The following is a 72,089-nucleotide window of genomic DNA, read 5'->3' as shown; positions in this document are numbered from 1 at the left end:
TGGTCTGATATATAGAGGGGGCCTCAAAAAAAATTTTAAGAAAGAAACAACGGTATTAAAACTGTAATAGTCAATATGTAACCATAACAAAAGATGAATACAAGTCACATTTGATTTCTGCAGTTACAAGAGGTGCTCAGAGTGGGTACCATCAGCATCCAGACACTTCTGATGATGGTAAACTAAAAGTAATGCATAGATAACATCTCTTAAAATGTGTATGCTTTTTTAGGGCTTCTCTGGTATACTTAGAGAAAGCCACACCTGGTAAAAGAGAGGACTAACATCAGGAAATATGGAGAAAGGAAGTTGCAGCTTAGTGGGACTGGGGTGGAAGTTTTTATCAGTTGTATGAACTGAATATTTGTGTCTCTGCCAAATTCTATGTTGAAATCTAAACCCAACATGATGGTATTTGGAGGTGGGGGGGGGTCTTTGGGAGGTTACTAAGTTATGAAAGTAGAACTCTCCTGAAAGGGATTAGTGCTCTTCTGAAAGAGGCCAGAGGGCTGGCTGTCTCCTTCCAACATGTGAGGACACAATGTGAAGTCAGCTTGTCTGTGACCCGAAAGAAGGCCTTCATCAGAACTTCACCATGCTGGCACTCTGATCTCAAATGTCCAACCTCCAGAACTGTAAAAGATACATTTCTGCTGTTGATGAGGTACCCAGGGTATGGCGCTTTGTCACGACAGACTGACTGGACTAAGAAATTAACAATGGTTCTAGGCATTCTGGGGAGTATAGTTTCCACCACCCTATTGTTGATAGGGTCAGAGACAAGAAGGCATCGAGTGACAACGTGCCCTGGGAGCAGAGTTTTTCCCATGCCACACTACTTTCACTCCATATTGAAAGGACAGACCGAGAGTGGGAAGTCATTTTTCATCTTGTTCTTAAACCCTGACTCAATGATGAGAAAGTAGAAGCTATGCTTTTGGAAAAATTGCACACTTTAGGTATAATTAACTTTACTGACTTTGTCTTTTCAGAAACAGACTTCCAGGTATCAGAGGTATCTCATAGCAGCAATCAAGCTTGCCTAGAGTAAAGGGAATTTACAAGGCCTAAGACAACTTGCATTGGGCAAAGATTGTAAAAGTCATGAAACTTGTACGGAAGTTACGACAGCTCAGAGGGGGAGCAGGTGGGGACTCCATCTTGTAAATTGGGCACTATCTACAGGGAAGCCAAGGATCGCTCGAAGCTACCCAGTGGGAATGCCTAGGAGATAAGGGGAGGTACACTCTCCATTAGGTCTAAGAAATGTCGTTTGGGAAGGTGCAAGATAATTAGAATCCTTGTCATGCCCTTCTCTAGGGGCTATGACAATGTGGGCAGACGTTAATTGGTCTCTGTGTCACAGGTTCTCCAAGACATCTGCAGGTGGTCAATAAGGAAGTCACAGCAGTCATGTGCAACATCTCCAAGAAAAGAATTTAAGCCAGGACTCTGGGGGGGAGGGGTACTTGGCCACACTCACCTAGAGTGTAGACCCACTCCCTGTCTGTGGGGGGTGAACTTTTCTTAAATAAATCTTTTCTTCTCTCATCTCTGTGTTGCAATTCTTTTCATTTACTCTGATCTCTGGGTTGCCTGCGCACACCTCTGGCTTTCCAGCCCTGGCAGTGCTGTGTGCCTCCCTGAGCCTCTCCACTCTCACCCAGTCTGTCCTTCTGTACCCTAACATTTTTGGAGGTCCCATTGAGATCTGTCTCTCTCTCTCTCTTTATTTCCTAATTGGTGAACCTCTGTGGACTGTGTTGGAACCTGGTTGCAACTGAAGGCTCTGACTGAGGCTACACTTCAGCGTGCTGAAAGGCTCCAGGGAAAGACATCAGACTGCTGGGGCCCGACTGGGTGAGGGACTAAGGTTAACTCTTTGCTTCCTTCTAGGCAAGATTTCTGAGTTTCCCTGTGGACCCGGCTGGATCTCGGAGGACAACTGATGGTCTCTGCCTAGGGCTACTCCCTAGGGAGGCAAGAAGGTCTGCGAAGGAAAGTTCAGACCGCCAGCTCCTGTAAGGGTGGGAGACAAAGTGCTTAGTTTCTTTACTCTTTTCCTCTCTGGCTGGCAAAGTAACTCCACGAGGGACCTAAAAACTCCAACAGCTAGGGTACGCCTTTCTGCGCCTTTGGTGAGACATTCCCTTTTTTTTCATCTACACACATATTTGAATGCGCGCTCTTGGACCGTCCTTTGTTCAGATGACTTTCTGGGTCACTCGGGTTTCCGGTTCCATCTTGGGAGACTCCTAGCAAGGGTCAGGGACCTAGTTGCTCAAAGTCCTTATACTAGGCCTTCCAAGACATGGTGAAACTTGCATCTGGCAAGCTCTAGTGGGCAAAGGGACAGGAGGACGCTCTCTCCCTGCTGACTCACATCCTCTGCGCTGATTCCTTTGAACCTGTTGGGGATGCCCAGCAGGGGATCTGGATGGGAAAAGGCCCAGAAACCCATCCATGATACCAAGACCCCATTCCAATAGTACCCCTGTTTCCTTTTCCAGGAAACATGGGAAACTCTCAATCGGTTGTGAAGAAGGATACACCACTGGCATGCCTTTTAAAACACCTTAAAGTTTTAAAACTCAATCCGAGAAACCAAGAGCCCATCCCAACTGTCCTTTCACTACAATACTGCTTTGCAGTCCCGGCACCGGCTCCGGCCCACCTTGCTCCAGCTGACTTTTTCATCTGGTGGATAAGTATGTGGAAATTCCTTTTACTAAAATACTGCTTTACAGCCCCAGCACCTTCTCTGGCCCACCTTGCCCCAGTTGACCTTTTCATCTGGTAGACAAGTATGAGGAAATTCCACAATATAAGCTGAGGAATAACAAAACCTGGCCAAAAAGTAACACCCTAGCTCCTAACACCCTTCTGAAGCTTGATTTATACCTAAGAGATAACAAATACCTTGAAATTCCATTATATTCAGGCTTTTTTTTTTTTTTTTTTGAGTTAGAGTCTCACTCTGTCGCCCAGACTGGAGTGCAGTGGCCACTTCCGGCCACCACAGCCTCGACCTGCTGGGCTCTGGTGATCCTTCCGCCTCAGCCTTCCAAGTAGCCAGAATTACAGGCATGCGCTACCGCGCCCGGCTGATTTTTTGATTTATTGTAGAGATGAGGTCTCGCTGCCCAGGCGGGTCTCGAACCCGCAGGCTCAGGCAATCCACTCACCTCAGCCTCCCAAAGGTGCGGGATTACAGGCTGAGCCACCGAGCCTGGCACTATTCAGGCCTTTTATGAGTTAGCTCACCACCCAGTTGTCTGTTCCTCTTGCCGTATTTCTGTGTTGGCTCCCCAGACCCCATTGCCCATAGGCTCACCAGTATTACAACTCCAATTCCTGCTTTTCAACTATCAACTCAAAGTCTAACCCAGCAGGTTTAACTTCTCTTGTCTCTGTTATAGTCTGCTTTTGCTATTCCACTCTTCATCAGTTTCTCTTCCTTCTCGTCCTCCACCTTTATCTGCGAAGGAAGGGCTGGCGTCTACAGCTGTGGCACCTAACCCTGGCCTTCACTTTTTCTCTTTTACCTTTGGAGAAGGAGCTGGTGCCAAAGGCCATGGCACCTGACCCCAGCTTCCAGTCTTTCTCTTTTGTCTTTGGAGGAAGGCCCGGCACCAAAGGCCATGGCACCTACCCCAACCTCCAGCCTTCTCACTCCCCTCTCCTCACTGCTTAATTACCTCCTAGTGGCTGCCCTACTAGCTGCAATAAGTCACCATCCCCACGTGTAATTGGAAAGCCCACTCAAGTTTCCACATGGCTTAATAGGTCTCTTCTCAAGGGGGTGGCTGGGACAAAAGGATATTAACAATTCTTCTTTGTTGTTTTCTTATGATAAATTTCTCTCAAGTTATATCTAAACTGGGACTATACCAACCCTCTTTCCAGACGAAAGTAAAGGGATCATATAAATTAATCCTGTTAATAAATTAATCTACCACTTTAGCAGAGAGAGCCACCACTGATAATCTTCCACCCCAGATGGTCAATTGCAAAAGGGGTACACAACCCTCTTCCCAGGTTTGTGCCCAATGCCATCAAAATGGGCATATGGCCAAAGACTGTCAAGCCCTGCCACTGGCAAAACCCTATCCCAAATACAAACAGCATGAACTTTGGGCTCATGATTGCCTCATTCGCCCAGATGGAGGAAAACACATGGCCCAGAGGATTGCTGCAAATGAGGGACACCAGGCGCCTTGCACAATCTCAGAAGGGGATCTCTTAGGCTTGCTCCAGTCGGATTGACTCGCCCCTGGCTTGGTAGCCCCAGTGTCTTCGGAACAAACTATTAAACCAACTGAACCTAGGGTGGAAATATCAGTAGCTGGCAGGGTTATATATCATTTGTTATTAATACGGGGGCTACATGCTCAGCTCTACTTAAGTTTCCTGGTCCACTCCTTCCTTCACCCCTTTCGGTTGTGGGGGTGCAGGGCATTATATCCAGGCGCCTCACTATGCCGTTACTTCCATGTGTTCTGGGAGATAAAGTACTTCAACACTCCTTCCTTGTTATGCCAATGTGTCCAATTCCATTATTGGGAAGGGACATTACGACAAAAATTGGAACTCATATTATTCTTTACCCTGAGCCATCATCACTGTGCTTTTTGGGTGCCTTTTGTTTAGCTTTGGATTCCCCTGATAGTTCTGTGTTGGATCCTATCCAAGCCCTTCCACTGCATATAAACTTATTGCTTTGGTTAGAGCTCTGAGGTTAGGAAAAGTGCAAAGAAAGTTATTGGCATGAGGTATGTTTTTGGTAAAAAAGGATAAAAAAAAATAATTATATAGAAGAGAATCTTGTTTGGTACATTTTTGTTCTATAATAGAATGGCTGGTTATTTAAGGAAAGTATAGAACAAAAATAGAAGGTTCAAGCATGTCGAAAAATGTTATGAGTATGTCAAACATGGTAGGTAAAATTTTGTGAAAAAAAGTAAAAGAAATTCTATAAACACTCGAGGCTACAAAAAAGGTTCTATATAAATTTACCATTAATATCAAGTACACTAATGCTAGGCCAACATGCTACTCAAAGACCAGTACATGAGTTTCTTAATTAACAATCTCCAAAAGAATTTTCTCCTTTAAACAACAGAGGCAGGGGAGAAAGAGACAAAATTCATTTAGCCCTCCCCTACTGTCTTTGTTACAAAAAAGTTTTTTTTTTCTCCCCCACTGTCTTTGTTACAAAAAATGAGGGTTTTTTTTTTCTTTTCAAAATTTTCGGATTATCACTTTGGCTAAATAAGTAACTTACAATAACTACTGTGATTGTGTGTTGTAACATTATGCTTTTAAAAACTTTAATACTTAAACTCTTAAAGTTCTCAATCAGTCTCTCTAGGGTGAGATAAGAAGCAAGATCCAGGAACCACACCTGCCCCACATCCTCCCCTGAATTTCCTGCAGACCAGGAACAAGGATTACTATCCAACATAGAATGAATGGCAAAATAACTGGGCTTCACCCTCTAGCATAGCAATTGTTGTAAAAGTATATCAGACCTATTATAAAAACAAAGGAAACTGTTTTCTATTGCCAATGTTTACCTGTTTTGAATTCACAATTTAAGCTACAACCTAACTACATGTCTCTAATGTTTTCAATTTTTCTGTCTTCAGACTTTGTCAAAGTGGCTGTATTTCCTTGTTAAAGGACAAGTATAGATAATTTACAAAGGAATATTTCAACTTGTGTTAATGAATACATATAATTTACAGGACTTTCACTTGTCCAACATTGTTTTTTGGGCGATAGCCTTTTTCAACATCGTTTGCTTAATAATTTTTGCCTGTGCTCTCACTCGATGTTTCATTAGATCCAAATAATATTTGGTTAAGGTTCTGCCATTTCCTGTTCGTGTCCCTGGAAATAGAAAGGTAGGGACATCACTACGGCCCCATCTCAGCAGGAAGTAGATACAGAAGAAAGATCTTTGTCCTGTTTCTCAGGATCATAAGAATATTTCCAAGAGCAGGAGTGGGGAATGAAAGGACAGACAAAGAGTGGGAAGCCATTTTTCATCTTGTTCTTAAACCCTGACTCAATGATGAGAAAGTAGAAGCTATGCTTTTGGAAAAATGCACACTTTAGGTATAATTGACTTTACTGACTTTGTCTTTTCAGAAACAGACTTCCAGGTGTCAGAGGTATCTCATAGCAGCAATCAAGCTTGCCTAGAGTAAAGGGAATTTACAAGGCCTAAGACATCATGCATTGGGTAAAGATTGTAAAAGTCATGAAACTTGTACAAAAGTTACAACAGCTCAGAGGGGGAGCAGGTGGGGACTCGATCTTGTAAATTGGGCACTATCTACAGGGAAGCCAATCATCCCCTGAAGCTGCCTACTGGAAATGCCTAGGAGATAAGTGGAGGTATACCCTTCATTAGGTCTAAGGAATGTCATTTGGGAAGGTGCAAGAGAATTAGAATCCTTGTCACGCCCTTCTCCAGGGGCTATGATAATGTGGGCAAACATTAATGGGTCTCTGTGTCACAGGTTCTCCAAGACATCCACAGGTGGTCGATAAGGAAGTCACAGCAGTCATGGCAGTCACATGCAACATCTCCAAGAAAAGGATTTAAGCCAGGACTCTGGGGGGCTACGTGGCCACACTCACCTAGAGTGTAGGCCCACTGCCTATCTGTGGGGGGCGAATTTTTCTTAAATAAATCTTTTCTTCTCTCATTTCTGCTGCAATTCTTTGCATTTACTTGGATCTCTGGGTTGCCGGTGCGCACCTCTGGCTTTCCAGCCCTGGCAGTGCTGTGCGCCTCCCTGAGCCTCTCCACCCTCACCCGGTCTGTCCGTCTGTACCTTAACACATATTCTGATGCAAGGCTGTGCAAGATGATTAATTGGAGAATAGGAAACAATAGAGTTATTATTTATGTATATATTCTTATATAAAATATGAAAGATATAAAATTTTGTCAGTATAGTTTATTCATTTATGTTGTACTCTCCTTGTTTTTCTGGGTTTATCTGTGGGGTTGGCTGGGTCAAGAGGAAGAGAAGGAGTCCACCGCTTGGAGAGGTTGAAAGTCACACCCATTTTCATTGCTTCCGTTTTATAGGGCAATGACATTTTGTGGCTCATGAGTGTCCAGTAGATATGAATTAAATTTTTTTATCTTAAATGTGACCTCAAAATACACACATATGGCTTCAAAGTCAGAGTCAGAGAACAGATTAAATGCAAAGACAATGAACTAGAATGAAACATAAGAGTCAGAAACTAAGATAACAAGCTGACATTAAAAAGAAGCCGTGCTAAAACCTCAATTTCTCAACCAACTCATCTTTGACAAAGCCTCCACCACCTACCACTGGGGAGAGGAGAACCTATTCAGTAAATGGTGCTGGGAAAACTGGCTGACCACATGCAGAAGATTGAAACAGGACCCCTATCTATCCCCATGCACAAAGGTTAATTCCAAATGGATCAGAGACCTAAATGTAAAACCTCAAACCATAAGAACCTTAGAAAATGAAGGAAAAATCCTCATGGAAATCGGAACTGGCATCCAATTCCTGAACAAAACCCAAAACCCACAGCTCATAAGAGAGAAAATAGATAAGTGGGACCTTATTAAACTGACAAGCTTCTGCAAAGCCAAAGAAACCATCAAGAGAGCAGGGAGACAGCCTACAGACTGGGAAAAAGTATTTGCCAACTCCAGGTCCGAAAAAGGCTTAACATCCTGGATCTACAAGGAACTCAAACGTGCTGAAAAGAAAAAAACAAACAACCCCATTATAAAATGGGCAAAAGATATGAACAGACACTTCACAAAGGAAGACATCCGAGCAGCCAACAAACGCATGAAGAAATGTTCAACCTCACTAATCATCAGGGAGATGCAAATCAAAACCACACTGAGATACCACCTAACCCCAGTCAGAATGGCAATCATCAACAACTCAAAAAATAACAGCTGCTGGAGAGGGTGTGGTGAAAAGGGAACACTTCTACACTGTTGGTGGGAGTGTAAACTAGTGCAACCTCTGTGGAAAGCAGTGTGGCAATTCTTAAAAACTCTAAATACCAACCTCCCATATGACCCTGCAATCCCCCTACTGGGAATATATCCTGAAGAACACAAATCACTCTATAAAAAAGATACCTGCACACGCATGTTTATCGCAGCATTGTTCACAATAGCAAGAACCTGGAAACAGCCATGCTGCCCGTCAAAAGAGGACTGGATTAAAAAAATGTGGTACATATACACGATGGAATACTACGCAGCCATAAAAAAGAACAAAATCATGAATTTCGCAGCAACCTGGATGGAACTAGAGTCTATAATACTGAGTGACCTCTCACAGAAACAAAGATCCGAGTATCACATGTTCTCACTCATATAATGGACCTTAAACATCCAATGCAATACTATATGAAAATGACTGACCGTACTGGGAAACTATGGTGGGGGGAGGGAGATGGGATTAACAGTAGCAAATATCTATCTGGGAACAGGGAAACACCCCATATCAACAGAGTGCCTGAATGAAACGCAATTGTATACCTAACCCTTAACTGTACCCCACAACTTCACAATAAAAAAAAAAGAAAATTAATGAAATTCAAAAAAAAAAAAAAAAGCCATGCTAGTCAAGGAAGTACTGTTAAAAATCTAGTAAAATAGAATGAAAATGATAGAGTACAACTGATAGTGCAGAAAATTGGATCAGGGCTATGGAGAATACGTTCAAAATATTATCTTCTAATTCAAAATAAAAGGGTTAAGAAATTAAGATGAAAGAGAAAAGAAGAGCAAAGAAATGAACAATGAGAAATTCATAACAGGAAAACCTGTGGGAAATATTTGAACTCACTATTAATGATTTTAAAGTAAAATAAGATGTAATTTTTGACTTATCAAGCTAACAAAGATAAAATAAAAACATCTAGTTTTAGTAAAACTGAAGACAACTGGAAATCTCATATAGAGTTTGTTTCTAAAAATCTTTACCAGGTAACTAAGTTTTGAAGAACATTACAAAACTTCTATATTTCCTGACATGGCAATTCCACTTGAAATAATTTATCCTGAGGATATAATCAGAGACACACATCAAAGCAACATCCTCTAGTGGCCTACATGTTTAATATTGGGGATCTAGTTAAATAAATCATGCTACACCTATGCTACTGAATATTGGCAATTAGAGGTAGATTCAAGATAGTTACATATTACTTGACACACCTCTTGTTAAGAAGAGATCTAATTCCCTTTGCCTTGAATATGAACTGGCCTTGGTGACTTGGTTGACCAATAAAATTTGGTGAAAGTAATGTTCACAGACTTTCAAGGCTGAATCATAAGCAACCATTTAACTTTTACCTGGGTTTCTTGGAGCCCAACTGTCATATAGTAAGACCAAATACTCTGAGGTTGTCTTGCTGGAGAGGCCACATAGAGAGACCCTATGGAGCAGTCCTGTGATGTCAAGAGAGAAAGAAACTCTAGGATTTTCTAGCCCTTGGCTTATCCAACCATCCCAGCTGAGGCCACAGACACGTAACAGAAGTAAGCCATCCCTGCTGGTCCTTCCCAAATTGCAGATGAATAAGCAAAGGGAACGATTGTTTGAAGCCATTCAGTTTTGGAGTGGTTTATAATATAGCCATAAATAGCTAGACCACAATTTGATGTAAGGGGCGGTTTTTCTATAATGTTCCATTGGCTCTAGACCATGCAGTAGGAAAAAACTGGATGCTCAAAGGACCCCAGAGTAAGGATTTGAAGGAGAGTAAATAATTATGATTTTGGAGGATGGAAAAAAATTGGGACCCATTGTATGTAGTATCAGAAAGCTTGGTAATATTGTTGCCCACATTTATGTGAAAAATTGAAAGGGTATTTTCCAGGCAAATTACAGAAAATGTCATCCAGCTTCTTGCTTCAACTTATGAGAAAATACTAGGAGACTAATATACAAGAATGGAAATAGAAACTGTTGAGATTCTGAACAGAATTCAGAGGAAATATAAAGGAGCTAGGATTTGCTTGGTTTGAAAATAACACTGTTTGCCAACCCTATTCTCTCCCAGGAAAAATTGTCAAAGTAAAAAAAGTGACTTCAGCACAAAGATAGAACTTAGAATGCCACAATTAAAGTATGGATTCAGTGATAAACTCAAGGATGTGACCGTATAAGCATTTGTTAAGAGCTCAGGCAGATGTAAGGGTATACTTAGTAGGACTTCTATGTATTTTATGGTTATGCCTTATGGATATTCTCAGTTAAACAAAAGGGTTTTAGGAATATTAACATTCCACAACAGCCACACAGGTGTCTAAGGTAGAAAAGAGCCCGTATCTTGGAAAGAAATGCTGGTTGTAAAGTAACCAGTATTACAAATTGATTACATAATGGATTATTATAGATGGATTCATAAGAAACTCATGTAGGGAAGTGGCAGATTCACTGAACATCTCTGTTCTTCAGATAGAAATTGGGATGATTTGAAAGTAGTAAAAATCCTTACACAAACTTTGCAAATGTTAAATGTTCCATTTGTTGCAGTATGCATTTGCAGTCATTTTATAAACAGTGCATGTGTATCTTAATGTCATTTTCTTCAAACAATTAGAAAACAGCATCATTTTTTAATCCTATATTTTCCCACTAGGAAAGAGACACCATTCATTAAGAGGTGAGAATTATTGGACTTAAACTTTCAAACTTCAAACCTAAGGCACATTTGAACAAGAGTGTTGCAGACACAAATTTATACGGAAGACAAAAGATAACACGAACAGTACTTAGTAAAGTGGAATAGAGGATGGGAACTTGAGTTTTAACTCCCTATGCCACCCTCTCTGGCCAGCAAGTAAACTTCTTGGTTCAAGGTACAACTCTGGACCCTATAAAAGACACTGTCAACCTTTGTCTCTCTAATGCTTTCTTCCTTGTTTCTGGTTTGTCTTCCTTATGATGGACATGTCTTTGCTTCCAGCTATAATAAAACCATTTGTTAAATTATACCTCTTGTTCTGACCTGTACGGTAGTTCCTCCTTACCCATGGAGGATATTTACCAAGACCCTCAATTGATGCCTGAAAGCATGGATAGAACTGAGCTCTATATATTTTATGTTTTGTATTATACATACATACATACCTATAATAAAGTTGAACTTATAAATTAGGCACAGTAAGGGATTAGCTAATAAAATAGGACAATTATAACTATACAATGTAATAAAAGTTATGTGAATGCTGTATCTCTCTGTCAAAACATCTCATTGTACCCTCCTCCTTTTTATCTGTTAATTTGAGAACCAAGAAAGCTGCTTAAATTACTAACAGGTGGGCAGTATATACAGTGTGTATACGTTGGACAAAGATATGATTCATGTCCTGATGAGATGGAACGCAATGGAGCAGGACAGTGTGGTGAGATTTCATCATGCTACTCAGAATGGTACGCTATTTTAAAATTATGAATTGTTTATTTCTATGAACTGTTAATTCATATTTCTATGAACTGTTATACTATGTCCATTTAGTATTTTCAGACCATGGTTGATGGTCACTAACTGAAACTGCAGAAATAGAAACCACGGATAATGAGAGACTACTGTACACTGTTCTTTCTCCTTGAAGTAGTTTTGGATATTCTTGATCTTATCTCTTAGAGATAGATTTTAGGTTTTATGAGATTAATGTGTTTGCTCTAATTTCCAAAACTCAGGACAGTGACTAATAAAGGAAAGACCAGAACCATGTGTGACCATTCTGAAGTGAGCACACAATTTATTGATTTGCCAGGCAAGAAAACACATAGCCAAAAAAATAAAATAAAATAAAATAAAAATAAATAAAAAAATATATCAAGGAGTAGTTTTCTGAGGGGAAAACTTTAGGGAGTATTATGAGCTAGAGATGTGGTAGAAGTCCTTGATCAAACACTAGCCAGGCTCCTCTCTGAGTCCTCTTCATGGCAGGAACTCAAACTTGACCTATACAAACTACTGATTCTCAGCACAAATGATTTCTTTCACATCTTCCTCCCCTCCCCACCCGCCTCTACACACATTAAAGAGACTTGAACAAACACTAAGACAGTTTCTAACAGCTCAAGCCTGCATCCCTAAGATGGACCTGTTATGGTCCGAGTAACACTCGGCTGCTTCCCTTGATACCAATAAATCAAAGGGGCAGAGAACAGGTAGAAAGAAGCTTACTTCTGAGTTTGAATCCAGGGAGTAGAGCCAGACTCGTCTTTCTAAAATGGTTCTGCTCACCCTCCAAGCTTTTATAGTTCACTTTTATAAGTCCAGAGTTGTTAGTACCTATACATTAGCCACATGACCAGCAGAGCACTGTATAGAACTTGAGTTTCAGCAGCATTTATCAATACTGACACTTTTTGGTTCAGACCTCCTGGTGCCAGATATCAGAGGAATCTCACAGCTTTTATCAGTAGGGCCCAGGCAGGAGCATTAATTAGGCTTGCCATAGAGTAAAGGGAGTTTACAAGGCCTAAGACATCATGCATTAAGCAAAAGTTATACAAAACACAAAACTTATGATTACACTGATACAAAAGTTATACAAATCACAAGGCTTACTATTACATTGATACTATATTATTCAAAACTATAACTACTCAGAAAAAGGAAGTAAATGGAGATTTGCATCTTTCAGTTGATTGGGCATAGACTACAGGGAAGTCAAGGATCCCCTAAAGTTACTTACTGGGAGTGCATAGGAGAAAAGGGAAGTGCACCTTTTATTAGCTCTCAAGAATATTGTTCAGGAATGTTCAGGAGTGCTTGAGCCTTTGTCATGCGCTTCTCTAGGGACTGTGACAATATGGACAGACACTAGTGGGTTTCTCTATCAGCTCCAGCCCCCATACGTTTCTGTCTGGGAAATCTCAAGGGTGCCAAAAGAATTGCTTGATTATTCCAGCCAACACCTAAAGACGAGGCCCCTATCTTCCAGTGTCTGTGGGAGGGCAGGAGCTTAACTTCTGCAAGTACTAGTTAAGAAATTCAGATGGGTTCCACATGGACTATTCTACCTACTTCTGCATTTTGTAAATTTCCACTTCCCAGAGCTGGTCAAGTCCAGCTGTTCCCCTCCCTACTCCCCCATTCTCCTTTGAAAATATACAGTCACCTCTGTACACATAGAAGTTGTTTAGTTCCTAGACCCTTTTCCCTATTGCAAGAGTATATGGCTACTTAACTCTATTCTGGCCATTTTAACTAGTGGGTGGCTTTGTTTATCTTTGGCAGGATATGGTGAAAATCAATGAGGATAATATGCAAATCATTGAAGTCTAGGCAAAACTGAATATAAGCTATTGTGTTCATTTCAAGATACTTGTTAAGTTCATTCTCTTATGTCACAGAATTAATGGTGCATCAAATACTGTTTAAAATCATAACAGTTCTAAAAAAGAACTAAGTCTGTCCTCAAATTCTTCACTCCAAGAATTCCCCAAAATTGAGAAACAACACTAAAAATCCTGTTTTCAGTCAAATGGTGACCTAAACAGAGTTGTTCCTCCTTCATTTGCTCCAAACTGGATATTCCAGAAAAGTCCAAGGGAAATAATGGGAGACAAACACTGGATGCTACCTGGGTCTCACTGGCTTCTTTGCTCTCTATTCTCTCTTTGTCAGAGTTGGTTTCATGAAGTGGTAACTTGAAACGGCGACATTAGGCATTTAGGATGGAACTTTTTCCCACCTTTATTTCTTGCCAAAACTTTCCTGGATTAATTGCTGCAATCAGTGTCACCTTCTGTTTCCTTTCAGATGTTCTTCAACACTAGCTCAACCACAGACACTTGGGGAATATAAAAGAGAAGCTTCCTCAAATCCAGAATTTATTTATAAAAGATTGTATATTTATTCTTACATGTTTAAATGTCAGTCACCTTGCAAGTCCTCTCCGTTTGATGCAATACATTTACCTATCGAGAGGCTTTCCTCATTGCTCAAAACAGTTTTTGAACTCGTCAATTTTGATGCCTTTTAGTGCTTCCGTCTTTTTTTGTTCCACCTCTTCCACATCAGTAAAACGTTTTTCTCTGAGGCCTTTTTCCCATCCTGGGAAACAAAGAAAGTTGTTGGGGAGAGGTCGGGTGAATTGGGAGGGTGGGGCAAGGGGCGCTCTGCCGGGGGTTTTTTTTTGGTCAAAAACTGCTTAACACTCAGGGCGGTGTGGGCAGATGCGCTCGTAAATCATCCATCATGAAATGGGCACAATGAAAGAGTCTCAAAAAATAAAAAAATAAAAAAAAAATCACCGAAGCTGAACCACAGCAACCCTGACTGGTGCACGGCTGCCGAGGGGTTCCTAGAACACTTAACTAGCGAGAAACCTGTATTACAAGGGGCCCGTCCTTCAAGAGATAATTCTAGTTTTTATTGGGGGGGGTCCCCCTCTATTTTGACGTCCAGATTTGAAAAGTTCCAATTCTGTCTTGCCATCAGGTAGGAGGCTAAATCCCAACGGTGTGCAAATATAAAAGCAACTTTGGTTCCAAGACTGAAGTCTAGGCTCCGGGTCCAGACCTCCCGTGGGAACGCGCGAGGCACTGCGTTCTCGGGCTGTCACTCGCTCTGATATTCTAAGGCAGCTGTCACTGAGAGCGTACAGAGCACAAGGTCGGAGTGAGAAGGAAGGAGTCAACACACAGGCGTCTGCACGGCACTCGCCACACCCGAAGACGTGCATCTGCACTTCCCGGTGTCTGCGGAATGAATGGAACGCCTCCAATCACGTGACCTCCTCGGCGCCTCGCGCAAAGGCGATTGACGTCAGGACGTTGTGCGACACGCTGACGTCAAGAAGCCTGCGCGCCCACTGCTGGTGGTCTTCTCCACATCTGAGGGTGGTTGGGTGTCCCGGCCTCGGGGCGCTCGCCGTCGGCCTTCGAAAGAGCGGCCTCGTGGGCCATGGCGCCATTGAGTCTCGGCACTGTTTCCTGACACCGCCGCCCGCTCATGTGGGCTTTCGTGGGCCGGTCGTCCTGGTCCTCGGGGGCCGCGCGCCGGGGGCTGCGGGGCCGCCGGGCCGCGCGGACCCTCGGGGCTACTCGCAGGAACTACAGCTCCGGCGACCTCAAGGTGACCACTCTGCGGGCTTTGAAGCGTGCAGGGTTTCTCGGGGCTGGCTGTGCACCGACTCGCGAGCCTAGAGCGGATTCCAGAGCGCCGCTCGGGGCCGGAGTCCCCACGTCTTCCACCGGGATGACCTTGGGCGAGTCACTTCACTTTTCCTAGTTGGTAATGTCAAGGGATTCGTTGATTTGTTTATGCGAGGCACTGCGGAAGCTGCTGGTAAAACTTCGTTTTCTTGCAACTCATGAGCTGTGACTTGCTGCTCGTTTTGTTGAAGGAGGTACCAGTCCAGGCTCTAGTGGCTTATTGACGAGGTTAGACAAGTACCTAGAATGCAGGAAGAGCTGGGTGTGCCTATAATCGCTTGTTTATTATTTCACTTTACCTTGCTCAGAGCAAATCTGTGCGATTCTGACTTTTTGTGGTTGGAAAGGGTGGAGGAGCAGAAACTTTTTAAAATGATCTGATAACTGCAGAGATACAGTTTAGGCCGAAAAGTGAAGTGATTGAATGCAAGTTTTTCATTCCATGTAGGTGGAAAAATGAGACTTTATAGTTAATAATCTTTGGCCCTCTCTATACATGCCTGTGGTTTTAAATTTAGATTTTTACTGCAATTCAGAGTTCTTAAAGAGATGATGCAGTTCTGTATATCTTTAGAATTGAAGGACAAAAAAGGAAAAAAATTACAGGGCAAACAAGAATTAGGGTTTTTTGGCAGAATATTTCAGATAATATAATTGTGCTTTTATTATCTGTCTAGCGTTGGGGCAGTTATAAAGAAGCTTATGCAAATTTTGTATTTCGTTATTTCATTTTTTTGGCTGATTGTGAAATAATATATATGATTGCAAAAATAAAATGTTTAGAGTACTAAACAACTGGCATATTTTATTTGACACCAATTCCCAGCGGTTTGTGATGTGTTTAGGTACAGCGTTAGGAGCTTCATTCTTAAAATATTTTTAAAGTTCTGAGTGATTTAAAAGACTTTGACTGATGTAATCTTTTTTCTTTCTCTTCAGAGAAGCTGCAAAGGTAACAAAATTGTATCTAAAGTAAAACTCTGAAGACCATTAGGAGCACAGATTTTTCTTTCTTATTTTTTTTGAGTCGGGATCTCACTCTTGTCACTCAGGCTGGAGTGCAGTGTGGCAGGATCACAGCTCACTGCAGCTGTGACCTCCTGGGCTCAGGTGATCCTTCTGCCTCATCTCCTTAGTACCCTGGGACTATAGGCAGGTGCCACCTCGTGTGGCTAATTTGATGATTTTTTTGTAGAGACAAAAATCTCATTATATTGCCCAGGTAGTTCTCAAACTCCTGGACTCAAGCAGTCCTCCCTCCTTGGCATCCAAAAGTGCTGAGATTATAGGTGTGAGTCACCGTGCCCTCCAGGAACACAAATTTTTAATATAAATCTGGTTCCTGGTTAAATGTGTTACAGGAGCAGAAAGTTTTCTTTCATTCTTTCAGCTTTTTTGTAGCTCCTTTGCCACAAGAGGTTTTGCTGGACAAGAAATTCTTAGGCTGTCAAAAGTGTCTTGTGTTCCCCATTCACGAAAATAAATTCTGTTCCTGATTAGCCCTAAAAGTGGTAGAAATATTAAATAAGGACATATTATTTAGCTATATGGTTACCTTTGACTATTAAACTGGTGTTCCTTGTAATATTAGCTTAGCTATACATGTCTTTATTGCCAGATTAATATAAACAATACAAATGCTAGAAATGAAATTGTTTAAAGATTAAAATAATATTCTCTGAATTAGTGTTCTTGTTTTGTGGTATGGAAAGCTTATACTCCTAAATGTGATATTTCTTTCCCCTCTCTAGGGAAAACTTGACATGTCTAGATTTCCTGTTGAAAATATTAGAAATTTCAGTATCATTGCACATGTGGATCATGGCAAAAGTACTTTAGCTGACAGGCTCCTAGAACTTACAGGTATTTTTATTTTATAATATATACTTAATTGATGGCTGTTAGTAATTGGAAATTACTTTTACTATGCTCTTTCAAATTGGCTTAGAGAAATATCAGTAAGTGTTTTCTATTTATAGGGACAATTGATAAAACAAAGAATAATAAGCAGGTTCTTGACAAATTACAAGTGGAACGAGAAAGGGGAATCACTGTAAAAGCACAGACAGCTTCTCTTTTTTACAATTGTGAAGGAAAGCAGTACCTTTTGAATCTCATTGATACACCGGTAAGTTTAATGTCAATTTTGCATGTATTGTTAAAGTCAGCATTGTGTTAGTAGTGCAAACAAATCCTTGTTTAGTTTTTGAACTGAATATTAAACCTCTATCTTTGCTTTTTATTTTTTCAATGTTCTTGCGTTAGCATACATTGTTTCAAAAGTGCACACTTAAAAGAAAAGTATATTTAATAGCTTCTCTTCAAGTAGAGTCAGTAGGTTTGCTATAATGCCCTTTCTTAAAAAATTACAGCTAACATTTAGAGGTTTCAATATTTTTTGTTTTTCAGGGCCATGTTGATTTTAGTTATGAAGTATCCAGGTCACTTTCTGCTTGCCAGGGTGTTTTACTTGTGGTTGATGCAAATGAGGTAGGCATTTTTTCATTTGTAAAATGTGTGTGATACATGATGTGATATGCCTATTTTGATTGTTTTAAGAGGTTTTCCTTAAAATGTGTTTTGGAAATACGGGTTTTGTATAAAAATAAATTTATTGTATTATTTATTCAAAATCATTTGCTTGGTCCTGTTAACTTGCCATTTTATTACACTATAGAATTCTATGAAATTGACTAGTTTTTTTTCATTTTTAAAAGCTGATCAGAGGAATTGTTCAAAAAATTATTGTATTTTTTGTTACGTATGATGTTATCAGTGCAGTCTACCAATACTCCCCACAAATTGTAGCAGTTCCTAATCTGAGTTTTCCATTAGTTTTTAGCAGATGTTGAAAATAAATCTTTAGTTTTTAGATCATTTTTTATGATTTTAAGGCAATAATTTGGAAAGTGTTAGTTTTTTTTAAAAAAATTAGTCAATAATATTATCAAGTTGCTTTTTTTTGGTGGTGTAAACCATAAAAACATTCAGCAGATAGCATATAAGAGCTGTGATATAATGAAGTATGCTTTTGGTAATTCTGTTTCTCACAGACGCTTCATTTCAAAACCCAAAGGTTTTGTTGTTGGTAGTGGTGGTATGTGTTAAGCCTTCCTGATCCTGCCAGGGAAAGTCAGTCTCTACCTTATGTACATAGTACTGGGCTCTCTAAACTGTGTTGCATGGCAGTGTCCTCTGGTAGGCTTTGAGGTCCTTGGGGGTCCTTGTTTCATCTTTGTGTCTCCAATGTCTGACATAGTCCCTGGTACAGAAAAGGCCCTCCAGTAAATGCCTCCTGGACTGAAAGGAATGATCCAGATGCATGGAAGTTTAGGTACCATAGCTTATGTGCCCTGTACCTCTGCTTGGGGCTTCATATCTCAAATTTAGGAGACTGACTGTTGGCTCACCCTTCTTGGTGTGGTTATTGCTTTACCATAAACCATCTTCATTTTGACAGCCAAGATGAAAATGGAGAGAAAGGTAGGAAGGGCAGACATAGGGCATTTTGTTTAATTTTATCATTAGAGTGATACAAAACCTCAGTTTTGATGAGGATATGTGGAATGCTCTTGAATTACAAGTTTTATTATAGATAGTAGAAGTCATCTCAATATCTTATGTCTTGATATTTCTAGGGTATTCAAGCCCAAACTGTAGCAAACTTCTTTCTTGCCTTTGAAGCACAGCTATCAGTAATTCCAGTTATAAACAAGGTAATTACAATGAGACAACAATGTTATTTATTATTTCACTTTTTAAAAGTATAGTTAGTGTTTAAATGTTAGTTGAGCTATTTATTTCTTTGACTTGCATATAACAGCATTGTAACTCAAACTCCTATACACTTGCATGTAGTTGAGAAGATTGTTCCCTGAATTATACGGGGTGACTGAGCATCATTTCTGTAGGAAAAGGATTCTGGGCAGACAAAACATGTCTGTCATACTAAACTGTTCATAGGAAAAGAAAAGGAGTTTATGATGGAGGAGGAAGCAGTACAACACATGAAACAACACTTCATTGCCCAGCTTCACATTGTCTGCAAACCTCCATTTCATATTTTAAAATTAATAAATTAAGACTCTTAATTTTAAAATCTGCATTGCTTTAAATTATATTTCTTTATATTGGAGTTAAGTTTCAAAGAAATGTGGCCATAGGTAAGATAGCTTGAGGTCAGACAATGTTATATTTAACTTTTAAAAGTAGTTCACATGGTGCTAATCGATAAATTGTTACTAACTTGTCTACTGCCTTGAGAGCTAACTGCTTAAATTTTTTGCATGCTCTGCTAGCTTCTATTTTTTAGTAGTCATGTTTATTAAACTGGGCTACATATATGTGGATTATTTTAATACTTTTGGAAAAAATCATAGGAAGGGTTAAAGCAGGGAAGCTTTTAATTATCTCCAAGTTCTGTTAATACATAATGCATCTTTTGTAAACTAATGGTAATGGATTTTTTTTAAAAGATAGATCTGAAGAATGCTGATCCTGAAAGGGTTGAAAAACAAGTTGAAAAAGTGTTTGATATTCCAAGTGATGAATGTATTAAGGTAAAATACTTATTTTTTTAAAAAAGGTTATGCTTTTAAAAATCTCAGGGAATTGGCCTGAGTGAAATTTCATGGTATTTGATAACTGGCATTCTATATATATTATTTTGTTTTTACAAAGTTCTTTTATATCATTTGATCCTCACCAGGAACCCTTTTTGTATTTTTATATAATGTATATTGAAAGTATTGCAGTGTTACAGTTAAAAGGAACTAAGCCTTAAACATTTTGTCACTTTTCAAAGATTAGAGATACAGTTAGCCAGTGTGCCAGGACAAAAACATAGGCCTTCTGAAATCCCCTGCAATTATTGCCTCTATGGAAATAATTGTCTTTGAAGAAGGAATTTGTATGTATCAGTTCTGGAATTGAAAAAAACCTATTTTATAAATAAGCTAGCTATACTAATGCTAAGAAACAGTAGATTTTATTTATATCAAAGTTGCTACCATTTTAAATTTGAATTTTTACTTACTTTTCAAATGATAGTTTTCTTGTCAAAGAGCCACTGCCAAACTGCTATACTACATGGTGGTGCAGTATGTCAGTGCAGTAATGGGTTTTTCTTTCAATCGCGTGCGATTTTTGAAAGGGCAATTTTTTTTTGTTTGTTTAACCTAAACACAATAGATGATTATATACAAGCTGGTAATAACTGGATAAAGTACTAATTTTTAAAATTTGATCTATACATACAATTTAGTGTATCTTATGAGGGACCTCATAAAGCAGTCAACTTGAAATTATATTTTGGATTCTGTTAAGTTAAAGTACAATTAACTAATTCTGATTTTAATCTTCACAAAATTCATTCAGAGATGTACTTGGTATTTGTTTGGGGCGTGGCACTGACCAAGACAGACAAAAATAATTATCAATGAAAAATCTTTTATTCTCGGGAAGATACTAATACATGGAGTGACATAGGAAAAGCTTCTCTGATAAACTGAGACCTGAAGGAATGAAAAGTTTTGAGAAGAGCATTTCAGGAAAAGAGCAAGTCTAAAGGACTGAAAATAGGACAAGATTTGGCATGTTTAAAGATCAATGGGCTAACCAGCTAGCATTAGTAGCCCACATATGAAATTATCATGACTGAGCATAAACTATACATATGAAAATGAAAGGAGCTTATGATCTAGGAGGAAACAGGATAACAAATATAACAATTCAGTGTTAAACTAAGCACTATCTATAAACCTTCATTTCACACTTTAAAATTATTAGGTTAACCTTAATTTTAAAATCTGCCTTGCATTATATTTATTGGAATTGGAGTTGAGTTTATAAGAAGCAAGGCCATAGGTAAGACAGCTTGTTAGACACAGGAAATGAATTAGACCATTTATTTGATTTTTCTCAGTAACGTTAAGCTGCTTTGTACATAGGCATAGAAGAGGGAGGCACACAACTAGATGCAGTCAAGGCTGAGGTTTACCAGCTGCTTATGATAGGGAGTGAATAGAAAGTGGTTGAGCATGATTGTAAATAGTGAATCTTGGAGTCCCAGCTAGGAAAAGATGGGGAGGGGAATAATGGATGACATAAAGTAGTATATTCAGTAGAGTAGAAGTTATGAACTATTGTAAAGAAGGTACTAGAATCTATAGCAATGGTTCTTAATGGTGGGTGGTTTTGTGGCCTCCCCCATTCCCCAACCAGGGGACATTAGACAATGTCTGGAGACATTTTTGGTTGTCACAACTTGGGAAGGATGCTAGTGTTGTGGGTAAATGAGGTACCCTGGTTGTTGCTGAACATCCTGTAATGCACAGGACAGCCTTCCAAAACAGGGAATGGTCTGGCCTAAAATGTCAATAATGTTGAGATGGAAAAATCCTGGTCTAGGGTAAGTTTGCAGTGTAGGAGGTTTTGAAATAAAAAATTCAGAGAGAGTTCATTTACTACTGGTGATCACCAGATCAGTTACAAGCATGTGGTTTGACTCTTGGCTTGCTTTTCCAGGGTGAGAGTGGTAAAATAGTAATATGCCTTGTAGTGACATGTCATCTACATCTGTTTTTTTATTCTGTCTACACAAGAACTGTTTTTTTATTCTGTCTACACAAGAACCTTGAGATTTAGGCAGAATATGAATAATCACTTCATTTTTCAGGTGAGGAAATTGAAGTTCAAGGAGATAGGTACTAAAGTCTTGCATTCCATGCACAAATGTGATAGTTATCCAGATTTTTTGAACTCTTAGTACATTTTTCAAATGATGAAATTGAAGTTCAAGGAGATAGGTCCTGGTTAAAGTCATGTATTCCATACACAGATGTGATAGTCACCCAGATTTGTTGAACTCTTAGTTCATTGCTCTTTCAATATGATAATCAGAAGGCTCTTATAATTCATTCCTAGAACAGTAATAGAAGAATACATTGTTTGCTTGGTGTTTTTCTTTTTGCTATATTCTTCAAATTGATAACTGTTAGAATTCTTTCTTCCTTCTGATCATGTATAAGTCATCAGAATAAAAAAGTATAGTTTTAACTTTAAATACTTATTCACTTGGATATTTTTAGATTTCTGCTAAACTTGGAACAAATGTTGAAAATGTTATTAAGGCAGTTATCGAAAGAATACCTCCGTAAGTATTTTGCAATTTTCATACTTTATATTTAATAGTTTAAAAACTATTAATTTGATCTGTTATTTTCTCTTACTGGGTATGACAAATACTCTTGTAGTCAGTGAGAATAAATTGGTTTGCTTTTGGTAATATGTAGAAGGTAAATACTAATATGTAGAAAGTAAAAGAAAAAGCAAGGATAGGGATCTCTTTTTGACAGTGACTATAATAGACTTAAATGCACTAGCAATTATTGTTCTTTAAACTGAACAGATATATTAATAATTAAAAATTTAAAACTAGAGGTTGAATTAAATCTTTTTTTGTATTCTGTTAAAAAGTGTGTTTATTTTGGCCATTGGGTATCAACCTTTCTCTAGAACTAGAATACATTAAGTATAATATCTAAGTTGAAAATAGGAATTTTATTAAGATTTTAATTAGTATGTACTTTTTACTTATATTTACTAGTCCTAAAGTGCATCGCAAAAATCCCCTGAGAGCTTTGGTATTTGACTCCACTTTTGACCAGTATAGAGGTGTAATAGCCAACGTAGCATTATTTGATGGAGTGGTTTCCAAAGGAGATAAAATTATATCTGCACATACTCAAAAGACTTATGAAGTTAATGAAGTAGGAGTTTTGAATCCTAATGAGCAGCCAACTCATAAATTGTAAGTAATCTGCATTAGTAATTAAAATGTATGTTTATGTGTTTCTGTTTCTGTCTTTTTCTCAATTTAGTATGCTTAGAATAATCCCAGTTTGCTAACTTTTAAAAATTGCAACTATTAAATGCAGTTATACAGCAAATACTCTATCAAGTTTCATGCATGATAGATAGTAGGAGCTTCAATGGATATAAATTATAATTGATATATTTTTATTCTTCATGACTAGTCATAACTAATTTTATGCTTTAGTGTAGATTGGGTCTTAAATTGATGTATTTGTTGAGACAGTGAAAGAGTGAGTTCCTGCCACCCTCATTCATATTAAATATCACTTTTGACATTTAAATCTTTATAAGTAGATTTTCCAACACAATGTAGTATAGAAACTTTAATAAATCTTGAGTGTGGAATTTATGATAAGACCTTGACTAAAATTCATGGGAAGTGAAATTAGCAAGGTGATATGCATTAGAAAATCAGATCTGAGTTCACTTATAAGATAGCTGTTTACTGACTGCCTACTGTATGTCAGGCAGTAATGAGACAGGACTTTGGGTACATAGTTTGAGCTTTCTAAGGTCCTGTTTTCCTCATCTATAAAAGTTATTGAACCTGATGACTATGTAGTTCACATTTAAGGGTTTAGTGTATGTCTAAAAAGATCATTATGTTGCTCATTACATTTTTTGGGTCAGAAAGTTTATTTTTAAATTTTACTGACATTTTAAATTTTTTTGAGTCAGAATCTCACACTGTTGCTCAGGCTGGAGTACAGTGACACACTCGTTGCCACCACAGTCTCGACCTGCTGGGCTCAGGCCATCCTTCTACCTCAGCCTTCCAAGTAGCTGGAACCACATGTGTGCCACCATGCCTGACTGATTTTTTATTTATTTTAGAGTCGGGGTCTCACCATATTGCCCAAGCTGGTCTCGAATCCATGGACTCAGGCAATCCTCTTGCCTCTACCTCCCAAAGTACTGGGATTACAGGCATGAGCCACCGTGCCTGACCCACTGACGTATTTTAAAAGGCTGTTTATATTCTGCCATATATACTGGATATTATTGCATCTTCATGTAAGGTTCTTGTACCTCATCCTAAGTGTAATTTGTTACTATGTAGAAATTTTTTTTTTAAATTAAGTTTAAACTCTGGTCAAGGAATTTGCTCTTTTTTTCTACAAGACGAACATCAAATGTCAGATTTGTTGAGTTCACATTTTTCTGCTTGATTAAACATTTACCTTTTTCCCCCTTTGTTAAGAATAACACAACTCATTAATAAAATAAACATCACAGGTAGTATACTGTGCTTCTGCACTTATCAGTTCACTATGTTGACAATCTGTTTTAGAAGTTGTTTTTAATTTGCAGGGTCATGAAGAAGACCTTAGGCTTGTGGAACAGAGTTCTAATTTATTGTAGGATGTGCTGTATTCATTGCTGACAAACTTTAGAGTTTGAGAATTGATACGTAGCACTTATTTTCAGTTTGATGAGGTTTTGTTTGTAAAGTGTGTGATTGTTTCCAGGGAAAGTAGAACTAACTGTGAGTATGTACTTGAAACATTAAAGCAGTAAATATTTGCATATAATAATTTTATTTAGATATGCAGGACAGGTGGGCTATCTGATTGCTGGGATGAAAGATGTCACTGAAGCGCAAATAGGAGATACGTTATATTTACATAAACAACCAGTGGAACCCTTGCCTGGGTTTAAATCAGCGAAACCAATGGTATTTGCAGGTGAGGAGCCCACAGATTCAAAGGTTGAGGGCCAAAATATTTTAAAACTATAAGTCCTATCTCTATGGCGAAAGAAAAATTACTAGACAATAAATACACATTCTGGTTAGTTTAAATAATTGCTAATGCCAGGCTATTCTGTTTCACATAATTGTTCTTTGTGCTACTTATAGGTTTATAATTTCATATGTATGATGAAATTCTATGTGAAAGACCATTTAGGACTCCTTAAGACATAAGCTCCTAAGAAACAGTCTCTGACATACAGAACACAGTAATATGAATTTTCTTGTTGTTTCTGTAGGAAGTTAATCCATTATTATATTTGAAACACTTTTCTAATTAAGCTGTTTTTATTTTTAATTACCAGTAAACATTTGCTGAGTGTCTTCCTTTTAGCTCGTCTTTCATTAATGTTGTATTTTTGTAGACCTGACAGAATAGAATGCCTCACTTGTGTATAGTTTCAGAATCTTTTACTACTATGTAGTATTACAGATAAGGAAAACTTGATTGAAGGTCATCAAGTTACTCTGTGCTGGGTATCTGGCCCTTGGTTTTTCCCTATGGTCTCTGTCATTGGGAAGCATGAACTTTGTTTACTTCTGCCTTCAGACAAAGTCAGTCATCTGGATTTTGGAAGACTTGAGAGATGTAGATGGACTTCAGAGGTGTCAGATGAAAGAGATTCTGATGAATCAGTAGTAACTTGCATAGTTTTTACCAGTGAATTGCAAAAAGCAAAATTTACCTTTGGTCTTAATAGCTAATCTGCTGTAGAGAATTGAAAGTTCAATGCGTTTTTCATTTCTCCTATTTTTATCTACTAATGGAGTTTCATTTGTGTTGTGGAGTGTCTTATGTTTTTGTTTTTTGAAATTAACACAATATATTTTCCTAATAGGCCTAATTCCTGTGGTTCTTTATTGTTTTTCTTGCCCCTGCATTTTTGCAAAAGGATTAAAAAACAATTGGAGTGTGATTCTAGTTGTATATTCTTTAAGGCTAATGACTTGCCAAGGTATTTTGAAACCAATTACAACATTCAGACATTTTTTGCAAACCAATATTTTGGTTAATAAAATACAAGAAAGTAATTTAAAAGGTCAATGATGAATTTTAAATTTGGGAGTACTGCATATTGGTTTGGTCTGTAGGCAGCTTATTGCATATGATAATTAGAAATCATTTGTGTCCTCAGGAATGTACCCTGTAGACCAATCTGAATATAACAACCTGAAGAGTGCTGTAGAAAAACTGACTTTAAATGACTCTAGTGTCACAGTTCATCGAGATAGTAGCCTTGCCCTTGGTGCTGGCTGGAGGTAAGATTGACTCACATCGTAGAGTCACATTTTGATAGGAAAGTGACGTTTAAATGGTGCATTGCTCTTGAACATTTCAGAAAATAAGTTCACATTAGTGTAACATGAAAAACAGTTTGCCTGTTTCACACTGTGGATTCACATTTTATAGATATTTATAGTGGTTTAAAATAGATTTCCAGAGGAGGATTTGAATCTCATTTAATTATGCTGGCATTTAATTGCTTGAATGACTCATAATTCCACCCCTCCTCTACAAAGTAATAATATGTTAATCAAAGAAAATAGAAACTATGGGACATAAACATGTTGGACATTTGTCGTTTTCCTACCCCAGGTTGGGATTTCTTGGACTTTTGCACATGGAAGTTTTCAACCAGCGACTAGAGCAAGAATATAATGCTTCTGTTATTTTGACAACCCCTACTGTTCCATATAAAGCTATTCTTTCATCAACAAAGTTGATAAAGGTATTATAATTTTTAGTACTGTTTTGTATCAGCTAAAGAGGAAGAAAAATACAAATGTGTACATGCAGAATGAAGAAACTTTTTAGTATACTAATAACTATTAAAGCTAACTAAGTATTTATTGGTTAGTAGTAATACAAATCACCGTATTACTGTATGGACAGTGATAGAAAATCTTTTGAAACTAATTTATGCAGGATTTTTCTTAGCCTGGTATAATCTCCACATTATCACAACTGATGCCCTACTGATCATAAAAAGTAAAATTAGTAATAAAAATATTGTTCTAAATCCAGCACAAAGATGAAAAATACAATTTTGGTCATAAGTAATTTATCTTTTAAAAAATGAAGCATTCATTGCTATGGCTGTGGGTAGCTTTACTTTGCAAATTAATGATGAAACAGTTTTATTCCATCTAAGTGACAATTTGTTCACTTTAAGCATGTATTAACTTTGGCATCTATAAAATTTTCCAATAAAATTAGCTTAGTAAACTAATTATCATAATGCCTTATAAGAATCAAATTAAAATGTATTCTTGAGTCATACTTTTTCTAAGTGGTCCATGAAATTTGTTCTGTAAATGTCAATAGTTAGAATATATTATTTATTAATAATTGTTATTAAATGATTACAATGAAAGGGATATTAAAATATAATGCATACTTTTAAGAAACTTGATAATTATATTAAGGTCTTTTAAAAATATTGTTATTTTCTCTAAATTTCAGGAATATAGAGAAAAAGAAATTACAATTGTCAATCCTGCACAGTTCCCTGATAAATCAAAAGTAACACATTATTTGGAGCCAGTTGTTTTGGGCACTATTATCACACCAGATGAATACACTGGAAAAATAATGATGCTTTGCCAGGTATAAATGCAGTATGGTTTAATATAAAAGTTTTAGTACTCTGAAACAGTGGTTCCCTGCTCAGGTTTTGAAAAGGTTCTCTCTACTGAGCATACTGAACTTTTTTTTTTTTTTTTGCATTAGAGTCTCACTCTGTCGCCCAGACTGGAGTGCAGTGGCTGCTTGATTTATTGTAGAGATAAAGTCTCGCCAAGTTGCCCAGGCAGGTCTCGAACCCGCGGGCTCAGGCAGTCCACTCACCTCGGCCTCCCAAAGCGAGGAATTACAGGCTGAGCCACCAAGCCTGACTGAAAACTTGATTTTAAATAAAAATATAATCAGTATTTTTGATCATCTGTCTTAATTTACTGAGTTGATATTCTAGCTCAAAGGAAAGAAAAAAGTAGTTTCTTTTAGACTTTTTGAGTATTTGAAGTTGACTATAGTTTGAAAGCTAATTAATTATAAGTACTTCATGGACCATGTAGATTAGGAGGTATTGCCCATTTAGCTTTTCTTCTTGCAACATAGTAATAATTGATTTAATCCATAAGTGGGATGTAATCATATTCCTTAAAAAGCACCTATGTGAAGGATTCTGACACATTGGAAAGTGTAAATTGGTGACTTGAATTTTTATGTTAGCACAAGCTAGATTGTAATTTTGGTTGTTATATAATTTCTCTGGACTTGATTTCCTTATTTGTAAAATAGAAAGTAGGACATTGACTTTATATATAGTTACACTTGACTTACTGCTAAATAAAATACTGTGTTATTTAACAAAATAAAACTTTAAAGACAAAGGATTAAAGGCTTTGGTGGCAAACATAATATAATTGAAATACAAGATGGTTCTCCCTGGATTATAAATATTGCTCATAAGTGTGTACCAGACCATTTAAGAACTACAGTATTCCTTGCTACTTAAGTAGGTTATCATGAAGCCCTTTTTTTTCCCTTTTTAGGCGCGAAGAGCAGTTCAGAAGAATATGATGTTTATAGATCAAGATAGAGTTATGCTTAAATATCTCTTCCCTTTGAATGAAATTGTGGTAGATTTTTATGATTCTTTAAAGTCCCTATCCTCTGGATATGCCAGGTAAGAAGTTAATAGGAACCTCAGATACCTGGACAACTTTTTTGAAATAATGAACAACAAGAGTGTATTAATACTTATTTAGTATTCTCAACTCTCTTGAAGATAGTTAAGAATTATACTTTAAAGTTAGAAAGGCTTCGAATAGCCATATAGGTGTTGCAGAATACCTGTAATTTGCTTGATAGGAGAAAAGGTTCCTTCGATTCATTATCAAACTATTATTACTACTCTTATAATGAAAAAATGTTAGTGCTCTCTTCATAAAAAGAGTTGTATTCCTTCTGTCTTTTAATTACGAATTATATATAATTTCAGAAAGCCACTGTAACCTCAGTGGCACTTATAAATTGTATTTTATGGAATCTCAGGAATATCTATTTTTGTATTAGAAGTACACACTCAGTCTATTAAAAAGGCTAGGCGTGCCCCTGCATTAGTGAACGCTTTAATAACTTGGTCTTTCCAGGATAGTAGTCCATTGTGCACAGCACTTTCGGAGGCAAAGGTCAGAGGATTGCCTGACTTCAGGGGTTTGAGACCAGCCTAAGCAACGTGGTAAGACCTCGTTTTTATAATAATTCAAAAAATTAGTAGGTCATGGTAGCACATTCCTGTGCTTCCAGATACTTGGAAAGCTGGGGCAGAAGGATCACCCGAGTCCAGCCTGGATGACAGAGTGAGACTCCAACTCAAAAAAAAAAAAGAAGAAGAAGAAGAAGAAGAAAACCATTGTGCATTTCACAGGAGAACATGGAAAACAGCCAGATGAAAATGAAACTGAGAGTTCATATTAAATAAGAATTGAGGAACTCAGTGCATATACTATAGGGAGTCTTTGTTTTTTTTTTTTGTTTTTTTTTTTAAAGAGTCAGGGTCTCACTCTGTTGGCCCAGGCTGAGTGCAGTGGCATAATCCCAGCTCACTGCAACCTCAACCTCCTGGGCTGAAGTAATGCTCCCACATCAGCCTCTTGGACTATAGGCATGTGTCACCACGCCCAGCTGATTTTGGGATTTTTTTGTAGAGTTGAGGTCTCCCTCCATTGCCTAGGCTGGTCTCTAAATCCTGGGCTCAAGCATTCTTCCCACCTTAGCTTCTCAAAGTGTTGGGATTATAAGCAGGACCCACCATGCCCAGCCTGGGAGCCTTTTTTGTTGGGGAAAATAACTAGCCAGTCTCAGTATCTTAAAAGCTTATGTTGCAAGATAATATATAGTAGGGTATAAAGGAAAAGTGAAACATACTGGAGAAGTAGAGGGTGAAAAAGTGAACATTTGCTACTTCACCTGCACAATGCATGCATGTGAAAATATTAACATTAAAAAAAAACTCTAGTGTTTAAAGACCATACTGCAGTGACCTGTAAGCTTAACTTTTAGTCAGTTTTTCGTGAAGAGAGTCAGTATAAAGTCTTTTTACCAAGGAATCTTCTTTAATGTTCATGTGTATTGAGAATTTTTTTCTACTTTGTCACCTTTTTTTTTTTTCTTTCATGACTTCAGCAAATATTTCTAGAGCATATAAGTGGCAGTGGAATTTAAGGTAAAACAAATGGAGGTTACATGTTAAAATTACTATAATTAAAAGGATGACTACTAAGTTTAGTGTTTATATGAATATTTTTAACAAAATCCTGTCAATTTTAGTTTGCATTTGGGTAGTGCTTTCTCAGTTCTAAGTGATCCCAGAAGATTTTCTTAGCTTGGAAACTTAAATACATTTTTAATGCGAGACCTCATCTCTACAATAAATCAAAAAATCAGCTGGGCGTGGTAGCGTGCGCCTGTAATTCCGGCTACTTGGAAGGCTGAGGCGGAAGGATCGCCGGAGCCCAGCAGGTCGAGGCTGCGGTGGCCGGGAGCGGCCACTGCACTCCAGTCTGGGTGAGAGAGTGAGACTCCAACTCAAAAAAATAAAAAATAAAATAAATAAATAAAAGATAATTTTTCAGCCGGGCTCGGTGGCTCAGCCTGTAATCCTGCACTTTGGGAGGCTGAGGTGAGTGAATTGCCTGAGCCCGTGGGTTCAAGACCCGCCTGGGCAACTTGGTGAGACCTCATCTCTACAATAAATCAAAAAAATTAGCCGAGCGTGGTAGTGCACGCCTGTAGTTCTGGCTACTTGGAAGGCTGAAGCAGAAGGATCGCTGGAGCCCAGCAAGTCGAGGCTGCAGTGGCTGGGAGTGGCCACTGCACTCCAGTCTGGGTGACAGAGTGAGATTCCAACTCAAAAAAAAAAAAAGATAATTTTTGTGTTCAAAATGGATGTTTTTTATATGCAGTCAGTTCTACACTTAACAGAAATTCACCATTGGCTGGGCACCGTGGCTCATGTTTGTAATGCAAGCACTTTGGGAGGCCCAGGTTGGGAATATTGCTTGAACCTAGGAGTTCATGACCAGTCACAGATCTCCAATGGATTGAGATCAGGAAAAATTTATACCAAATGGCAATCAACTGCAACTGTGTCAGAGCAGGTATTCCTTTGTTATACAAGGACTACAGAGGAGTCTAATTAAAAAGCCCTTTTCCCTCAACCCATAACCCCATTAGCTTCTTGGAGTTTCAAATGTGTTTTCTGCATTCTAAAGAACACAAGAATACCTGTGTTTTGAATAGAATTAGCTTTCCATTTGATTTCCTTGGAAACACAAACATCATTTTGTAATGATTTATTTTGAAAAAAGAAATTCTAAGATTCTGAGCACAGAACATACAAAATTTGGAGCTGTGCACAACTTCAAAATTAGGGACCATGTCTGTGATTTTCTTTGTATTCTGCATAGTAAATGTTGATTAAGTGATGAATGCTGAAGAATGGATGACTTTAGCAACACCTCAGGCAATATCCTGGTAATAGAGTGTATTAGTCCTACTGAACGCCTTTAGAAACCAAATATATTTGTAGGCACCAGTTGTTTTAAAATTAATACAGTAGAAGTATACATTTTCTTGCCCATGCGTGGGAAACTTGTAAGCATAATTGATATTTTCTTTCTTGTTACCCATCAGTTTTGTAAGCTAAACATCTGTATGTTTGTTTTGCTTTGAAGCTTTGACCACATTGTTAAGCGTAATGGCTGAAATTAAGTGCACATCTACACTAAGCTAGGCTCTATTCTAAACACTATGTACTAAGCACTGCTCTAATTGGTTCACATGTATTAATTAAACTCATTTAATCCTCACAAAAGCCCTGTGAACGTTCAAGCTGAAGAACCATATAGGAACATTCAAGTCCCCTTTATTGGCTGTTTATACATTATAGCATTTATTTAAATATAGAATTATAATTGGTAATAGAAACTAAAGTGAAAATGTAACTCTTGAATCTGAGAATAACCCATTAATATATAGTATTATCTAAAGCCTGCCAGCTTCTGGGGATATAGGGAAGGAGGGATATCTGTCTTTAGGACTTCTTAGTCTGGTTACCTTTTTTTCTTTTCCTTTCTCCTCTAAATGTATTCCTGTGCTTTTGACCCCCAATTCATAAATTTAAAAAGATGACCTTTGTATTCATTTGTAAGAAACTGTATGTAATATTTTTATGAACTCTTTTGGAGTGTGTATTGGAGGAGGTAGAAAAAAGACATTTTGCAAAAAAAAAAAGTGTAATCTCCTGAAAGTATAATATACGTTTATCACTTTGACTTGTTCTTTATTAGTTTTGATTATGAAGATGCAGGCTACCAGACTGCAGAACTTGTAAAAATGGATATTCTGCTGAATGGAAATATTGTAGAGGAGCTAGTAACTGTAGTACACAAGTAAGTTGAAGAGAAACTAATCATGGAATGTGAATCACTTCTAATGCTTTTTTTGTGGCTTTTGCTCATGTTTATTTGAACAGCTTTATTTTTGAACCTTTTAAAGTCAGTTAAATTTCACTCTACTAACTTTTTCATTTCTCTTTCAAGACTGCTAAAAATAGAAAATAATTTGATAGCCAAAAATAAGTGTGATAGAAATGTTTCCCTTACGATTTTAAACAAAGCAAATGTCTTTTAAGATTTTATGATAGATTTAGCCCTTTGTACTTGGAGACATCTCGTGGACCACCTACTGGCAACTCCATGGCACCTTTTTACAAAATAGTGAAAAATGATTCACTTCATGTTAAATAGTATAGTGTAGGAACCAGTTATTTTATTGTAATGATATTTGGCTTATAATGGAATATTAGACGTTGAGGAACTTACTAATGACAAAAAAGGTCAAAATTTTATATTTTTCTAATGTATGGTAAAGTGTAAAACAGTCACCGATACAGCATTGCAAGTTCATTGATACATGTTGTGCAGTAGTAATTTGTCCAGTCTGAACCACTGTGAAAGCACTTCATACATTCCACATATTGCCAGCTGATATATTTTTACATATATCTCAGTATATGTAAAAAATCATCTCTTTATTTGCTTTTTCATGCAATTTGAATAGAAAACTTCAAGGAAACATACATTTTTGAAAAATTTATGCTGGCGTAAGTTTGTCTTGTTTAATCACCAGCAATCTCTTTATGTTTCTTCAAAGGGGACATCCGAGTGGTTTGCTAGATTTACGATGTCCCCATCTGAGTGCATAGGGTTAGAACTGTGAACAAAAAAGTTTATTATATTTGAAAGAAAATTATAAAAATGAAAAAACCGTCTGTCAAGAAATGACAGACTGGTTAAAATAAATTCTGGGGCACCCATATTATTATATCTTAAGCCATTAAAACTGTTTTGGGATAGTATTTAGTGACAGAAAAATGTGTATTAAATAATGTGAAATGTATCATACTCTATGGTCTCATTTTAAAATATGTTTGTAAAAACTGACTAGAAGGATGTATATGTAAACATTTAAAAATGTTTAACTGGTTTCCAATGGGTAAGGAAAGGGAATCAAGAATGGTTGTTATTCTCTAATGTACATTTCTACATTTTTTGTAGACCATATATAATTTTTTTAAGAAAAGTCATTCATGATTCAGAGAATAAGAAATGTTTATGCTAATTTTCATTTGAACCTCCTCAAGAAGCCGCCTTTACATTAATTATACATATGGGCTAGAAAGATGCTTTACATATTCTTATGTAGGATAGGTAAACAGTTGTGTTTTTCTGCCTCAGAGACAAAGCACACTCGATTGGCAAAGCCATCTGTGAACGGCTAAAGGATTCTCTTCCTCGGCAGCTGTTTGAGATAGCAATTCAAGCTGCTATTGGAAGTAAAATCATTGCAAGAGAAACGTAAGTTGAAATTCATTTTTGTTCCTGAGCTTGTTTTAGAAATGATATACCTTTACATACAAAGCTAAATAATACTGAAAATATTAACCTAATACTGGCCTAAGCTTTAATCTTACTCGTAGAAACAGCATGATAAAGCTATCTGGCTCTGAACTTTACTAATCTAAGTAAGGACTATTACTCTGAATTACTTATATGTATAACACAATTGGATGATGTTACTTACAGTTAATATAATATATATGGATTTGAAGAATTGTTTTTTTTCCATTCATATTAATGAATAACTATATTGAAGATCCTGAGTAAGGAATTTCTTTATGGTTTTATCCCTTTAGGTAGATTGTAAATGAATAAAAACTGAAGTTAAAAGATTTTGGGCTAGATATGGTGGCTTACATTTGTAATCTCAGAACTTTGGGAGGCTGTGGTAGAGGGACTGCTTGGGCCCAGGAGTTTGAGACTAGCCTAGGCAACATAGCAAGACCTTATCTTTACAAAAAAATTAAAAAAAATTTAGATATTTCACCTGAAGCATTCAGCATCACTTCCCAAGAGCTAGGGATATATTCTGAAGTCTTCCATGAAATGGAATTTATAATTCAGAACCCAGGCCGGGCATAGTGATTCATGCCTATAATCACAGCTACTTGGGAGGCTGAAGCAAAAAGATCACTTGGGACCAGGAGTCCAAGATCAGTCTCATACATAGCAAGATCTTTTCTCTTAAGAAAAAAAAAAAAAGACAACGAATGAACAAGCAGCTCTAACTCTTAACAACAAGTACAGGGACTGTCTTGCAGCACTGCTCATTTCTTTTCCTTAATGATCATAAAACTTCTGGGAAATCAGAGATATTTCCTAAGCTATAAAAAGTTGGAAATTGCTATTAAGTGCTAGTTTTACCCAAACACAGTGTATCAGTAGTGGTGAAATACAGCCATCATTTTAATAAAGACTTGAGATAAATTTTAAGTACATTATTGGCAATGAATTTCATTTTCTTACAGTATTTTGCTTTGGTTAGTTATTTTGTGTTTCATAAGTACTCAAGATTAGGCAGAGTGCAGATGACAACCAGGGAACATTCTGGAAAGTACAATTGGAAATAGCAAATAGTCATTCTAACATTAAGTGTGTTGAGGTAGAGAATAACTTAAACAGATTTTTCTGTTTTAAGGAATACATAAAAATGGAGCTATTTTCAAAACTAATCTGGAAATTTCTCAAACATTGTATATCTATCCCAACTTATAACTGCTGGAATAGATATAGCTGGAATAGATATAGCTTACCTTGAGATAGGTTTTATAAAAACCCAAGCCTAGTAATATTCTTTATCTTCCTAGCCACTCCACCCACATTCAGTGGAGGCAGTAATGACATAAAAATCATTCTTGTTTTTTTTTTTTTTAAAGTAGTAGTGATACCAGTATTATTAGGTGAGCCAGAAATAACCATACATAATTCTTTGTAATCAAGGTCACATTGTGCTTTAATTTGGCCTGATCAAGACTGACTACCACATGCCTTCACCTTTTTTCTTAATAAAATGTGCTGGTAATCATATCAAATTTAATTGTTCTTTTATGTCAAGTACATGAAAATAAAACACAAGAGCATTTGAGCTGTTTGCTTATGGCACTTTTAGATAGGTAAGGGCACGATCACTAAAATCTGTAGTAAAGGGGAGGCTGTTTCTGGAATTAAAGGGTTTTCAAACAGTAAATGAAATTATGTACTTAAACTAAATGTTCTCTCTTACAGTGTGAAAGCCTATAGGAAAAATGTTTTGGCAAAATGTGTACGTATCTAGTCATATTTATTCTTTTATAACTTTTATGTGTATAAAACAAAACAAAGATGGTATAAATTAAATATATTGGTATAAATTAAAAGATGGTATAAATATATGGTTTCTATTGTTGGGTTTTTTATTTTTATTTTTTTTGCATTGGCTTTTTACTCTGTTGCCCAGGCTAGAGTGCAGTGGCACGCTCATGGCCACTCCAGCAGTGACCTGCTGGACTCTGGCGATCCGTCTGCCTCAGCCTTCCAGGTAGCTGGAACTACAGGCGTGTGCTACCAGGCCTGGCTAATTTTTTATTTGTTGTAGAGACGAGGTCTTGCCAAGTTGCTTGGACTGTTCTTGAACCCGTGGGTTCAGGCAATCCACTTGCCTTGGCCTCCCAAAGTGCTGGGATTACAGGCTGAGCCACCAAGTCTGGTTTCTATTGTTGTTTTTTTATACACCCTTTACTTCATCTTTAAGTTTTCTTTTTAAATGGGTAAATTTTGACTTGATTTGTTCATTGTGACCACACTTTAAAATATTTTTTCATCTTATTTATACAAATCTTCTTACATGTAATACTTTATAAGGAAGGAATTTCTAACGGTTATTTCTGTGATCTGGGTAACATGTTTTGTTGATCTAATATATAATGAAGATTTTTAAAGATAATGACATATCATATAGTGGGAAGAGTATGGAAATTGATGTCTGCTTCTTCTACATTGCTTTGCCAGAGTTCCCTGTCTCAACTATTAAAATTATTTTTAAGTCAGTTGTCAAAACTGAATGATAAAATTTATTTTCTACATGCTTAGTATAGTTTCTGGCACATTCATTCCTTAGTAATTAGAGTTTCTGGATTAGCAATAAACTATATGATCCAGAATTCCAAGCCTGGATTCAGTAGTAAGAATGGTAATTCTTCCCTGATATACACATTGTAGTACTGGGTTTCCTTGGGAATCTTGACCTCCACATCCACAAAAATAATATTAACGCTTTTATCATTCTTTGAAAAGACAGTAAAATTAGAATCTGCTAGGAATAGTAAGGAGGTAATTTTACAGATGTCTGCCTTATGGACTTAATTTGTAAGATTGTTAGATTGTATTCATGTCTCTGTGTAATTGTATGATTATTTTTCTTTAGAGTGATTTAGACTTCCAATTTTTAAAAATATCTTTCAGTATGGTGGTGATATTACCCGAAAAATGAAACTTTTGAAGAGACAAGCAGAAGGAAAAAAAAAACTGAGGAAAATTGGCAACATTGAAGTTCCTAAAGATGCTTTTATAAAAGTTCTTAAAACACAATCTGATAATTGATGGAAAAACATAAAGCATTTTCATAAATTAAAAACTGAGTATCTTTCTCTCATAGCAATTTATAATATGTTGAAAACAAAATGAAAATTACAAAATTTGCTTTTACTTAAAGGCTTAAATAACCTACTGGATTTTCTTTGAAGGGGTATATAATAAGTGGTAGTAAAAGCTTGCATTCTGAAGCCATGTTGCCTAGTCTCAAATATCTGTTCTATCCACTCACTAGTACAGTGACCTTGACAAGATTATCTTGTCTTTTTTCTCTTTTGTAAAAATCAAGATTATACTATATTACTGCTACCTCCTCAGGTTGTTGCGAAGATTAAATGAGGTAATACATTGAAACACACAGAAGAGTGTATGACACATAGTAAGCACTCAGTTGTAAGTCTTTAGTGTTATCAATAGGTTCTTGGAAAATGGGTTTAAATGACATATAACAGGTCCTTGAATAACGTCATTTCCTTTAAAGTAGTTTCATTATAATTTAAGAAAAAAATGCTGTTTTCCTTTAGGTTGTTACTTTTAAAGTCAATTCCCAAACCTATTGATGACAAGTGAGGACTTGCTGTATTTTAGTTTTGTGAGTATTTTTTCCTTACACTAAAAAATCCTACACTCAAGATTCCATCTAGTTTAAGTTAAAGGATCAAATGTGTTAGCTGGATCAATCTGTCTAATATATATGAAACATTTATTAAGCCGTAATCTCAAATAACATACTACCTAGACATCTGCTCTAGTTTTTCATAACATGTTTGTCAGATCTTCTCAGGTATTAGTTTGAAACTAGGTGGTTTACATATACATGTTAAGTTAAGGGCAGGAGCTGTCTTGTGACATTCAAAATGCATTTGTGTACAATGATGCTGAGTATTAGCAGCAGCTTAATAACTGTGGTTTACATTTCATTATTGAAGACTTTAAAGTATTTAAGTACTTAATTTAAGATTTCACAGCAGGTAAATGGCTATATTACCAGGAAGCTCTTAACCCCTGTGTTTATTCAGTGTAGGTTGTACCACAGCAAGATAACATAATTTAGCCAGTGATTTTTGTCTTTCACCTTGAATGAACTGAATGAGGAATGTCTATTAGGGATAAATACTAACAGTGAATTTTACACTAAGGTTATTATGAGATAATTTTAATTATAGATTAAGATAGTGGGTGGGTATTTACTTAAATTATATGTAGAGGTTAAATATTTAGCCTGTGATTTGGTCCTAGTTACATAAATTAATCAGCCCACACAGATGAAATCTGAAACATCATGACAACAGTATTTTGAAAAATGACAGTATATTTAAAATTAGAGGCCGGGCTCGGTGACTCAGCCTGTAATCCTGCGCCTTGGGAGGCCGAGGTGAGTGAAATGCCTGAGCCTGTGGGTTTGAGACCTGCCTGGGCAACTTGGCAAGACCTCATCTCTACAATAAATGAAAAAAATTAGCCGGGCATGGTAGTGCACACCTGTAGTTCCAGCTACTTGGAAGACTGAGGTGGAAAGATCGCCAGAGCCCAGCAGGTTGAGGCTGCGGTGGCTGGGAGCAGCCACTGCACTCCAGTCTGGGTGACAGAATGAGACTCCAACTCAAAAAAAAATTAGAAAAATAATATAATTGCTAAAAGAAAGTGTTCTGTCATTGCCAAAGGAAAGTTATAAGTTGGTACCTGGCACATAAAATACACTAAGTGTCTGCTGTTTACTACTTTAGCAGTACTAGCCTTTTTAATTCAGACAAATTCTATCCTTCCTTAAACTATGACTGTAGGAAATAGTTTTACTTGAAACTATAGGCAGAGACATTGTCTTTAATAGTACAGTGTTTTCCATAAGCATAACTTCTCTCCCCTGACAACTTTTCCAGTCAGATGATTTTAGTTATTTGAAGTCATATGCTTTCTAAGTGTATTCCATGGAAAGCCTTATATTACTAAGATTTTAGAAGTTATTAAAATAATGCTTAAACAATAATAGCCACCCTTTGTTGATTTTAATATATGACAGCTATTCTGCTGAGCTCTTCTGGTTCCTTCATTTAATCTACATAATGTTTGAGGGAAAGAAGTTATTGGCCATGCTGGAATGCAGTGGTATGATCATAGCTCACTGCAGCCTCCAACTCCTGGGCTCAAGTACTCCTCCCGTGTCAGCCTCCCGAGTAGCTGGGATGGCAGGTGCACCACACCATATCCAGTTAATTTTTATTTTACTTTTTGTGGAGATGGGGTCTCACTATGTTGCCTAGCTGGCCTCAAATGATTCTCACACCTTGACCTCCCAAAGTGCTGAAATGATAGGTATGAGCCACTGAGCCTGGCCAGCCAGACTTTATTGCCCAAGGGCACAGTTGTTGACCAAGCTGGGATTCAGTGGTTTCCTTCTTCAAAGGCAAAGTCTTAATGTCTCTAATGAAATGTCTTTAATAGGCTTCAAAGTTCTTTGCTTAAAAGCAGCTTAGCATCTGAGTTTAGGGAGGAATCTGAGTTTACTGAGGAGCATGAACACATGGACTTCCTGTCCTCAGATACAATAAGGACCTTCAAAGCACAGAAATCACTGGTAAGCCATGCACCAAAACAGGTACCCTCAGCTCTTACTGAGGAGCATGAACACATGGACTTCCTGTCCTCAGATACAATAAGGACCTTCAAAGCACAGAAATCACTGGTAAGCCATGCACCAAAACAGGTACCCTCAGCTCTTTGTTCTAAGGCAGTTTGGACAGTTTGAGGTAAACAACTTGTATTACAGAAGTGTAAGTGAAGATGCTGCTGATTCGGTAGTTATTTAAAAACCATTTATAAGACTATTAAAACATCATCTGGAATTACAGCAGCATATTTTACCTATTTTTAAAACCACAAAAACCTATTCCCAGTTTTGTTTCATTTTAAATTTATTTACTATTTAAATATTTCCAGAAACTACATTTTAATCACATAGACAATCCAGATAGGTAAGGTTTCTACAGATGAGTTTATAAAATACAAAATAAGCAAAGGAAAAGGAGCTTTTTCTTTACTCCCCATGGAGCAAGACTGAAACTACAGACAGAAACATTGTCTTTAAGCTAAATTTCCTAATTGCATATTGGCAACAAACCAAAAGTAAATGCAGGATCACAATACAATAACTGTTGGAGGCAAATGCATGTATTCTTCAGTTTCACTTCTGGAAATAAAATTTAGATAACTTATTTATTAAGTTTTATTTGAATTAAAGATAGAAAACAGTTTTACTTGGAATCTAATTCAAATTATTATGACAATCTAAGTTTACAGTTATTCCTTTTATATATACGTTATAGTACCTTTATTAGACATTTTATATAAGGAATAAAGGTAATCATTTATGAAGTTTAACAATAATCAGAAAATATTCTCCAAAAGATTTTCCCCAAGTGTGTTGCTAGGTATAAAGCTCATACATAATTGCTAAGATACTTACATTAAGGGCATGAGCTCAAGTCATTAAATAAAAATAAGACCATATTTGTAAAAAAAGTGCTATAGAAGAAGGTGCACAAAAAACATGCACTTAACATACACTTTCCAAAAGGATGTAAACTGTACTTTTAGGCACTGTCATCTCTTCAGATTTCCTGTACCAACAATACAGAGCAGAATTTCTGATGTCTAGATGCTACTGCAGGAAGATGACTAAGGCAACCACGTGCAGAAAAGCATGTGTGTAACGTATGGACAATAAAAAGATAACATTCCAAAAGTAAAGGCTTGCAGTGACAGTTGTTTGAAACCTGAAAGGCTTGGAGTGTCTTCTTGCCATTAAAAAATGTAGATTCATGCCACAAATATACCTGACGTGCATACTTCCTTCAAAATGATCTTTAAAAATTTTAAGCGGCATTTTATTTCTATGCTGTTTTATAGGTGGCTATGTGGCTTCTGTACTTAATAAGTAGCCAATCAATTTTGAGAGCCAACTATTTCTTAAACTTAGTATGAAATAGACATTCTAAATATGGAATGTTTAACATAGATACTAGATTTTAAAAATGACAATCTTCAAAATTCCTCATGTTTTTGTAATGTTGCATAGCTGAGAATTAATCTATTACATATAAAAAAAGTGCTCTGTTCATTCAAGTAGAAATTTGCTCCAATCTCCTTCAATTTCCTTCTTTCATACTGTATAGTGGATCCACAAGTTTATTGTGCACATGCATTAAACCTTAAAGAAAAAAAGCACAGTTCTAGTTGTTTTTGCCAGTTTTGAACTATCTCATTTGCTTTAGAAAACAAGATTTCTTTTGGATACACCCCATCTGATACAAAAGTCAAGTTTACTGAAAAAGTACAAAGAGAAATGTTGCAAGAATGCTTAGTTTTATCTGTCTAGCAAATACCACTTTACAATTATTCATGGCATAGTGTAGATCTAGAATGTGTACAAGTCCTTGGGAGTAGCCAAAGTAGAAGCAGTTCTTGTTTTCAGATAACAAATCTGAATACGGATTTAGTAATGTTTTAATTACATTTTAAAAGTGATTGTTGACTTTGATCCTCCAGCAGTTCCTCTACTAGACTCCAGTGAGGGGCTCAGAACTGTGCTTATACTCTAATGTATTATCCTATCTGTTCATCTGGCAAATTATTTCCACTAATTTGAAATGTGTATTTATGACAAGGGTTGACCACAAGCTTAACCATTCTACATGGAGGGAGAGTTACTAAAACAATATAGAAAAACAACCTGTATTAAATAATAATTTTAAGTATGAGTTAAGTAAATTTAAAGTTTTATAAATAATATGTATATATGCATTAGAGTCTACATTTAGATTTTAAATTTAGGTTTCATTTTATAACTGGTATGTATGCTCATAGATCTTACCTCTTAAATCTTCTTAAACAGCTTATCTTCCAATAATGCATAAGGGCTATATTTCTTGGAAAAAAAAATGTTCTAAAAAGATTGTCTTTGACCCAACTAATGAACTAAAGATCTTCTATTCTGGATGTTAAATTGGCTAAGTTTTCCAGGTGATTAAGAACATGGAGGCTGGGGAAAGGCACTCTGCATTTTTGTCAGAAAATGGAAGTAGAGTATTGCATTAGGGAGACAGAGTACTTGTTAGCAAGATGTTCCTTGTCAAGAGGCTGCAGAAAGCACTCTAAAATCTAAACTGTGAGGAAGATCCACTTTCAGGGGCAACAAAAGAACAAGGGAAAGTGTTGGTGTAGGACAAATATTTCACTCACTAGTTCTACCAGTCAAACTCCTTTATAGCCTACTCCAGGGTCTAATCAGCACCTCAAACTTAACGTGATCCATAGGAGAGGGTAAAATAAAGATAAGGGTATTATCAGTCATGTGATTTAGAAGATGCATCATCTTCTAGAGAATCATCTTGCAGAGGATCATTTTCCTACTTGGTAGAATTCATCTGTTGTTTGCTAACAACTTTGATCTTGGAAAAGATCAAACATGAGCTTTAGAATATATACAGCTTAAAAATAAATAAAAATCAACACCTTTGTAAAGTTTCTTTTTTCACTATATATTATATACCTTTTATACATAAAGTAAGACTGCTTCCAAACTACAAATTTTAAAAAGTCTATTACGCTTTTTAAATAAATAAAAAATTTAGTGTGATTTCAGCTAAAAACTGACAGATTTCTACACAGAAACAGTATATAAGTAATTGCTACTTAAGTCAAACAGAAATAAGTAAATTCTGAATATTGGTAAAAATTTACCAGACTTCCTGACACATTGCCAGTAGGAAAATTCACAGGTTTTAAATAACAATGTATATACAAAATAACTTTCATGATTTTGGCTCAATATGAATTCATACTAATTATGTCAGACTATTGGGTGGGGTGGGCCTAAATACGAAAAAAAAAATTCATCATGACGATAATGTCATGAAAATATACTAAAATCAGACATTAAAGATACTCTGTTTAAAAAACAAAAATGAAAAGCTGGAATGAATACAACAAATTCCTACCTATTAGACCTGTTTTCCTGTAATTTACTTGTATCTTTCAAAAGGTATATGCTGAAATAAGCTTCCACTTACTGACAATTCTTATTCTTTTGGATCTAGTTATCCTAGTTCTCACTCAGGCACTAAGCAATGAGAATCTTAAGATTCCAGTTGGCACTTTTTAGAGCCAACAGAAGAAAGGGTAGTGGTGTGAGTGGAATCTGAAGACTTGCAGACGGTTACTACAGGACTTACGTGCTCCAGTATTGACATGATATCCTAATAGTTCAATGGAGATACATGGCAGATATATAAAACTACTTTTGGAATATGAACACATTTATGAATATTCAATTACACTATACCAAAGTACTGTTAGTCCAAAATAATATCTCAATTTTTTTCATATTAAAGGAGACAGTCTGACGGAGGCTATAGCTCCAAAGTGGAAATCACTGTGTGGCCATGCAACAATCCTCTCATGAATGGTTTATGTTTCATTTGGACAGAGTAACTGAAAGAACTAACTATATACAAACATCTGTCTTTTCATTAACATGTCAGTACCTTTTTTGGAAGCAATGATTACAGTAAGGAAAAAAAGGATGGAAATATGGTTTTGATTTAGATGATACCATGCCTAGAGCTTACTCTGGGAGGCAGCATAACAATAACAGACTCCAGATCACATGATTTCAGTTACCCAGCTCGGCCCATATAATGAACTGTATGACTTTGATTAAGTGGCTTAACATCTCTGTCTGTTAAGCCTGTTGATTCACTTAGAAGTGGGAGCATAAGAGTAGCCACTTCATAATGTTATGAGTATTAAGTAAATCAGTAAGTATAATGTATTTAGAACAGTGCCTAGTCATAGAGGTATTGGCCATTATTAAATACCTTATTCACAGAAAAAAATGTAAAAATCTGATAAAAGCAAATTGTGAAAAAATCAAAGCATAGGAGTTTATCTGGGATTACTGGTACTAGAAAATGGCTATAACTATGTTAAATGAATCTCCTTAAAACTGGCATTAAAATTTGTGGATAATGAGGATTCCTTGTATTAACTTTAAGGAATCTCTGATTTGAGGTGAAGTGTGAAGGACTACATGGAAATACACAGGAAAACTCTGAGAGCTGTTTTAATCACATCTAGTCACTCTGCTATCTGTCAAGTGATATTTGTGGCTTGGTTAAAAAAAAAAAAGTAAAAAATATAAACGACTGGAAATAGATTTAAGTGTTAATAAGGAAATGTTTAAGTAAACTGTAATGCATTAACTTATACTATCCATTAAAAACTTTTGAAAAATATTTAGTATTCTAACCAGGAAAATGCTCATGAAATAAGTACAAATACAAGACAAAACTATATATACAGCACGATCAAAATTGTTTTAAAAATGAGTCATTTTCAGCACTTGCCAAACTTCAGTCATTTGTTTAACACCTTCAAAACTGATGCCATAATTCACATATTTACATGAATTATGAGTTCCTGGATTCCTGTATACTGACTCATGATTTTTAACATTATGTACCATATGCCTGAATATGAGATACTATCGACTGTAATACAGTCTTACACTTATATACCACTGAGAAAAAAATGCTACCAGATAAACTGATTTGATACCAATTTAAAGACATTCCCATCTCTGACAAGAGACAATCAAATATGTAGCTCTTTTAGACCATCTTAAGCAGTGATATCCAAAAAAAAAAGCTTTGATTTATTCAGTGTACTTTTCCAATACACGTTAAACACCGAGTTACTAGAGTAAAACTCTGTATCATTCATGTAACAAAGTGGCATACATACTACACATTTAGTGCATCATTGACCTACCTGTATGAGCATTACATAATTTTATCAGCTATATAAATACAAGTGGCTTTATTAAAAATATACCTATTTATATAGCTTTTGTGCGTGTATTATATATGGAGCTGAGTCAGGGAATGGGTTTTAAATTGAGTATAGTCAAATAGCTTTAAAATGTCCCTTGGAAATTCCTTAAACCACCTACTATATCAAGCAGATGTGGCTTTTAATACACAGCCTAGTATAGTAAGGTTTGATAATTCTGGACTATCAGAAAAAGCAGAAGGAAAATCAACATGCAGAAGTCTAAGCAATCACACTGTTCACATGCAGAATTTATTCTAGTCTGTCTTAATATTTAGCCATTATAACTTTAATATATGGGAATAGATCTGTTTAAAATTGTGAAGAGCCAGTAGGAGACCCACATTATCCATTGATTAATTCCTAAACACAGGCTGAGAGGAGACGGGTTGAGGTGGGACTGGTAAATATAAAAAGAAAATCAGAAAAGATATAGACACATTTCCTTTTGGGTTATTTAATTTTGTTTTTTCAATAAGAAAGTAAAATATTGTATTAAACTTTGTATTTCAAGAAAAATTGAGTTTGCTGAAAATATAGATTGAAGAAATTCTCTTAAAGAAAAAAAAAAAAGAAACTTCTCTGAAAGAGTACTATCTGAGGTGAGAAGTTCCATCCCTTGAAAGAACCAGCTATTGTGTCACCAGTTTTCAACAAGCCACAAAGTGGGATTTAACTCCACAGTCACATTAAGTTTAATTGTTATAACAGAACATCTTACAATCTGTGAAATTCAGTGCTCACCTTTAAAGTATTTCACAGTTTTAACTCTTAATTCTAAAGTAGCATCTTCATCACATACAAAAATAGTCCGGGGATGCTGCTGGAAAGCTGAGACAGTCCACATGTGGTTGACTCCTTCTTCTATTGCTTTGTACAGGGCAAATGCCTTGTGTGCCCCTGTTATGAGGATCATCACCTGAAAAACCGCAAATATCACTTAATTAATAGTTACACGTGTTTCAAATAAGTAAGCTCTATTTTTTGAACAAGGACTTCAGTACTTTTCTAAGGCTTGAAAAGCATAAACAGCTCCATATTTCTTTACAATTCAAGGTATTTACTTCTACTTTTTACAGTAACAAGCAAGCACAAAATGCTGCTTCTCATTTAACAAAGCAAAATAGTATCCTGTTATGCTGTTATTCTCAAGGAAGGAAATGACAGCCCAACAAAAAAACTTAAAAATGAGGCAGGGTCTAGTGTTTAATTCTTGCATACTTAAACACACCAACTGAAGAAGAGATTCAGCCCTAGTGAGTCCGTTTCTGCCGGAAAATAACTGTGCTATTCTACATATAGTCAAGAGGTACTTGATGCTAAATCACCCTGAGGGAACTAAACGTGTGTAGTGTAATAGCACTGCATGTTCGTCCCAGCAGTTCCTTCACAATTTCAACAAGTTCCTCCCTATTTCAACGAAAAACAAACCATATGGTCAGCAAGATTTTAGGACTTCAAAATATGAAGCAGGAAGAAGCAAGTGAAGCAGTATCTCAAAAGAGTTGGGGCCTAATTCTGAGTTTACAGCTTGGAAAGACTTAAATTAGTTGATTCCTAACATGTCAATGAGACTGCCAAAAGTAGGTTATTTCAGTTACTGAAACCTAGAAAACAATTTACACTGCAAATAGAATGCAACCCAAATAACAATTATTGAGCCTCATCATCCTTCAAGATAATAACATCAAAAAGAAATGAACATTTAATTCTTACTTCTCTAGCATCCATCACTGTCCCCACACCAACAGTTAGGGCCATAGTTGGCACTTTTGATAAATCTCCATCAAAATATTTAGCATTTGCCAAAATGGTGTCCATTGCTAGAGTCTTTAATCTTGTCCTTGATACTAAACTGGATCCAGGCTCATTGAAAGCGATATGACCATCTGGACCAATTCCTTTCAAAAGAAATACACACATACACATACATATAAAGTAAACACAATTTCTCACATGTAGTAAATAAGGTTTTTTCAAGTTCACTGTGACTTTAAAAGCAAAGAGTCATAAACACTTTTATTTTACAGTTGAATTCCTTAATACTGCATTAAAATATTTGTTTCTGTATTAATTCAACAAATATTTTCATGTTTTCTATATGTTTAGCAATGAGCTGGCATGATTCTAGTATCAGCAGTAAAATTAAATACCACCTCACATTAGCATAACACTTTACAATTCATAAAGCCCTTTCATGTACACCATCACAACATATATTGAACAGTCTTATGAGATGGTCAGATTAGGCTTATCTATTGCCCTCATTTTCCCCACTTTTTTAAAAAACACAGAATGAAACTCTGATGTTCAAGAAAAATAAATGACTCATTCAAAGTTACAATTTAATAAATACTGAGGCTGGATTCAAATCGAAGTCTCCCAATTCCTAAAACTCAGTGGTCTTTATAGTCACACTTTTAATTTACTTGCTTCTAGACTAGATGGAGCAGTTAACTAGTAGCCCTATGTATAGTTCCCTCACTTATAAAAATAAACATGTGTGGGTTGGACAAGACAATATCTAGGGCAGTAGTTTTAGTCAAACTTTTGGCTGTAACCTATGAGGGGGATCCCCCAAATCCTGGAATTTATTTATAAAGTAGAATTGCATATTCTTGCCGGGCTCGGTGGCTCAGCCTGTAATCCCGCGCCTTTGGGAGGCTGAGGTAAGTGGATTGCCTTGAGCCCGCGGGTTCGAGACCCGCCTGGGCAGCGAGACCTCATCTCTACAATAAATCAAAAAATCAGCCAGGCGTGGTAGCGCATGCCTGTAATTCCGGCTACTCGGAAGGCTGAGGCGGAAGGATCGCCAGAGCCCAGCAGGTCGAGGCTGCAGTGGCCGGGAGCGGCCACTGCACTACAGTCTGGGCGACAGTGTGAGACTCCAACTCAAAAAAAAAAAAAAAAAAAAAATTGCATATTCTTACATGTTTAAACTTCAGTCACCTTCAAAGTACTCTCTGATGCAATGCACCTATTGAGGTGCTTTTTCCACTGTTCAGAGGAGTTTCTGAACTTGTCAATTTTGATGCCTTTTAGTGCTTCTAACATTTTTTTTGTTTTACCGCTTCCACATTGGCATAACATTTTCCTTTAAGGACTTTTTTCATCCGGGGAAACAAAAAAAAGTCTCTCAGGGTGAGATCAAGTGAATAGGGAAGGTGGTACATAGGGGTCATAATGTTTTTGGCCCAAAACTGCTGAACACTCAATGCGGTGTGGGCAGGTGTGCTCATAAATCATCCATCATGAAATAGGCAAATGCGATGAAACACTAAAAAAATTCAATTAAGCGGAACATGGCCTCTCATGACAATGCTAGCTGGTACACTGATGGGTTCCTAGGACAATTACCTAGTGGGAGAAGTCTGTAATTCTGGGTTTTTGGGGGTCCCCTTGTATTTTAAGAAATAACATTTGGTACTGCAATCTAGTATACATACACATAAAACATTAAATATAATTAAAACAAGAATTGTATGAAACCATACTTACCTTTAAGGAGCCATATAAGCTAATTTCTATTACACTGCATTTCAAATAAAATAGAAAATGCTGGACATAACTGACTATGTTGATTCCATGACCTAATATTGGGTGACAACCATGGTTTAAACACTGCTTTAAAAAGTCCTATTGCCAGCTCTAATATTCCAGACTGCCTCTAAAGTATTGTCAGAAATGTGGCATTCCTCATTTAAAGGAAATGGGACATAATTTTTCTTTCACAAGATCAAGAATCTTTCTATGACATAAATAAATCTTATATAAAGGTACTCTAGTAGCTAGTCATATTTCTACCAACTTTAGTCAAAAAACAAAACAAAAACAAAATCCATAAGTTCTGAGCCGTTAAAATATCATTTACATTTACATTCTGCAGATTTACTTTAATTAAAAAATACGTATATTTTACTGACACTTGGCATATGATTCTAACAAAATCTTCCCAGGCCACAATAAGGTAAAATATGGCAAAGAGTAACTTGATTTTGAAGAATAAAGGAAGAAACGAAAACTCAAGGAAGCAGATACAAACTACCAAAGCACAATAATCTAGGAATTTTTAGTGTGGGGACAGAAAGTCAAACCTACAAGCGGTTAATATGCATTGACTATTTTCAACTATTAAATATGTTTTAATTGTAGTCATTTCCCTCTAGGTTTGTAAAAGTATTACGTTTCTCCTCTTGGGTACACATATGCCTACACTTTTATGTTTACATATGTGTAAAGAGGAAAGGATGGAATCAGGAAGTAAAAGCTCCAGAAAACAAGGAGGTCTGCTAGATCAACACTAGCACTCTTGCTGGTGATCTGGGCCATACAGACGTGTATACCTAAGCTGAAATTATGAGTAAAGGTTAACAATGGAGAAGGGTCAACATATTCACTTATTGGCTATGAGTAACTGTCAAACATTAAGCTTCCTGAAATAATTTTTTTTAAAAATGAGGCTAATTCATATTCAGCATTGAAGTCTAAATTAATATATTAGCACCTATATGAAGCATCTCAAAAACTGGAGTAAATGTCTTTCCTGTGCTCCTACAGTCTTATGGGTAGAATGGACATGTACTCTTCATGAAAGTAAGAATTTTATCTTCATTACTATAATCTTACCATTTAGAACTACATGTGACACATAGGGAGCACTTAAGAAATGATTACTGAACAAATCAACGTATGGTTGCCTTTCTTCGGTCAGCTCAGTATCTTTTTTTTTTCATTAATCAGTATTTTTTATTATGGTTTTGTGGGGTACAGTTAAGGGTTAGGTGTACAATAACGTTTCATTCAGGCACCCTGTAGATAAGAAGTGTTTTCCCATCCCCCGACAGATATTTGCTACTGTTAATCCCATCCCCCTCCCCCCCATATTTTCCCAGTACCATCAGTCATTTTCTCATAGTATTGCATTGGATGTTCAAGGTCCATTATATGAGTGAGAACATGTGATATTCGGATTTTTGTTTTTGTGAGAGGTCACTCAGTATTATAGACTCTAGTTCCATCCAGGTTGCAGCGAAATTCATGATTTTGTTCTTTTTTATGGCTGTGTAGTATTCCATCGTGTATATGTACCACATTTTTTTAATCCAGTTCTCTTTTGATGGGCAGCATGGTTGTTTCCAGGTTCTTGCTATTGTGAACAATGCTGCGATAAACATATGTGTGCAGGTATCTTTTTTATAGAGTGATTTATGTTCTTCAGGGTATATTCCCAGTAGGGGGATTGCAGGGTCATATGGAAGGTCAATTTTTAGAGCTTTTAGGAATCGCCACACTGCTTTCCACAGAGGTTGCACTAGTTTACACTCAAGCTCAGTATCTTGTCTCCAACCTCCCACCTCTTTCTTCTCTGCTGTCCTCACCACAGGGGCTAGAACAATTGGAATTCCCCATATCCTTCTTAGGCACAATGACTGTGGTCTAAAGATAAGCATTTGTACCAAACTGTACTAGTCAGACTCTCTCCAGATCTGATCTTGACCAGAGATAAAGAAAGAAAGGGATGGAGAACTGAGGCACTGGATGATAGCACTGCAGGGAGAACATTGATAAGCTTCTACTTCTGAGATCTGAGATTCCCTGGTTTTTGTTTTTCCAAAGACATAGTTGTTTTAACTTTCCCTTCACGGGGAGACACCTCTTATCAACAAGGGTGCCTGAACAGAGCATATTTGTATACCTAACCCTTAACTGTACCCCACAATATCATTTAAAAAAATTGATTAAAACTAAAAAACAAAAACAAAAACAAAAAACTTTTCCTTCAGTTTGGCAGTCACCCCAGAATCATTCCAATAGTTTACTTTTGGCCCCATTAGTTCCCGTTACTACAGCAAACCAAAGAATCCAAGCATGCAACAAAATCAGAAGTTTCAAGTTTCCCCCACTACCTTTATTTTTACTTTTTGAAAACAAAATACCTTAATATATATTTTTAAGTTAACATATTCAGCTTGTATTTATAAAATTTCATGTTTGTGCATCTTATTGCTGGGTGAGTCAAGAATTGCACAATACACCTTACCCTTTCTCTTAACACTTTTGCCATCAGAGGAATGAGAACTTTTGAAAGTATGTATTTCCCCCTTTCTGTTTCCTGCCTTCTACCATGGAAAGGGGAACACCGGTTCTAATTCCTTGGATTAACATTTTTGATTAACGTTTTTGAGCTCTTCTCATTCTACTATTTCCCATTCAGAGGGGAGGAATGGAAAACCCCACTCTGGCTTCAAGCCCAAGCTATAATCTCTATTCCAACTTTACCTTTAATAAAGCTGATATTTTGATCCCATTTGGCACAGTTCTTAGTGTTTTTATTAACCAAACCCTGGAACAAAAGAAGGGTAAGTGGTAAGACCCAGATACCAAGCCTCATTGTAAAAACCCAATGATGATAAACCTCAACAAATATAAAGAATCAAATGGAGATTCTTTCAGTATACACATCCAATAGGGCATCCCAAATAAGAAAAAATTCAGTGAAAATGCAATAACCCTTCTCTCCTTATGCACAGAGTAATTATGTCCTTTAAACGTACATATAAAATGTCAGGCCCTGGATCATCAAATGACTACAATGAAGATGTTAATGAAAGAGGTGCAGAAAGGCTCTCAAAGTGTTTTTGTTGTTTTTTTTTTTTTTTGGGTGCGAGTGGTGGGGGTGGGATGGGGACAAGGAGTAGAGGGGAGACAATTACAGGAATCTCAAGACAAACTGGTTAAAAAACAAAGTCAAATTATTTATAGTAGTGTCAATGATAAATAATTTATCCTCCATCTACTTCAAAAGTAAAGCTGAGGTAGTTTATAGTAAAGAAATGTACAAAAAAATGTAGCTAAAAAGAAATCATAAATTACTTAAAGATGATGGGGAAGGAGGAAATTTCCACCAGGAATCTTGAGTAAGTTACAGCCTTAAACACCGCATCAAGCTATGAATGCTTTCTGGAAGGCAGGTAAAAGAACAAAATAGAGTTAGAGTGTTTTCATGTTTTTCCCCACAGTAAATTATATTTCCTAACACTGAGTCTACAAGAGATTTGTTACACAGGTAGACACCCCTTATCAACAAGGGTGCCTGAACAAAGCATATTTGTATACCTAACCCTTAACTGTACCCCACAATATCAAAATAAAAAATATTGATATAAAAAAAGAGAGATTTGTTACATGCATCCTTATGCAAGGTCAGTAAATTAATAGGAGGGGAAAAGTCCACAAATGAAGACATTTTAAAGCAGCCATTTTAAATAATGAACCTCCAACAACTAACAGGCTTTTTTGTGTGTGTATCAGTAAATGAGTGAAGAAACTTTTTGATACAATTAAGATAAACAGTTTAGGTGTATTATATTCCAGTAATTCCACTTAATTTTGATATGGAGTTTGGAAAATCTAAAGAGTGGGTAGTTGGACATTCTCAAATATCTATTGACTTAGCCTTGATATTATTGACAGGTATGTTATCTCAAAATTGAACCATATGTACAAAATGAAAAAATGCAAATGTTCTCTAGGTTACTGAAGTAATAGTAATAAAATTTATTTTAAACATAGATAGCTATTCTGAAAAGCAACAGAGTCTAACTTGGATTCTTGTTTATTCTATCAAAACAGCAAATGATATTGGCTCTGGTAGGTAGGGATAAAAATCTCTTCAGAGAGATTTCAATCTCCCTGAAAATCCTTAGAGATAATTCCCAGGGGATTCAATAAACCAAGGGACAATTTCAACATTTACATTTTAGAAAGACTGAAGTAACACTTATTGAAAGACTGAAGTAACACTTATTGAAGTATCAACTATACACCAAGCACTGTATGAGACATTTTATATATGTTATACCACGATTAATTCTCACAAATTTTGGAAAGGTTAATATTAATCTTGTTTTATAACTGATTTAATTATATTGAACTTCAACGAACTTCCCAATGTCATACAGATACCAAGTGGCCAGAACATAACACAAATTTATGTCTGACTATAAAACCAACTTTCCCTAAGGATAACCAACCACCTCAACCATACTTGGCCACTTCAACCATAAATTAACCTCATAATACAGTCCAAGTGAAGATCTAACTCATGTAATTTTGAGCAGTGTTCGATTAAACTAATTATATAATATACACTGATAACTTAATGTTATAACTTAGTTTAGAGCGTTAGTATTTTCAGTTGAATATTAAAGATTCTGGCAAAAAACAGTTTTGATTTTACTTCAGTTGTTATACTGTTCTGATAGCAATCAGTTTGCTGTCTCAGATGATACACACTGCTAACAGAAAACTGTTGTCATTACAAAAGGAAAAATTCTTCCTCCTATTTTCAACTATAGATTAGATACACACACACACACACACACACAAATTATAAAGTGGAATTTGGTCAACAATATTATTCACTTTGGAATTTATTAAGAAAATTATACAGCTTAACTCATATTAACTAAAGGTTGCTGAGAAGTAAAAAGTCTTACATCATTCTCACAGTGAGATAAAACAATTTAAGCAATCTGCTAAAATCAACCTGCTCCTCATGCAAACTTTTAGATTAACTGTTATTTGATAAGTAGGCTGGGCTGAAGTTTTAAAGAAATATTAAAAAGATAAAGCTATCATTTAGGAAAAGAAACAGATCACTTAATTATGAAAGATATGGTAAACTAACAACTTTAAAGAAGTAATTAGAAGAGTTTAACAAGAACTGGAATCTAACCTCTCAAGGCATAATTTAAACAATTCCAACTGTCAACATTAAGATTAAGGTGTGAATCTTAAGATTATTTTTTGATTAAAAAAACTAGGAATCAGTAGCAGAATATGCGGGTATTATAGACAGTCACAGGTAAGACACAATGGTAAGATTTTTATTTTTAATTTAAAAACACATAATTCAAACATTAATAAATAATGACAAAATGTTTTCACATACCTCCAACAAAAAGATCAATTCCTCCAGCTTCTTTTATTTTCTTCTCAAATGCATCACATTCTGCTTGTAAATCTGTAGCATTCCCATCAAGGATGTGTGCATTATTAGGATCTATATCAATATGCTTAAAAAAGTTATTCCACATATAAGAATGATAGCTTTCAGGATGATTCCTCGGAAGTCCTAAATATATGAAGTTAATAAATAAAAATGTAACTGTCTCCAGAAATAAATCTAAAGTTTACTGTTTAAGCCATGAATGCTATTTAATATATGTAACTTGTCTATAACCTACTCAATTTAAATGCACTTTCATGTGGAATATATGCTTATTATATGCCTGGCATTAACCAACTTACATGTATGTATTAACTCAATCTGTAGAACATCTATGGAAATACTATTATTCTCATTTTATAAATGAACAGTTGAAACACAGAACTTTTCCTAAGGTCCCACAGCTCATAAAGGAGCTGGGATTCAAACATGGGAAGTCTAATTTATATGCACCTAATCACTATACTGCATTTCTCAAACACACACTATTTTAACTAATGAAACTGATGTATGCATTAAGCACAAAATAAATTAATCATTTAAATGAAACATTGGCCATGTTCTTCCTCCTATATGTGTGCAAAGTCTATTGAATCCTAACAGTTCTTTGGCTATAACTTACGCTACATTAAAAATGTATTCCTATATTTAAATCTTAACACAGAATTTATATGCATTTATATGCACAGAATTTATAAACAGCTTTATATTTGAAAGAGTCTTTATCTTATTAATTCTTTTTATATGTACATTACTTAATATACCCCCACAAAACTACGTTTAATTCTACCTTAAGAAAAAAAGAGAATGAGAAATGTGAACAGCTTGGCTCAAAGTTATACCACTGGTAAGTGGCAGAGCCCAGGATGAATGCAGATCTTCTGAGTTCTAGTTCTGTATTTTTTTCACTGTATGTTCTACCATCACACAAATACAGATTTTTATGTACACTCCCAATCTCATCACAAGGCAGTACATTATATTCTCAAAATATGTTCATATTACATTCAAAACATAAACTCAAACAACATACTATTATTTAAAAATATATTCATTTTATTCAAAATGTAATATATAACATATCCAAGCAATGTATTTAATATATTTAAATGTAGCTTACCTACATATTCATCCATGTTAAAGGTCTTCACATATTTAAAAGAAAGGTCTCCATTCTTATGATATTCTATTAATTTTTTATAACATCCTAAAGGTGTACTCCCTAAAACAGATAAAAATTTCATTTTCTAACACAACTGAAAAGTCTATTTTTTAAAAAGTCAATATTCACTTCACCTATTATTTTCTTACTTAGTAATAGTCTACATTTCTGATTTATTAGGCAAACAACTAAGTACCTATTCAATTAATAAATATATGATAAATTGCTCTCTGTACAAGGTACTTCAAAATTTCAGAAAACTAGAACTTGCTGAATAAGGCTAGAAATTTGTCAATAAAAATTAAAGTTTGGAAGGTTAACCTTACTTTGGATATCCTTAATTGGAATTATTGCAGCAAATTCTAGGATTAGAAACTTCTAGAGTACATCTGGATTTTTAAAAAATTTTACTTTTGAAAAAAAACTTGAGTTTTTATACAAGTGATATATAAATAGGTCAAGTGTTGACCATTTATTGAAATCAAAAGGGAAACTATTGTAAAATTTAAATACTGCCCTTACTTTCAAAAACAGACTCTGAAACTGGCAAGGATTGAGTGAGGAATTTCAGCCTCAAAGATTTTTAACTGGCCTCCTGTTTCTTGTCCTCTGTTGTCTTCAGCATGTATCCACTAAATTGCATGAAGTGGGAAAGAGAAGAAGTACTATTTGTTAAAGATAGAGAAGACATATAAGAAATGGGATCTTGGCTTCGGCTACTTCATCTGAGTTCATTCTATTGTTTATAATGTGATTCTTCTACATGTTTTATAAAGCTAGTTAATATTTGAAAAGAGATTTGTTTGATGGTGCTTCATGATATGGCAAAATAAATGAATTTAGGCACTTGCAGGTAGCCTCCCTCTTTGTTTTCTAAATTTGTTATATATATAGAGTAAAAATACTGCCTCTCATTTGAGAAAAGAAGTAGTGGCTATAAATAATAAAAACTACATTAGTTTATAGAACAGAAGAACAAAGGTTTTCTTAAAGCTAAGCACGTTGATTTAAATTTCAATTGATAATTTAAAAATTATGTAGTCAAGTTTTATAATTCTCAAAGAACTATATTCCAGTAACACCTGTCCAAAAGACGGCTAAATATGCTTTCCTTTCTTCCTTTCTAGAAGCATAAACAAATCTTATCTCTTTCAGTATCAAGAGAAGAGCTATAGGATTCCCTCAAATTGAGGATACATGAATAAAAAAGTGAGAAGCCACAATGGTGATGACAAAAACATTCATTTTCTACTTGTTAATCAACATGGCTGAAGTAAAAAAATAAGATGGCACAGGATGAATTGGTTAAAAATATCATTTTAATATTTACTTTGTAACATCCATTTACTAACATTACTCGTGCATATCTCACAACTTCAGGCATTATCTTTCCCATCTTGAAAATGGAAGAAATGGGTCAAAAGAATAAGGAATTTAATATAAAAATCACATGGTTGTGAAGCCAGGGAACCAATCTCGATGTGTTTAGTGCCAGAGCTCACACAAATTCCATTACATAACATGCTAGTAAACATGAGTGAAAGCAAAGCAAAACAGCCAGCAAGTTCAGGCCTATTCTTTCAACTGCAAGCAGTCCAATTTGCCTAGCCTAATTTAGTGTAGAGGAATGTTGGGAATAAGGCTGGGAAACAGATAGGGCCCACAGCATGCAGGTCTTTAAGTGTTAGCCTCTTTAAGATCACGTCACGAAATAAAAATTGAACAGCTACCCCCCAAAATTTGTGCTTGGAGGGGAGATAATTACAATAAGCATGGTACTTGCAATTAAGAACACATATGTTTATGTTTCAAAAACAGTGAGGAAAGAAGGGGAACACATTATTAACACTGTCAATGGTCAATGAAGGAAAGTAGAAGAAAATATCAAGGAAGGTTTTCCAGGGATACTCTCTTGGCAAGTATATTACTAGGAAATTATACTACACAAAATAAAGCAAGAGTTGTAGATCTAAATACACAAAAACATGTTTGGCACTGTTGGCATTTAGGACTTGCTAAAGTCTTCTGTTTCCACTCAAATTACTGTTTGTTTGTTTGTTTTCTGCATCATAAATAAGACAGTATCATTAAGACAGGTAAGCTGAGTTCATATGAATCAGTGTTCACTGATTCAAACAATACAGAAATCGTGTTCAACCACCAGGGCTCACACATCAGAACTGAGGATTCCCAGGATGTATAGTACTGGTGTGCCTAATTTAAAAAACAAAACAAAACAAAACAACCGCTTTTTGCTATCTCACCAAGATATATGAATCTGGATCAAAAAACTAAAGCAACAAACAAACAAATCAACTTGAAGAGTACCATTTATTGAAATTACCCAAGTGAGAATAATGTTATGTAACTGTCATATTTGAGGAGAGAAGCAGGAGAAAACAATCTATTTAAATAAAACACAATTGTGGGAACTACAAATTTATATAGTATTTACAGTATACAAGAAACTTGCACATACATTATCTAAGCTGAGCCTTAAAATAGCATCTTGTTATTATATTTTCTTATAGGTAAGGAAGCCAAGTCTTGTGTAGAATAAATGCCCTGCAGTCAACAAGTAACAGCTATAATTCTAGTACTCCTTGTGAAAGTCATGAGTCAATAATATCAAATAAAGTGCCATAAGAACAAATGACACCACCTGGTTATTTAAGAGAAAACTTTACAGAAAACTAAGTCCAATAAAATATGCAATTAATGCTATGTGATAGAGACATACCAGTATGCACATTTTTGCTTGTAATACTCCTATAAAAGAAAAATCAACAAAGAAATAGTAAAGGGGGTAATAAGATAATAAGAGAACATAAGGCAAGTGAGATGAAATTAAGTGGCAATAGCACATGCCTTAGGTACCTCTTAATGATTAATAAGACAGCCAACCAACTAAAAAATGACATGAATAGTGAAAGAAATGCCCCTAAAAACAAAGGGCTACCAGAAAAAGGTAGAAAAATATGACCATCACTTAAGTTAGCATATTTCTTATTGCATTTTAGAGTGGTAGATTAAGATTAAATTTTAACACAAGAAATAGTAACAAAATGTAGATACTAGATTATATATATAATACTATACACAATATAATATAAATAAATGTATATTTTTTTATGCCCCATCTTTATATACTAATATATTCAATCAGTGACATGGCAGTAAATGAATGGGTAAAGTATTTTACTAAGAGAACCCTATAATTCAATAAACTTACATAACATCAGAATCTAAAATGGAAGAAGTAGTTTATTACCTGTTGGTAAACCCAATGTGAAAAATCTGTCCCGTCCTGGTTTGAACTGAATGATGCGATTACAGATATATTTGGCCGCCCATTCACTAGCCAAGTCATAGTTATCAAGAATTACAAGCCTCATTATGGTGATGTACAGCTTCCAGGACAAGAAGTTCAAACCTGAGAAAATTCCATTTTAGAGTACTTTAAGTAATTTACAGACTCAAATACAAGTGTACTATACTGATGATTTTAGAATGGACATTACTAAAGAAGGACATGCACATATACAAACACAATCTGTATTTTTAAAATAGTAATATCTATTCTCTTCTGAGCAGACCTTGAGTTATAGGCAGTGGGCGAGGTCATGTATGTACAGTGGCTCTCTGTGGATTCCAGTCATAGATTCAACCAACCATGGACAGAAAATATTCAGGGGGAAAAAATGGATAGCTGTACCTGCACTGAACAGGTACAGACTTTTTTTCCCTTGGTATTATCCCCTAGATAATACCTTATATTTACATAGCATTTATATTGTATTAGGTACTGTAAATAATCTAGAGATGATTTAAAGTATATAGGAGGCTGTAGGTAGGCTATATGCAATTGCTATGCCATTTTACATCAGGGTTTCAGAGGGAGGTCCTGGAATCAATCTCCCACAGATACCAAGGGATGACTTAATCCTTACAGGAATCCTTAAAAAAAAATACTCCGTTTTAGATAAGAAAATAGACTCACAAAATTTGACGGTCACACGGGCAGTAAGCGACAAAGCTAGAACCTAAACTGAGACAATTTTAAGGCACTAGGATCACACTAGACATGTTATTTTTAATAAAAAGTGAATTTAACAGAAGAAAAAGAAAACAAAGTGAACTAAACTGCCAATCTCTGAAGGAAAACTTTCTTTTTTAAAAAAAGCAATTTTTGTTCCTCAAAGATTATGAAAAATTTTATACAAATAAGAAGAAACCAGTAATTTAAAAGCTATATAATTCCATTTTTATAAACTGACTTACATGAAAGATGTAAAAATTAGAATTCTCATACTAACTTGTACCTCCTGATTTCTGTAGGATACTTAGTATTTTTCTTTGTATAAATTTAAGGTGTACAAGTGCAGTTCTTTTTCATAGACATACTATTTAGTAGTAAAGCCTAGGCTATAAGTGTATCCATCACCCAAATAATGTACATTGTACCCATTAAGGAATTTCTCATCATCATGCACACCTCCCCCCACGCGCCACTTTTCAGAATCTTCAGTGTCTATTATCCCATACTCTATGTCCACACGTATGCATTTCTTAGCTTCCGCTTAGATTAATAAGAACATGTGGTATTTTTCTTTCTGTTTCTGAGTTATTTCAATTAATGGCCTCCAGCTCCATCCAGATTGCTGAAAGGATGTGATTTCATTTTCAATAGCGAAAAAGTACCCCGTTATGCATATATAGCACATTTTCTTTATCCCATCACTTGTTGATGGACACGTACGTTGATTTCACATCTTTGCTATTGTGAACAGTGCTGAGAAACATGCCAGCGCAGTTATCTTTTTGATATAATGATTTCTTTTCCCTTGGGTAGATACCCAGTCATGGGACTGCTGGATCAGATGGTAGTTCTATTTTTAGTTCTTTGAGAAATCTCCATACTGTTTTCCATAGAAATTATACTAATCTACATTCCCATCGACAGTGCAGAAGTGTTTTAACATTTACACTGTGTTCTATAACCATAATTCCCAGATTTTAACTTAGCTTTATATTTAAATCGATCAGTCACCAACATTGATCTTTTTATAACATGTCTACAGCATTCTTGAGTTCTGTCCCCACATACTTTATGTAGAGTAATAAGTCAAATTTTTTTAATTAATGGAAAAAGGTTTCATTACAATGAATATATGAAATCTAAATGATGTCCCTAAGGAGAAAATGGTTTAGAATTCTGGCGTAACAATATCATTACCATGATCTAAATTCGGACAGACTAACAACAGATAAACAGTATCTACAGATAACAAATTACATCATAAGTCACAAATTCAGGTCAACAAATGTACTCAGGCTCCATTTAAATAAACCAAAAACCTAACGTCAAAAACAATTTCAGGCTTATACCAACGAATTGCAAACATCTGCTGGCTGTTATGACCATCAAAAGATGTATTTACTCCTATTAAGAATACATGCAGAATGGCCATCATCAATAACTAGAAAAATAACAGATGCTGGAGAGGATGTGACTAAAAGGCAACACTTCTACACTGTTGGCGGGAGTGTAAATTAGTACAGTCTCCGTGGAAAACAGTGTGGCGATTCCTAAAAGTTCTAAAAATCGGCCTTCCATATGACCCCACAATCCCCCTACTAGAAATATACCTAGAAGAACTCATATCACTCTATAAAAAAAGATACCTGCATGCATATGTTCATCACAGCATTGTTCACAACAGCAAGAACATGGAACCAACTGTGCTGCCCATCAAAAGAGAACTGGAAAAAAAAATTTGGTTCATAAACACAATGGCATATTACGCAGCCATTAGGAAGAACAAAATCGCCGGGCTCGGTGGCTCAGCCTGTAATTCCGCGCCTTTGGGAGGCTGAGGTGAGTGGATTGCCTGAGTCCGCGGGTTCGAGACCCGCCTGGGCAGCGAGACCTCATCTCTACAATAAATGAAAAAAATCAGCCTGGCGTGGTAGCGCGTGCCTGTAATTCCGGCTACTTGGAAGGCTGAGGCGGAAGGATTGCCGGAGCAAGACTCCAACGCAAAAAAAAAAAAAGAACGAAATCTTGAATTTTGCAGCAACCTGGATGGAATCAGAGTCTATAATTCTGAGTGATCTTTCACAGAAACAAAGATATGAGTACAACATGTTCTCACTCATAAGTGGACCTTAAACAACTACCCTAATACTATAAGAAAAAGATTGACAGTAGCGGCAAACTACGGGGGGCGGGGGCGGGGAGGTGGGATTAACAGTAGTCAATATCTGCCTGGGGAAGGGGGGGCTCACCTCATCAACAAGGGTACCTGCACAGTGAATATTTGTATACCTAACCCTTAATTTTACCCCATAATTTTAAAATTAAAAAACAACAAAAACAACATGGGACGAACTGTGCTGCCCATCGAAAATGGACTGAATTTTTAAAATGTGGTACATATACACAATGGAATATAATGCAGCTATAAAGAAAGACAAAATTATGGACTTCACAGCAACTTGGATGAATTTAGAATCTATCATACTCAGTGATCTATCACAGAACTGAGTACCACAGGTTCTTAATCATAAGTGGATTCTGAACATTTACCACGATACTACAAGAATGGGATTGGTAGCAATAGGACTCTGCTGGGTGGGGGAGGCATATAACATCACTGAGGGTACCTCATCCTAAACCAGGTGAAGTGAGGACCAGTGAAAAGCCCAAACTTCACCTGTACATATGTATCTAATCCTGACTTGTACCCCATACCTTTAAAATAAAATTTTTTTAAAAGAGGAAAAAAAATAAAAAAAAATATTTGGCACACTGATTTTAAAAAAAATTTATTTTTAATAAGGCGAGGAGGAGAAGGAAGGGCATTAGAGCTGTCCAGTGTCCTGAGTCCTGACCAAGCCATCTCTTTGCTGAGCACTAAGCTAGGTTCTGTAAACAAAAATGATTAGAGAAGGACTCTTATTAGCAAAGGATGTAGAATCACTTAAGTGTCTCTGAGGCTGAAATTATCACCCTCACTTTTCAGATACAGATAACCACAACTCTGAGCAGCTTAATTGCTTAAGTCTTTCATAAAGCTATTAAGTGGTCCCGGAAGTTGAATTTAAAACCGAGTGTCCCTGACTCAAAGACCCGAGCTCTAAATACAAGTACGCCTTTTCCGTAGACTCACTTAGGATGCCTGTAAAAAACAAAGATTCTCCTTCGCCGGGCACAGTGGCTCACGCCTGGAAACCCAGCACTTTAGGAGCCTGGGGTGGGAGATGGGGTGATCGCTGGAGCCCAGGAGTTAGAGATCAGCCTGGGCGACAAAGAGAGACGCCCAATCTCTACAAAAAAACCCCGAAAACATTAGCACGAGCCTGGAGTCCCAGCTACTCCGGAGGCTGAGGCAGCAGGATGGCCTGAGGCCAGGAGTTCGAGGCTGCAGTGAGCTACGACAATCTTGCTACTGCAGTCCAGCCTGGGTAAGACAACCATTCAAAAAAAGTAAAATAAAATATTAAAAATACAGATTTTTCAGGCCCCTCTTCCTGCACAGTGTTTCCTCGGACCCGAAACGAAGGCCCGGGGACTCTACTTCCACGTGTCTCACAGGCGACTCTTACCATCAAGTTAAATTTGGGAAAAAAACACCTGACACTTCATTACAAAGAAGCTCAAGGGAGTGTCTGGAGCCAAGGGAAAGGCAAGTTTCTGTTCTGCAAACTCCCGAGGGTGTAGAGTTCCCTCCAAGGGTCCCAGCTGCACCCCTAACCCGGGGGACAGAAAGCACGTCTCTGCCGCACTCACCCCACTTTTTCACACGGGCCTTGCCCAGCGTTCGCTGACCCTAAGAGACCATCGCCGCCATGGCCCAGGGCAATCCCCCGGCCCTGCGACCCGCCGGCCCTGGAGGGCGACTCGGCCCCGGGTCCCTGCGGTTGCGGGCCACTTCAAATGCACATTGCCGGGAGGGCACTGCGAACACCCACCCCGAACCGTCGAGGCTGGACGGGCACACCCCTCCAGGGACACTGCTGGCGAGGGGCGGGGCCGGTCCCGGTGTCCGCGCTCCCCGAAGCCTGGCGCCCGGGCCGCATGGTGAGCGCGGCCGGCGGACCCCGAGGGGCGAGGGCGTCGGGGCAGGCCGGAGACCGGAAGTACCCCCGGGACGGCGGGGCCGCGACCGCGAAGGCAGACAAGAGTGACCGCGAGTGCGGCGGGGTGTCGGGAGGAAGCCGCCCTCCGGGCCCGGCTCGAGTTCTGAGAGGACGACCCGGCCGGTTGCAGCAGGGCGAGGCCCGGGACCCCGTGAGACCCCGCTTGGGGCTCCGGGACCCTGGTTCCCTGTCTCGGCCCAAAGTCCCCCCAATGGCGAAGCCCCAGCCGGGCCCCCACCCGAGACCCCTGCTTGGACCGCCCCTCGACCTCACCGGCGGAAGTCCTCCGGCTCTTCTGATGCGGGAACAGAGGGAACAACCAACATCCGCTAACGATCCGGCAGGCGCGTGCGGCGGGAGTGCCAGGACCCGGATGCAGATCCGGACGCCGGAAACGGCTGCAGCGCGGTCGCCGGCAATGCGCTTACATGCTGCTTCCCGAGTGTCCGGTTAGAGACTCTGGGTTGTCGCTCGCGGTTCCGTGCTGCGGTTGGTCCAGGTTCCGCCTGGCGGGACGCTCTTCCCGCTCTTCTCGCTCGGTCCTGAGCATTGACTTGCCGCTGCTCTTTCCAGCTCTCCGAGACTGGATGAGAGTAGATTCTTGACGTTTATGAGATTTCGCATGTAGGGCTGCAGTGCGCACACTTGGTTGTTGCTCACAGTGACAGCGTGACTCCATCTTCACCCCAAGCTATCGGATGTGTGCTTTGCAAGCTCAGTGGCAGCTGAGCGCTTTGTATCAGTGATACTTATCCAAGTTAAGTTTGCACGAAGGAAACCCGTATATCCTGCCTGGGAAATCTGGGAGCGACTCAGTGAGAAGAAAGTGAGGTGATAGTAGGGAACTGGTTCCCTCTGCATGGGTCTAAGAAAGAGATGAAGCAGGAATCAGGTTTTATCACGGATCTCTGTCCAGGAGGGGGAAGGAAGCAGGACTGAAGAAGTGATTGTCAAGAAAACAGAAGCATTCAAAGGGAGAAGAGTTGTGTGTCTTCACCACGTTCCATTGGAGACACTATTTAGGGTTCTGTAAGGACTCAAAATCCTGTTTCCCTGGAAACGACAAAGTTAAGATATATGTGAAATGCTATGTCCCCAAACTCCTGGAGTTCTGCACCTGGGTTGTGCATGCAGGCTGCTTCTCCAGGTGAAATGATCCCCCTTGCTTACATCTCCTAGGCAAGTGTGCAGTGTTAGAAGTTCCCTGAGATCGCTCCCAACAGTGACGTGTCTCATGCGTTGAGAGTGGACGACGTTTTGTAGTGCCACAACCCTGAGCTTACAGAAGCAGTTTTTGACTTTTCCCAATACCATCAGTTTTCATCTAACAAGTGATCACTGTGCACCTACTTTGATCAAATAGGCCTGCCAGTAATAAAAAGAGCTTTGCAGGGAATATTACTGAGCATAGAGGGACATTTGTGGAATGTGTTCTTTCTCAAAGATTTTACTTCTTTGTATGTTTCTGGCACTAGAAAAATAAGTTCCGATCATGCTGTAAATAATGACTATGGTTAGTTCTGTGGTGATTGCGTTATATCATGTCCTGTCTTCTCTTTTGTCAAGTTGGTGTTTCTCTCTTCCTACTGCTGCAGTCAAAAGCAAAATCTTTAATACTTGACAGAAAAAAGTTTTGACAAGGGACAGGGATATGTAAGCTGAGTCATTCATTTGTCCATTTAGTACTGTCCATGATCACTGAAGCTCTTGGGAAATATTGATTAAATTTTGTGCCAGCCACTAACATGAGTCAAATGCATGTGTAGTCCCTCTAGTCAACTAAAAGTCTTATGAGAATACAGATATAGATTACCACCACCACCCGGTTACTAGATAAATCCTAATAATGCAAAGTAGTCTCAGTCATGAGGCTTTCAGACGTGTTGTTATGTTTGGGAGTAGCCATAGCATAGACAAGACCTGTGTCTTATCCTCCATGGAAAGACCCAAGAAACAGAAAGCTTAACAGAAGTGTCCCCTGGACCAAGGTTTAGTTGAAGAGTTTGGTGGAAAAGTTTTAGTAGGCTGTAATCCAGGGAAGTGATAGAATGACTGTGGCATAAGAGAGGAAGAGTACAGATGGTTATGTAGGTGACAGGGCAGAAACATCAAAGAGCAATCACCTCTCATTGTCCCAAGTAGCTGGCACAGAGCTTGCGATTATCAGATAAACAACCGGAAGTGTTTCAGTCAATAGGCATCATTGCTAATAAAGCAGTAGCCAAAAGGTTTCTCATCAGGTACCAGTGGGGATATATGCTGAATACCAAAAATCACACAGAATGAGATAGCTATTCATTGTGGTGGATTTCAGAGGGGGAGAGGATGAGCCTAGAACAGTTTATTTCACCAAGGTAGACACTGCAGTAGCCTCCTCATCTTATACACCATATGAGCCTCAGACACGATTTCCTCTATCCTTTCAAGTGTTTCCATAACTTCACATAGTTTCCTCACATGCTTGTGCTGATCAGGACTCAGCTGAATGTTACAGTAAGAACCTCTTTGGATCTCTAGAGTTTCTCTTTCTCTGCAGCTCTCGTCTCTTGGTCTACTGCCTTGTAAACTCTGGCAAACTTGGCTTCCATGAACGCCCGACTCTGTCCTTACAGTTCTTCCTGAGTTTCCTCTCCCTGTGCTGCAACATGGACCTTCCTGTAGACATTAAACTAGGACAATCAGAGGGCTCACTTATTTGTTTCCCAACCACGTGGGAGTCCCTGTCCTTCATTGCCTGATGTACAGTGTCTTAGAAGATACTGTTTCTACATTTTGTTCAGTTTTTAAAAAATTATTTAAATCATGGGGGTAAATCAGATTCCCCTAAATCGTCTCAGTGGGATTTAAAGAATGATTGGATCCTTCAAATATAATTGAGTAAAATCTTATTACTCCAATTCTGTTTAATGCTGAAAAGGGAGTTGCTGTATTTGGTGAAAAGCAATACACTTTTCTTCTGGCAGTTGTTACAATTTATTTGCCCCCTGTAAAAGTTGACTATTAAATTTTCAGGAGATCCTTATTAAAGTTATGATCAAGAATTACTTAAAGCCACGTTAAGCATAAAATATGATTTTTAAAATGTTGTGTTTATGGAATCAAGTTTAAATTTCTCAGGCAATAAAAATGTAATGATGTTATTTAGAAGCTTGATATAAATTGAAAGTTAACATCTTCCTAAATATTTTGCATTTCACTTTTTTTAGAAATTACATTATATGAAGAAATTAACACGTATCTTGACTAGCCTCAAAATTCCTCTATTTGTGTATATATATATATGCTCGATGTGTATTATATATGATATTTTCCAATTAAAACATTTGTGAGTCCTCAGATGAGAAGTAAGTCTAAATCTTGGAGGACCCCTGTGCTATAAGTAAAAACTGCAGAGATGTAGATTGGCATGAGTGATCTCACATGTGTTTGTAAGGAGTACCCAGAAAGTTCGTGTGTGCAGAAAGTTCGTGTGTGCTTTAATTTTTCTTGTCAAGAGTGTAGAATAAAAGCAGAAGTAAGGCCAGATTTGATTCAGGGAAGGGAAATTTGTTAGAAATCATTACTTGGCATCTTGTGGCATGCAGATTGCAAAAATAGCCCTAATTCATATTCTCTCTCTCACCTATATTGACTCCCCAGTGCTATCTGTTGTAAAGCACTGGAGAAACAATGTGGTCATGTGTGGCTCCTTTCCCTCACCCCAAGCTCTCAGAGATGTTGGGTGCATCTTCTGAGATGGGTTTCATGTTCCTGAACAAAGACGTTCCCACATGTTATGCCTCCTGCAGGAGCAAACATTTGTCAGATCAGACTCCTTGTCTCCTGACTTAGGTCTCCATAGGCAAGCAATACAGGGTGTCCAAAGGTTTAATAAACTTTCATTCACAATTTTAGCTGGAAATTTGAAAACACAGTCGGATGGGACATGTAAGTGGAATCTGCTTACATCCTCCATTTCTTAATGGAAAAACACTCTCTATAAAGGCAATTGGGGACATTTGGATTTTTAACATAAGCAAGTTTTTGAGTCAGCTATATGGCTGTCAGGAGAGACTGGGGAACTTGTTTTGATGATACATTGACTAGCAGGTTAATTTGTTTATATTGGATTTTATGTTTATTTGGGGTCATTTGGGGTTTGATAAAGTTGAGGGAAGGGCTAAGTCATTACTCTTAGGACTAGTCTTAACCAGATTACCCATCCCCCCAAACACTGAAATAAAGGCTTATCCCAGAAAGAGTAAGAAGGAAATTGATTAACCGAGACACAGTGTTCTTCACCTGTAGGAATGAAGGAACATGCTCCCGAGGCAGGGATATGGTGATTTAACTGCTGAGGGTGAAGTAATAGTCTTTGTGGAATCAAAACTAAGATGGATGATTATTGATTTAGGTGTTTCATTAGAAACATTAATCTTGATAAAGAAATTTTATTATTTAGAAAATAAAATGACAATAATAAGCAAAGGGTAGCACTGGAGAATTGGTTACTAATATTTTATATGTTGGGAAGGAGGAGGGAGCTCCACTGACCATCAAAGATGCTTGGTAAGTAGCTGTGCTGTTTCTACAAAGATCCAAGGCACAGACCCTTCCTGACTATTGCAAATTACAGTTGTTTAGCTATTATAGTTCACTCTAACTTCCTGTCTTCCTGCTCTCTCCCCCATAGACTCACACTAGTTCATTTAAAAGTAAACAGCATAACAACCAAATACCAGCAACAAAAGAATTCTCTACTACTACCTTCCTAGACATTCATCTTACTTGGCAATGATCACCATGACATATGTGTTGCTAAAATTATGGGCATTCTTTATCTGCTTATTTGATCTCTGGGAAGCATTTGGTTCCATTGACTTTTTTTCCATTTAACAATATTGTTCACTCTTGCTTTTCCTCTTACCTTCACAGACTTTCCTTTTTAGTCTCTCAAATGAGTAGTTTCTCTTTCCAAGATTCCCTCTCTGGCTCTTTTTTCTAATCATTATATGCACTGTCTCTGTACAAATATTTCTTTTCTGTGACTTCAGTTTTGGAAAAATATAGTCTCAAACGTAAAACTCTAGTTTTACTTCTCACTCTTGAGCTCTTGATTCCAGTGAAACTGAGCTCTTTCCCCACTGGAAATTCAAGTGTGTTTCAAAAGATTAATCACTCTCTACCCCAACTCCATTCTTCCTTCATTGTTTGGTTCAGCGAATGGCGATACCTTGCAACCAATGGACCAAGCCATTTGTCTAAGCAGTAATTTTGATTTCTTCCTCTTTCTCAACATCCACATCTAATCAATTATAGTACTCTGGGAGACATTATTGCTTGTCTCCCCAACAGCCAGTCACCACCCTCTCTTCCTTGCTGTTAGAAACTATCACCCATCTCCATCTTAGAGTCTGGAGAGCCAGATTTTGTTTTCTCAATTTTCTTTGCATTTAAGGTGAGGGCATTTTATCCATTGCTCCTTAATGGAACATTAGGGGAGATCTGCTTAAAGACTTCTGGGAAGGGTCTTCCTCTCTGATTAAAAAACAGAGAGATGCCTATGCAGAGGGCTTCTCTCTTTCCTTTTAAGGATATTACTGTTTGAAGAATAATGCTCAAGGCTGCTGCTTGAGATCATGAACAGATTCATGAAGTCAACACAGAGTTCTGGCAGGGGTGTAGCAACTGTGCTGTGATGGCTAAGTTTATGTGTCAACTCGACTGTGCTAAGGAATTCCCAGATAGCTGGTAAGACATTATTTCTGGGTGTGATTGTGAGGGTATTTCTGGAAGAAATTAGCATCTGGATTGGCAAGAGGACCCTCACCAATGCATGGGCATGGTCCAATCCATCGAGGGCCTGAATAGAACATAAAGGCAGAGGAAGGGCCTGTTTGCTTCCTCTTCTCAAGCTGGGCCATTCATCTTTCCCCTCATCAGCACTTCTGGTTCTCAGGCCTTCAGATTTGGCCTGGGACTTATGCCTCTTGTTTCCCTGGTCCTCAGAACTTTAGGCTTATACTGAAGCTATGCCACTGGCATTCCTAAGCTGTCAGCTTGCAGAGGAAAGATTGAGGGACTACTCAGCCTTCCTAGTCCCATGAGCCAATTCCTCATAATAAATATTTTTCCATATATCTATATATGTTCTAGTGGTTCTATTTCTTTGGAGAACCCTTACTAATATAGGTACTTACCTCTTTTCTTTTGATATTAAAAGACCCCACATTATTCTCTTACTTAGGACTGGGGTCATTCTATTGAAATTTAGTGTGAGTTACTTTTAGCTCCTAGATATCTCTTGTATCTGCCTTCTTCCTTCAACCCCCTTTGCCAATACTTTCGTATTGGACTTTGTCAATTCTTTCACTGATAAGCACAATTGCAGCTCATTGGTTTATCTGCTTCTATCTCAATTCTTCTCCTTCGGTTCCATGTTCTCTCTAGTATCAGAGGGATTTATATTTAAACTTCAGGTCAGAGCATGCCCCTACCCCACTGCAAAATGTTGAATGACTCTCATTAATCCCCAAGGCAAAGTTCAACTTCCTTCAAAGCAGAGCATGAAGGACCCTCCTAAATAATTTCCTGTTTCTCTATTCCCATCTCCTTCAATCTTGCCCTCCGGCTATATGCTATTTGTCCTGAGCTACTGTGCTTATTTTTAATGAGATGCAATTTTCATTATTCTTGAGATTGAGGTTCATGAGCCTCTTGCCTGACCCAATTCATCTGACATGCATTTGTACCTCAAGGGATTATTTATTCTTAGACAGTTTTTAATTTTTAAGTGATATCCATATAAGATACATTTGAGTTTAGCCTTTAATAGAAGTTTATGGTATAATGTGGAAATTAAAAGACCTTTGGGTGAAGGCTTTAGGAATCTTGATTGTGCCTTCTCTTACTGGTTATGCCCTCCCTCATCTCCAGGCCTTTACATACGCTGTCCTTTCTATGTGGAATGTTCTTTCCATTCCGTCCCTGCCCCTTCCCACCTGGTTCCTAGTCCCTCAATATTAAGCTCCATTTTTTCCCAAGTAAAAAAAAAAAAAAGGAAGTTTTTTGTTTTGTTTTGTTTTGTTTTTTAAGTGGTCGAGCTGTCCCCAAGCAAAAGCTACCACTTTAGTTGCTGAATTGACTCATTTCCCAAACTTCGGTACTTTCGGTTGGGAAGGAAATAATGAGTCTAAATAGATGTTGAAAGTTTGTAAGTCATGGAACATCAGGCCACATGGGCTTAAGGGTTGCACTCATTCCCTTTTCCCTTTCTTCAGTTCATGGGGGTGATGAGAGGTGAGCCCTGGTGGACACTATGCACACAGTGGGTTCATGTCCCAAATGAGGAACACTGAGGTTAGGAAGCCCATCTTGTAGCTGCAAGCTTCAAGCTCATATCTCCAATTGTTGCCCCTGAGGAAGATATTATCTTTATTGTCTTGATCAGGAGACAAATCTGCTCTCTGACTTAAAGGGAGACACTCTCCCTTATTTCTAAGAACGTTTCCTCAGCAAAGATAATCTGAGATGTGTAGAAATGTGATGGAGAATTTCAACAGGAAAGAGCTGGATTTAAACAGATCTGGAAATGAATTTTTGTGTTAGTGGCTTCCAAATTTATTTCTGCAGCACAAACTCTTTTCTTAAACTCTCAGCAGCCCAAACCTCACTCTCCACATCTAGGATGATGCTTCTGAGGAAAAGCGAGTCAAGAACCCATTAGTTTGCATAGCCCAACAACCTCTCAGCAATATGTGGCTATCATTCCCAGCCTTAGAACCAGGCCTGCAGAAGACCTTGAATTACAGCCAGAAAGCTGAGTATCCAACTTTCTACTTGGAGGTACACTTGGATGTCTAATAAGAATAGCAGGGCTGGGCGCAGTGACTCATACCTGTAATCTCAGCACTTTGGGAGGCCAACACGGGAGGATTACTTGAACCCAGAGTTCGAGACCAGCCTAGGCAACATAGCAAGAGTTAGTCTCTACAAAAAAAACCCAAAAACTTAGTCGGGCACGGTGGCATGCACCTGTAGTTCCAACTGAGGCAGGAGGATAGCCTGAGTCCAGAAGACCAAGGCTGCGGTGAACTGTGATTGTGCCACTACCCTCCAGCCTGGGTGACAGAGTGAGACCCCGACTCAAAAAAAAAAATTAAACTTATTATGTCCAAATCTAAGCTCCCGTTATTTCCCACCTAACCTCTTCCTCCCAAAAGTTAATGGCAACTGATCTTTTTGGTTGTGCAGGCTTCAAGCATTGCCATTGTTTTTTACTCCTTTTTCTCTTACATCTTGCATTTAATCCATCTGCAAATCCTGTTGGCACGCCTTTTAAATATATTGAGAATCTGACAATTTGTCACTCCTCTACTGTTATCACATGTACAAGTTTCAACTTTCTGTTGTCTGGATTATTGAAGATGTATTCTAACCTGTCTCTCTTTCCTCTTTTCAGATTGTTTTCAGTGTAGGAAGCCAATGTGGTCCATTAAAACATGACCTCCTAGGATTAAAATTCCATTTTCTCATCAGGAGCAAATATCAAATACTTGACTGTGATCGACAAGGTCATGTATAGTCTGCCCTCTGCAACCATTACTATCTTTATTTCATCTTCTCTTTGCTCACCAAGCTTCAGCCACACCAGCCTCCCATCTAAGGACCTTTCTACTTGTTATAATTCTCCCCTAAATGCTTTCCCATCATATATCCATGTCAAACTCCCAGGGTACCTTTAGGCAATTACCCAAATGTTGTCTTTTCTCAAATATTCACTGCCTGCTTGATAAATACACTTGGATGTCTAACAAGCATGTCAAACTTAGCATCTTTGACATAAGGACTTCACTGACCATCTTATTTAAAATTTCAACCTCCAGCCCCTTCTATGTCTTTTCTGTGCTTCATTTATTTTTGTGGGCATCTGTTGCTTTCTCTCTCTCCCTCTCTCTCTCTCTCTCTCTCTCTCATCTCTTCTATCATCTATCTGTCTTTACTTTTTTATCCTGTTTAAGATCTATTTTCCCCACTAGA

The 72,089-nt window shown here is 37.2% G+C and overlaps 3 protein-coding genes across 6 annotated transcripts in view; 1 reads left to right on the top strand and 2 right to left on the bottom strand.

Annotated features, from left to right (window-relative positions):
* YIPF7 (Yip1 domain family member 7) overlaps positions 1 to 2,461 on the bottom strand; it is a 37,224-nt gene extending 34,763 nt beyond the window's left edge. Inside the window, 1 exon segment of the mRNA XM_008052671.2 lies at positions 2,384 to 2,461. Within this exon segment, the coding sequence (XP_008050862.2) occupies positions 2,384 to 2,461 (78 nt within the window).
* Positions 2,462 to 14,992: 12,531 nt separating this feature from the next.
* GUF1 (GUF1 homolog, GTPase) lies at positions 14,993 to 38,194 on the top strand. Of its 2 annotated transcripts, XM_021709799.1 has the most exons (18): positions 14,993 to 15,129; positions 16,961 to 17,072; positions 17,189 to 17,337; positions 17,619 to 17,699; positions 18,848 to 18,925; positions 19,685 to 19,768; positions 22,298 to 22,362; positions 22,816 to 23,019; positions 24,630 to 24,769; positions 25,971 to 26,094; positions 26,432 to 26,564; positions 27,299 to 27,442; positions 28,390 to 28,523; positions 32,191 to 32,292; positions 33,640 to 33,759; positions 35,527 to 35,563; positions 36,742 to 36,888; positions 38,134 to 38,194. In XM_021709799.1, the coding sequence occupies exons 1-17, from the start codon at positions 15,007 to 15,009 to the stop codon at positions 36,877 to 36,879; spliced, it is 1,968 nt and encodes a 655-aa protein (XP_021565474.1). In that variant the 5' UTR covers positions 14,993 to 15,006; the 3' UTR covers positions 36,880 to 36,888; positions 38,134 to 38,194. The 2 variants fall into 2 exon arrangements, with proteins under 2 accessions (XP_021565474.1, XP_008050861.1); XM_008052670.1 differs by lacking the exon at positions 38,134 to 38,194 and having other exon boundaries at positions 36,742 to 37,061.
* A 1,575-nt stretch (positions 38,195 to 39,769) lies between these two features.
* On the bottom strand, positions 39,770 to 63,392 carry GNPDA2 (glucosamine-6-phosphate deaminase 2). 3 transcript variants are annotated; one of them, XM_008052668.1, is made up of 7 exons: positions 63,345 to 63,392; positions 58,201 to 58,362; positions 54,888 to 54,989; positions 53,711 to 53,893; positions 46,474 to 46,658; positions 45,502 to 45,676; positions 39,770 to 41,077 (listed from the first exon to the last, which is right to left on the bottom strand). In XM_008052668.1, the coding sequence occupies exons 2-7, from the start codon at positions 58,322 to 58,324 to the stop codon at positions 41,016 to 41,018; spliced, it is 831 nt and encodes a 276-aa protein (XP_008050859.1). In that variant the 5' UTR covers positions 58,325 to 58,362; positions 63,345 to 63,392; the 3' UTR covers positions 39,770 to 41,015. The 3 variants fall into 3 exon arrangements, with proteins under 3 accessions (XP_008050859.1, XP_008050860.1, XP_021565475.1); XM_008052669.1 differs by lacking the exon at positions 63,345 to 63,392 and adding an exon at positions 62,904 to 62,964; XM_021709800.1 differs by lacking the exon at positions 58,201 to 58,362 and having other exon boundaries at positions 63,345 to 63,390.
* Between the last annotated feature and the right edge of the window lie 8,697 nt (positions 63,393 to 72,089).

Source organism: Carlito syrichta, unplaced genomic scaffold (assembly GCF_000164805.1).
Source record: "Carlito syrichta isolate Samal-C Ts95f unplaced genomic scaffold, Tarsius_syrichta-2.0.1 Scaffold287224, whole genome shotgun sequence".
Lineage (NCBI taxonomy): Eukaryota > Metazoa > Chordata > Mammalia > Primates > Tarsiidae > Carlito > Carlito syrichta.
This window is presented reverse-complemented; position numbering and strand designations above follow the sequence as displayed.

What these genes read in the sequence shown, in the direction of transcription:
- GUF1 (XM_021709799.1), top strand. Translation starts at nt 15,007, where the DNA reads ATGTGGGCTTTCGTGGGCCGGTCGTCCTGGTCCTCGGGGGCCGCGCGC. An exon ending in GCCCTTGGTGCTGGCTGGAG is followed by an intron (nt 26,095 to 26,431) that starts GTAAGATTGACT and finishes TTCCTACCCCAG; the next exon opens with GTTGGGATTTCTTGGACTTT. An exon ending in AAATAATGATGCTTTGCCAG is followed by an intron (nt 27,443 to 28,389) that starts GTATAAATGCAG and finishes TTCCCTTTTTAG; the next exon opens with GCGCGAAGAGCAGTTCAGAA.
- GNPDA2 (XM_008052668.1), bottom strand. Translation starts at nt 58,324, where the DNA reads ATGAGGCTTGTAATTCTTGATAACTATGACTTGGCTAGTGAATGGGCG. An exon ending in CACATTGGGTTTACCAACAG is followed by an intron (nt 54,990 to 58,200) that starts GTAATAAACTAC and finishes TATCTGTTTTAG; the next exon opens with GGAGTACACCTTTAGGATGT. An exon ending in AATTGATCTTTTTGTTGGAG is followed by an intron (nt 46,659 to 53,710) that starts GTATGTGAAAAC and finishes TTCTTTTGAAAG; the next exon opens with GAATTGGTCCAGATGGTCAT.